The sequence below is a fragment of the Magallana gigas genome, chromosome 9, assembly GCF_963853765.1.
Source record: "Magallana gigas chromosome 9, xbMagGiga1.1, whole genome shotgun sequence".
Classification (NCBI taxonomy): domain Eukaryota; kingdom Metazoa; phylum Mollusca; class Bivalvia; order Ostreida; family Ostreidae; genus Magallana; species Magallana gigas.
In genome coordinates this window covers 7,984,969-8,057,057 of record NC_088861.1, presented here as the reverse complement: position 1 = coordinate 8,057,057, position 72,089 = coordinate 7,984,969, and the positions used below count along the sequence as shown (strand labels likewise).

At 33.7% G+C, this 72,089-nt stretch overlaps 4 protein-coding genes across 6 annotated transcripts; 1 reads left to right on the top strand and 3 right to left on the bottom strand.

The window, feature by feature from the left end:
• Positions 1–30,921: 30,921 nt before the first annotated feature.
• LOC105320719 (melatonin receptor type 1A-like) lies at positions 30,922–33,220 on the bottom strand. Of its 2 annotated transcripts, NM_001308835.1 has the most exon segments (3): positions 30,922–32,202; positions 32,205–32,620; positions 32,736–33,212. In NM_001308835.1, coding segments are annotated over 3 exon segments (819 nt in total). In that variant the 5' UTR covers positions 33,013–33,212; the 3' UTR covers positions 30,922–32,076.
• A 5,397-nt stretch (positions 33,221–38,617) lies between these two features.
• LOC105320716 (transportin-3) lies at positions 38,618–55,019 on the bottom strand. 2 transcript variants are annotated; one of them, XM_066071449.1, is made up of 27 exons: positions 54,800–55,019; positions 54,376–54,465; positions 53,942–53,983; positions 53,686–53,757; positions 53,509–53,582; positions 53,322–53,385; positions 52,941–53,033; positions 52,554–52,697; positions 51,918–52,001; positions 51,364–51,455; positions 51,052–51,127; positions 50,711–50,773; positions 50,319–50,465; positions 49,652–49,759; positions 49,295–49,392; positions 48,889–49,028; positions 48,081–48,272; positions 47,768–47,859; positions 46,977–47,062; positions 46,670–46,730; positions 46,086–46,229; positions 44,415–44,531; positions 44,017–44,111; positions 43,513–43,669; positions 42,959–43,126; positions 42,701–42,813; positions 38,618–42,249 (listed from the first exon to the last, which is right to left on the bottom strand). In XM_066071449.1, exons 1-27 carry the CDS (start codon positions 54,914–54,916, stop codon positions 42,189–42,191), a joined length of 2,790 nt encoding a protein of 929 aa, XP_065927521.1. In that variant the 5' UTR covers positions 54,917–55,019; the 3' UTR covers positions 38,618–42,188. The 2 variants fall into 2 exon arrangements, with proteins under 2 accessions (XP_065927521.1, XP_065927522.1); XM_066071450.1 differs by having other exon boundaries at positions 46,086–46,226.
• Positions 55,020–55,199: 180 nt separating this feature from the next.
• On the top strand, positions 55,200–59,025 carry LOC105320715 (WASH complex subunit 3). The gene is made up of 6 exons (XM_066071448.1): positions 55,200–55,347; positions 55,635–55,799; positions 57,217–57,360; positions 57,718–57,825; positions 58,135–58,199; positions 58,559–59,025. The coding sequence occupies exons 1-6, from the start codon at positions 55,297–55,299 to the stop codon at positions 58,653–58,655; spliced, it is 630 nt and encodes a 209-aa protein (XP_065927520.1). The 5' UTR covers positions 55,200–55,296; the 3' UTR covers positions 58,656–59,025.
• A 2,552-nt stretch (positions 59,026–61,577) lies between these two features.
• Positions 61,578–67,683, bottom strand: LOC105320714 (BTB/POZ domain-containing protein 10). Its single transcript, XM_011418766.4, has 10 exons — positions 67,600–67,683; positions 67,002–67,191; positions 66,236–66,595; positions 65,880–65,982; positions 65,334–65,454; positions 65,047–65,144; positions 64,488–64,590; positions 64,111–64,221; positions 63,892–63,945; positions 61,578–63,578 (listed from the first exon to the last, which is right to left on the bottom strand). The coding sequence occupies exons 2-10, from the start codon at positions 67,124–67,126 to the stop codon at positions 63,322–63,324; spliced, it is 1,332 nt and encodes a 443-aa protein (XP_011417068.2). The 5' UTR covers positions 67,127–67,191; positions 67,600–67,683; the 3' UTR covers positions 61,578–63,321.
• Positions 67,684–72,089: the final 4,406 nt, after the last annotated feature.

Genomic DNA, 72,089 nt, shown 5'->3' with positions numbered 1-72,089 from the left:
AAAAAGCTCAATTATGTCTGATTTTATAAAAAAAATTGTCGTAAAAATCATGAGTTTTTCTTTAGTTACAAAAAAGAATTGTTTTCAAACACCACGAAAAAGGTAAAATAGAAAAGTATAGGGATTTCCCTATCCATCAAGGTATTACATGTAGGTATTGGTTTATAAATAATAAAGTTATATGACTCTATAATGTGAGGCCCTCAATTCAGTTTTCGCTCCATTTTGATGCTAGCTTGAGATTACCTTACCTATGACGTCATAATGACGTCATAATGATGAGTTGCTTTTACTCATAATATGTATTACGGTGCGACCGTTGGGGCGAGCGCAGCATGTGATAAAATAATAATTGAATTATGATAAAACAATAAAAATAAAAGTAGCGACGTAAAGTAAATGAATTTGAATGCAGAATAAAATAAACATGCCTATGTTTTCCAGTAAATTATTCATATATTCATAAGATTTTGTTATCTATTTATATATAAAATTTATCTCGGATAAAATGTGTTGAATAATAATGATTCTAACATAATGTACATTACAGTTTATTTCCTCTTTTCTTGCAGCAGACATTTTTCTTAAACTTACATAAAAACAATTGACTTATCACAGAGTCACCCGTTTAAAAAAAATCAAATTTACGTATAAAAAAAAATTGCTGATCATATAAGGAAAATGGATCCCCCGGGAGCATGTAATAAATGGAAGTGAAAATAAAGACACTATTGAGCAGCTAAAGAGCTAAAGGATACTACGCACTCCCAATTCTTCACCCGGATTAGAATTATCCTGATTTTGAGAATTTCTTTTTCTTTTTGCTTGCGAAGATTTTTTGAATGATGTTGCCACGCCCCCTTTTAAAAAAACTTTTGGAAATTACCGTAAATATAGTGAATAAAATAAATGTGAGCATTCATCCAAATGAGAGCAAGCTACAGCTGTTTCCTATCTTTGAAGAAATGTCCCCATTCGTTAGCTCTGCAAGATTTTGAGAAGATTTTGGTATTTATATTTCAGCAGATTTACAATTACTACTTAGAGTAATTTCCCCTTATTGTGACGTCAAAGTTCACGTCAGTCAAGTGTCGTCTGTCTCTTTAAAAAAAAAAACCTACGCGAAATATACTGTTTTGTTTACTTAAAAGCATTATGTTCTTGAAATTACATAATTGATCTGTTTCTCAAAAGTTCTACTTTGATTCTCGCGAGATGGTATCCAGTCTAGTGAGATCGACCGACATTGAGGAATTGCATTGTGGGTCGAAATTTACTGACGCCGAAAAATTCTGTCGGATCAATGTGTAAGAAATCCATTGTGACGTCACTCGAAAGGACGATAACTCCGTTAGTCTTATGTAATGGATGTTGCGTTGTGTCAGCAGTATATTTACAATGCATGTACATAGTCGTTTATCTTGTTCTCGTGAGAGTTTGAAATAGGAAACCAAAATTACAGGGAACTACTTGGACGATTAAAACAAGGCATTACTGGTCCGATTTACTGACGCCAAAAAAATGCGTTGAATGAATGTGCAAATAGTCCGAATATTCTATTCACACACGCCTTGCCGGTAGAGCTCGCTTCGCGCCGGCACTGCGCGCCGGCGAGCTGCGCTCGCTATAAGTGTAATATTTGCTGAACTTTTATTTAAGCCTAATTTCGGAACAAATGCACATGACTTTACTCAATAAATATATGTCATAGGGAAAAGAAACTTGCTAATAAGGATTTTTTCTTTTACTCTTGTATATTGTTACCATGGTAACAAATTTAACAAAAACTATCAAAAGAAATATCTTAAATTGTGGAAGAGAGTCTACATTTAACTAAAGTTCAAAATCCAGAAGAACAAGAAATACCCTCTAAGTCTGTGAAATATGTATAATCAATGTAAAGTTTCCCAGTATCTAATATTCTAAATTATCTGCATGTAAAATACTGGCCAGGGTATATAGTTTTTACAGGTTCCTTCTTTTAAACTTAGACGAGTGTAGTTACAAAAATAAATTTTACTTACATCAAGTGTGGCTCATTGTTGTGTTTTATTTTTCGAAGAAGTTCCATTTCAATTTACATGTTATCTAAAATGAAATGTTTTGATTTAATTCTACATTATCAATCACTATCCCCAACATTTGCAATTCCATGTCAAAAGCAGCCACATGTTGAAAATCCTGGGGGGGGGGGGGGGGGTGTCGTTGTGATGGATATTTTCTTAGAAGATGTGCTATTAAAATGATTAAACTTGTTGAAATTGTTGGAAATCTAGTTTATTCACATAAATGAGAAGATGTACAAAAGAAAAATGCAGGTTTATCATAATAATTGCAAATAAACAAGAAATATGCCTCACCAGCATGGAGCTTAATATGGGTATAGTCCACTAATGCATTTTCCATAGGCGGTAATGTTAACGTTATGGTTCATAGCTCCGGCCCTAATTTTCGTTCAGCAACGAGGGACCTCTTGAATGAAAGCTCATCAAATTGTCTCTTTCCTGTTAAAATTTCGTGGTTTGAAGTCAGATTCGTTTTCCGGCAAAATGCGTCTGTATTGAAAAACTCTGAAAATGAAAGTAAAAGTAGGGAATTTCTCAGTTTTGGAAAGGGTGTATATCAAACAATTTCATTTCTTTTCTTCAAATGATAATTCAATTTTGACACTTGTTTTGAAAATTGCAAATCCTCTTTTCTGACATGTGTCAATGATTCTGATTTAAAATGTCCCAATAAATGTATATACACTCTGCAAGTACAAGGATTATTTTGCTGTAAGGCACTACTTTGTTGTCCTACCGATTCTAAGCATAGTTAGAGGGATATACCCAATATAAAACAGTCATTGTGGTTATTTACAATTCTTAGCTTATATATTCACTCTAGACACTATACAGAACCATGATTCCAAATTTGGAAAAATTCAATACATAATTATGGATTTTGCAGCATTGATACACATGCATGAAATTTGAAGAAACAGTCCAGTCATAATTTACCTAAACAACATATAGCTCATTGGCACTCGATGCTCTTCAAATTGCATAAATTGAGGAAACTTTAATCTCAAGAATTAAAATACATGTAAAACATAAACATTCAATATTTTACCAAATTTATTTTGTTCATATTCTCATGAAAAAGCTCAATTATGTCTGATTTTATAAAAAAAATTGTCGTAAAAATCATGAGTTTTTCTTTAGTTACAAAAAAGAATTGTTTTCAGACACCACGAAAAAGGTAAAATAGAAAAGTATAGGGATTTCCCTATCCATCAAGGTATTACATGTAGGTATTGGTTTATAAATAATAAAGTTATATGACTCTATAATGTGAGGCCCTCAATTCAGTTTTCACTCCATTTTGATGCTAGCTTGAGACTACCTTACCTATGACGTCATAATGATGAGTTGCTTTTACTCATAATATGTATTACGGTGCGACCGTTGGGGCGAGCGCAGCATGTGATAAAATAATAATTGAATTATGATAAAACAATAAAAATAAAAGTAGCGACGTAAAGTAAATGAATTTGAATGCAGAATAAAATAAACATGCCTATGTTTTCCAGTAAATTATTCATATATTCATAAGATTTTGTTATCTATTTATATATAAAATTTATCTCGGATAAAATGTGTTGAATAATAATGATTCTAACATAATGTACATTACAGTTTATTTCCTCTTTTCTTGCAGCAGACATTTTTCTTAAACTTACATAAAAACAATTGACTTATCACAGAGTCACCCGTTTAAAAAAAATCAAATTTACGTATAAAAAAAAATTGCTGATCATATAAGGAAAATGGATCCCCCGGGAGCATGTAATAAATGGAAGTGAAAATAAAGACACTATTGAGCAGCTAAAGAGCTAAAGGATACTACGCACTCCCAATTCTTCACCCGGATTAGAATTATCCTGATTTTGAGAATTTCTTTTTCTTTTTGCTTGCGAAGATTTTTTGAATGATGTTGCCACGCCCCCTTTTAAAAAAACTTTTGGAAATTACCGTAAATATAGTGAATAAAATAAATGTGAGCATTCATCCAAATGAGAGCAAGCTACAGCTGTTTCCTATCTTTGAAGAAATGTCCCCATTCGTTAGCTCTGCAAGATTTTGAGAAGATTTTGGTATTTATATTTCAGCAGATTTACAATTACTACTTAGAGTAATTTCCCCTTATTGTGACGTCAAAGTTCACGTCAGTCAAGTGTCGTCTGTCTCTTTAAAAAAAAAAACCTACGCGAAATATACTGTTTTGTTTACTTAAAAGCATTATGTTCTTGAAATTACATAATTGATCTGTTTCTCAAAAGTTCTACTTTGATTCTCGCGAGATGGTATCCAGTCTAGTGAGATCGACCGACATTGAGGAATTGCATTGTGGGTCGAAATTTACTGACGCCGAAAAATTCTGTCGGATCAATGTGTAAGAAATCCATTTTGACGTCACTCGAAAGGACGATAACTCCGTTAGTCTTATGTAATGGATGTTGCGTTGTGTCAGCAGTATATTTACAATGCATGTACATAGTCGTTTATCTTGTTCTCGTGAGAGTGTGAAATAGGAAACCAAAATAACAGGGAACTACTGGGACGATTAAAACAAGGCATTACTGGTCCGATTTACTGACGCCAAAAAAATGCGTTGAATGAATGTGCAAATAGTCCGAATATTCTATTCACACACGCCTTGCCGGTAGAGCTCGCTTCGCGCCGGCACTGCGCGCCGGCGAGCTGCGCTCGCTATAAGTGTAATATTTGCTGAACTTTTATTTAAGCCTAATTTCGGAACAAATGCACATGACTTTACTCAATAAATATATGTCATAGGGAAAAGAAACTTGCTAATAAGGATTTTTTCTTTTACTCTTGTATATTGTTACCATGGTAACAAATTTAACAAAAACTATCAAAAGAAATATCTTAAATTGTGGAAGAGAGTCTACATTTAACTAAAGTTCAAAATCCAGAAGAACAAGAAATACCCTCTAAGTCTGTGAAATATGTATAATCAATGTAAAGTTTCCCAGTATCTAATATTCTAAATTATCTGCATGTAAAATACTGGCCAGGGTATATAGTTTTTACAGGTTCCTTCTTTTAAACTTAGACGAGTGTAGTTACAAAAATAAATTTTACTTACATCAAGTGTGGCTCATTGTTGTGTTTTATTTTTCGAAGAAGTTCCATTTCAATTTACATGTTATCTAAAATGAAATGTTTTGATTTAATTCTACATTATCAATCACTATCCACAACATTTGCAATTCCATGTCAAAAGCAGCCACATGTTGAAAATCCTGGGGGGGGGGGGGTGTCGTTGTGATGGATATTTTCTTAGAAGATGTGCTATTAAAATGATTAAACTTGTTGAAATTGTTGGAAATCTAGTTTATTCACATAAATGAGAAGATGTACAAAAGAAAAATGCAGGTTTATCATAATAATTGCAAATAAACAAGAAATATGCCTCACCAGCATGGAGCTTAATATGGGTATAGTCCACTAATGCATTTTCCATAGGCGGTAATGTTAACGTTATGGTTCATAGCTCCGGCCCTAATTTTCGTTCAGCAACGAGGGACCTCTTGAATTTAAGCTCATCAAATTGTCTCTTTCCTGTTAAAATTTCGTGGTTTGAAGTCAGATTCGTTTTCCGGCAAAATGCGTCTGTATTGAAAAACTCTGAAAATGAAAGTAAAAGTAGGGAATTTCTCAGTTTTGGAAAGGGTGTATATCAAACAATTTCATTTCTTTTCTTCAAATGATAATTCAATTTTGACACTTGTTTTGAAAATTGCAAATCCTCTTTTCTGACATGTGTCAATGATTCTGATTTAAAATGTCCCAATAAATGTATATACACTCTGCAAGTACAAGGATTATTTTGCTGTAAGGCACTACTTTGTTGTCCTACCGATTCTAAGCATAGTTAGAGGGATATACCCAATATAAAACAGTCATTGTGGTTATTTACAATTCTTAGCTTATATATTCACTCTAGACACTATACAGAACCATGATTCCAAATTTGGAAAAATTCAATACATAATTATGGATTTTGCAGCATTGATACACATGCATGAAATTTGAAGAAACAGTCCAGTCATAATTTACCTAAACAACATATAGCTCATTGGCACTCGATGCTCTTCAAATTGCATAAATTGAGGAAACTTTAATCTCAAGAATTAAAATACATGTAAAACATAAACATTCAATATTTTACCAAATTTATTTTGTTCATATTCTCATGAAAAAGCTCAATTATGTCTGATTTTATAAAAAAAATTGTCGTAAAAATCATGAGTTTTTCTTTAGTTACAAAAAAGAATTGTTTTCAGACACCACGAAAAAGGTAAAATAGAAAAGTATAGGGATTTCCCTATCCATCAAGGTATTACATGTAGGTATTGGTTTATAAATAATAAAGTTATATGACTCTATAATGTGAGGCCCTCAATTCAGTTTTCACTCCATTTTGATGCTAGCTTGAGACTACCTTACCTATGACGTCATAATGATGAGTTGCTTTTACTCATAATATGTATTACGGTGCGACCGTTGGGGCGAGCGCAGCATGTGATAAAATAATAATTGAATTATGATAAAACAATAAAAATAAAAGTAGCGACGTAAAGTAAATGAATTTGAATGCAGAATAAAATAAACATGCCTATGTTTTCCAGTAAATTATTCATATATTCATAAGATTTTGTTATCTATTTATATATAAAATTTATCTCGGATAAAATGTGTTGAATAATAATGATTCTAACATAATGTACATTACAGTTTATTTCCTCTTTTCTTGCAGCAGACATTTTTCTTAAACTTACATAAAAACAATTGACTTATCACAGAGTCACCCGTTTAAAAAAAATCAAATTTACGTATAAAAAAAAATTGCTGATCATATAAGGAAAATGGAATCCCCGGGAGCATGTAATAAATGGAAGTGAAAATAAAGACACTATTGAGCAGCTAAAGAGCTAAAGGATACTACGCACTCCCAATTCTTCACCCGGATTAGAATTATCCTGATTTTGAGAATTTCTTTTTCTTTTTGCTTGCGAAGATTTTTTGAATGATGTTGCCACGCCCCCTTTTAAAAAAACTTTTGGAAATTACCGTAAATATAGTGAATAAAATAAATGTGAGCATTCATCCAAATGAGAGCAAGCTACAGCTGTTTCCTATCTTTGAAGAAATGTCCCCATTCGTTAGCTCTGCAAGATTTTGAGAAGATTTTGGTATTTATATTTCAGCAGATTTACAATTACTACTTAGAGTAATTTCCCCTTATTGTGACGTCAAAGTTCACGTCAGTCAAGTGTCGTCTGTCTCTTTAAAAAAAAACCTACGCGAAATATACTGTTTTGTTTACTTAAAAGCATTATGTTCTTGAAATTACATAATTGATCTGTTTCTCAAAAGTTCTACTTTGATTCTCGCGAGATGGTATCCAGTCTAGTGAGATCGACCGACATTGAGGAATTGCATTGTGGGTCGAAATTTACTGACGCCGAAAAATTCTGTCGGATCAATGTGTAAGAAATCCATTGTGACGTCACTCGAAAGGACGATAACTCCGTTAGTCTTATGTAATGGATGTTGCGTTGTGTCAGCAGTATATTTACAATGCATGTACATAGTCGTTTATCTTGTTCTCGTGAGAGTTTGAAATAGGAAACCAAAATTACAGGGAACTACTTGGACGATTAAAACAAGGCATTACTGGTCCGATTTACTGACGCCAAAAAAATGCGTTGAATGAATGTGCAAATAGTCCGAATATTCTATTCACACACGCCTTGCCGGTAGAGCTCGCTTCGCGCCGGCACTGCGCGCCGGCGAGCTGCGCTCGCTATAAGTGTAATATTTGCTGAACTTTTATTTAAGCCTAATTTCGGAACAAATGCACATGACTTTACTCAATAAATATATGTCATAGGGAAAAGAAACTTGCTAATAAGGATTTTTTCTTTTACTCTTGTATATTGTTACCATGTAACAAATTTAACAAAAACTATCAAAAGAAATATCTTAAATTGTGGAAGAGAGTCTACATTTAACTAAAGTTCAAAATCCAGAAGAACAAGAAATACCCTCTAAGTCTGTGAAATATGTATAATCAATGTAAAGTTTCCCAGTATCTAATATTCTAAATTATCTGCATGTAAAATACTGGCCAGGGTATATAGTTTTTACAGGTTCCTTCTTTTAAACTTAGACGAGTGTAGTTACAAAAATAAATTTTACTTACATCAAGTGTGGCTCATTGTTGTGTTTTATTTTTCGAAGAAGTTCCATTTCAATTTACATGTTATCTAAAATGAAATGTTTTGATTTAATTCTAAATTATCAATCACTATCCACAACATTTGCAATTCCATGTCAAAAGCAGCCACATGTTGAAAATCCTGGGGGGGGGGGGGGTGTCGTTGTGATGGATATTTTCTTAGAAGATGTGCTATTAAAATGATTAAACTTGTTGAAATTGTTGGAAATCTAGTTTATTCACATAAATGAGAAGATGTACAAAAGAAAAATGCAGGTTTATCATAATAATTGCAAATAAACAAGAAATATGCCTCACCAGCATGGAGCTTAATATGGGTATAGTCCACTAATGCATTTTCCATAGGCGGTAATGTTAACGTTATGGTTCATAGCTCCGGCCCTAATTTTCGTTCAGCAACGAGGGACCTCTTGAATGAAAGCTCATCAAATTGTCTCTTTCCGGTTAAAATTTCGTGGTTTGAAGTCAGATTCGTTTTCCGGCAAAATGCGTCTGTATTGAAAAACTCTGAAAATGAAAGTAAAAGTAGGGAATTTCTCAGTTTTGGAAAGGGTGTATATCAAACAATTTCATTTCTTTTCTTTAAATGATAATTCAATTTTGACACTTGTTTTGAAAATTGCAAATCCTCTTTTCTGACATGTGTCAATGATTCTGATTTAAAATGTCCCAATAAATGTATATACACTCTTCAAGTACAAGGATTATTTTGCTGTAAGGCACTACTTTGTTGTCCTACCGATTCTAAAAATAGTTAGAGGGATATACCCAATATAAAACAGTCATTGTGGTTATTTACAATTCTTAGCTTATATATTCACTCTAGACACTATACAGAACCATGATTCCAAATTTGGAAAAATTCAATACATAATTATGGATTTTGCAGCATTGATACACATGCATGAAATTTGAAGAAACAGTCCAGTCATAATTTACCTAAACAACATATAGCTCATTGGCACTCGATGCTCTTCAAATTGCATAAATTGAGGAAACTTTAATCTCAAGAATTAAAATACATGTAAAACATAAACATTCAATATTTTACCAAATTTATTTTGTTCATATTCTCATGAAAAAGCTCAATTATGTCTGATTTTATAAAAAAAATTGTCGTAAAAATCATGAGTTTTTCTTTAGTTACAAAAAAGAATTGTTTTCAAACACCACGAAAAAGGTAAAATAGAAAAGTATAGGGATTTCCTTATCCATCAAGGTATTACATGTAGGTATTGGTTTATAAATAATAAAGTTATATGACTCTATAATGTGAGGCCCTCAATTCAGTTTTCGCTCCATTTTGATGCTAGCTTGAGATTACCTTACCTATGACGTCATAATGACGTCATAATGATGAGTTGCTTTTACTCATAATATGTATTACGGTGCGACCGTTGGGGCGAGCGCAGCATGTGATAAAATAATAATTGAATTATGATAAAACAATAAAAATAAAAGTAGCGACGTAAAGTAAATGAATTTGAATGCAGAATAAAATAAACATGCCTATGTTTTCCAGTAAATTATTCATATATTCATAAGATTTTGTTATCTATTTATATATAAAATTTATCTCGGATAAAATGTGTTGAATAATAATGATTCTAACATAATGTACATTACAGTTTATTTCCTCTTTTCTTGCAGCAGACATTTTTCTTAAACTTACATAAAAACAATTGACTTATCACAGAGTCACCCGTTTAAAAAAAATCAAATTTACGTATAAAAAAAAATTGCTGATCATATAAGGAAAATGGATCCCCCGGGAGCATGTAATAAATGGAAGTGAAAATAAAGACACTATTGAGCAGCTAAAGAGCTAAAGGATACTACGCACTCCCAATTCTTCACCCGGATTAGAATTATCCTGATTTTGAGAATTTCTTTTTCTTTTTGCTTGCGAAGATTTTTTGAATGATGTTGCCACGCCCCCTTTTAAAAAAACTTTTGGAAATTACCGTAAATATAGTGAATAAAATAAATGTGAGCATTCATCCAAATGAGAGCAAGCTACAGCTGTTTCCTATCTTTGAAGAAATGTCCCCATTCGTTAGCTCTGCAAGATTTTGAGAAGATTTTGGTATTTATATTTCAGCAGATTTACAATTACTACTTAGAGTAATTTCCCCTTATTGTGACGTCAAAGTTCACGTCAGTCAAGTGTCGTCTGTCTCTTTAAAAAAAAAACCTACGCGAAATATACTGTTTTGTTTACTTAAAAGCATTATGTTCTTGAAATTACATAATTGATCTGTTTCTCAAAAGTTCTACTTTGATTCTCGCGAGATGGTATCCAGTCTAGTGAGATCGACCGACATTGAGGAATTGCATTGTGGGTCGAAATTTACTGACGCCGAAAAATTCTGTCGGATCAATGTGTAAGAAATCCATTGTGACGTCACTCGAAAGGACGATAACTCCGTTAGTCTTATGTAATGGATGTTGCGTTGTGTCAGCAGTATATTTACAATGCATGTACATAGTCGTTTATCTTGTTCTCGTGAGAGTGTGAAATAGGAAACCAAAATTACAGGGAACTACTTGGACGATTAAAACAAGGCATTACTGGTCCGATTTACTGACGCCAAAAAAATGCGTTGAATGAATGTGCAAATAGTCCGAATATTCTATTCACACACGCCTTGCCGGTAGAGCTCGCTTCGCGCCGGCACTGCGCGCCGGCGAGCTGCGCTCGCTATAAGTGTAATATTTGCTGAACTTTTATTTAAGCCTAATTTCGGAACAAATGCACATGACTTTACTCAATAAATATATGTCATAGGGAAAAGAAACTTGCTAATAAGGATTTTTTCTTTTACTCTTGTATATTGTTACCATGGTAACAAATTTAACAAAAACTATCAAAAGAAATATCTTAAATTGTGGAAGAGAGTCTACATTTAACTAAAGTTCAAAATCCAGAAGAACAAGAAATACCCTCTAAGTCTGTGAAATATGTATAATCAATGTAAAGTTTCCCAGTATCTAATATTCTAAATTATCTGCATGTAAAATACTGGCCAGGGTATATAGTTTTTACAGGTTCCTTCTTTTAAACTTAGACGAGTGTAGTTACAAAAATAAATTTTACTTACATCAAGTGTGGCTCATTGTTGTGTTTTATTTTTCGAAGAAGTTCCATTTCAATTTACATGTTATCTAAAATGAAATGTTTTGATTTAATTCTACATTATCAATCACTATCCCCAACATTTGCAATTCCATGTCAAAAGCAGCCACATGTTGAAAATCCTGGGGGGGGGGGGGGGTGTCGTTGTGATGGATATTTTCTTAGAAGATGTGCTATTAAAATGATTAAACTTGTTGAAATTGTTGGAAATCTAGTTTATTCACATAAATGAGAAGATGTACAAAAGAAAAATGCAGGTTTATCATAATAATTGCAAATAAACAAGAAATATGCCTCACCAGCATGGAGCTTAATATGGGTATAGTCCACTAATGCATTTTCCATAGGCGGTAATGTTAACGTTATGGTTCATAGCTCCGGCCCTAATTTTCGTTCAGCAACGAGGGACCTCTTGAATGAAAGCTCATCAAATTGTCTCTTTCCTGTTAAAATTTCGTGGTTTGAAGTCAGATTCGTTTTCCGGCAAAATGCGTCTGTATTGAAAAACTCTGAAAATGAAAGTAAAAGTAGGGAATTTCTCAGTTTTGGAAAGGGTGTATATCAAACAATTTCATTTCTTTTCTTCAAATGATAATTCAATTTTGACACTTGTTTTGAAAATTGCAAATCCTCTTTTCTGACATGTGTCAATGATTCTGATTTAAAATGTCCCAATAAATGTATATACACTCTGCAAGTACAAGGATTATTTTGCTGTAAGGCACTACTTTGTTGTCCTACCGATTCTAAGCATAGTTAGAGGGATATACCCAATATAAAACAGTCATTGTGGTTATTTACAATTCTTAGCTTATATATTCACTCTAGACACTATACAGAACCATGATTCCAAATTTGGAAAAATTCAATACATAATTATGGATTTTGCAGCATTGATACACATGCATGAAATTTGAAGAAACAGTCCAGTCATAATTTACCTAAACAACATATAGCTCATTGGCACTCGATGCTCTTCAAATTGCATAAATTGAGGAAACTTTAATCTCAAGAATTAAAATACATGTAAAACATAAACATTCAATATTTTACCAAATTTATTTTGTTCATATTCTCATGAAAAAGCTCAATTATGTCTGATTTTATAAAAAAAATTGTCGTAAAAATCATGAGTTTTTCTTTAGTTACAAAAAAGAATTGTTTTCAGACACCACGAAAAAGGTAAAATAGAAAAGTATAGGGATTTCCCTATCCATCAAGGTATTACATGTAGGTATTGGTTTATAAATAATAAAGTTATATGACTCTATAATGTGAGGCCCTCAATTCAGTTTTCACTCCATTTTGATGCTAGCTTGAGACTACCTTACCTATGACGTCATAATGATGAGTTGCTTTTACTCATAATATGTATTACGGTGCGACCGTTGGGGCGAGCGCAGCATGTGATAAAATAATAATTGAATTATGATAAAACAATAAAAATAAAAGTAGCGACGTAAAGTAAATGAATTTGAATGCAGAATAAAATAAACATGCCTATGTTTTCCAGTAAATTATTCATATATTCATAAGATTTTGTTATCTATTTATATATAAAATTTATCTCGGATAAAATGTGTTGAATAATAATGATTCTAACATAATGTACATTACAGTTTATTTCCTCTTTTCTTGCAGCAGACATTTTTCTTAAACTTACATAAAAACAATTGACTTATCACAGAGTCACCCGTTTAAAAAAAATCAAATTTACGTATAAAAAAAAATTGCTGATCATATAAGGAAAATGGAATCCCCGGGAGCATGTAATAAATGGAAGTGAAAATAAAGACACTATTGAGCAGCTAAAGAGCTAAAGGATACTACGCACTCCCAATTCTTCACCCGGATTAGAATTATCCTGATTTTGAGAATTTCTTTTTCTTTTTGCTTGCGAAGATTTTTTGAATGATGTTGCCACGCCCCCTTTTAAAAAAACTTTTGGAAATTACCGTAAATATAGTGAATAAAATAAATGTGAGCATTCATCCAAATGAGAGCAAGCTACAGCTGTTTCCTATCTTTGAAGAAATGTCCCCATTCGTTAGCTCTGCAAGATTTTGAGAAGATTTTGGTATTTATATTTCAGCAGATTTACAATTACTACTTAGAGTAATTTCCCCTTATTGTGACGTCAAAGTTCACGTCAGTCAAGTGTCGTCTGTCTCTTTAAAAAAAAACCTACGCGAAATATACTGTTTTGTTTACTTAAAAGCATTATGTTCTTGAAATTACATAATTGATCTGTTTCTCAAAAGTTCTACTTTGATTCTCGCGAGATGGTATCCAGTCTAGTGAGATCGACCGACATTGAGGAATTGCATTGTGGGTCGAAATTTACTGACGCCGAAAAATTCTGTCGGATCAATGTGTAAGAAATCCATTGTGACGTCACTCGAAAGGACGATAACTCCGTTAGTCTTATGTAATGGATGTTGCGTTGTGTCAGCAGTATATTTACAATGCATGTACATAGTCGTTTATCTTGTTCTCGTGAGAGTTTGAAATAGGAAACCAAAATTACAGGGAACTACTTGGACGATTAAAACAAGGCATTACTGGTCCGATTTACTGACGCCAAAAAAATGCGTTGAATGAATGTGCAAATAGTCCGAATATTCTATTCACACACGCCTTGCCGGTAGAGCTCGCTTCGCGCCGGCACTGCGCGCCGGCGAGCTGCGCTCGCTATAAGTGTAATATTTGCTGAACTTTTATTTAAGCCTAATTTCGGAACAAATGCACATGACTTTACTCAATAAATATATGTCATAGGGAAAAGAAACTTGCTAATAAGGATTTTTTCTTTTACTCTTGTATATTGTTACCATGTAACAAATTTAACAAAAACTATCAAAAGAAATATCTTAAATTGTGGAAGAGAGTCTACATTTAACTAAAGTTCAAAATCCAGAAGAACAAGAAATACCCTCTAAGTCTGTGAAATATGTATAATCAATGTAAAGTTTCCCAGTATCTAATATTCTAAATTATCTGCATGTAAAATACTGGCCAGGGTATATAGTTTTTACAGGTTCCTTCTTTTAAACTTAGACGAGTGTAGTTACAAAAATAAATTTTACTTACATCAAGTGTGGCTCATTGTTGTGTTTTATTTTTCGAAGAAGTTCCATTTCAATTTACATGTTATCTAAAATGAAATGTTTTGATTTAATTCTAAATTATCAATCACTATCCACAACATTTGCAATTCCATGTCAAAAGCAGCCACATGTTGAAAATCCTGGGGGGGGGGGTGTCGTTGTGATGGATATTTTCTTAGAAGATGTGCTATTAAAATGATTAAACTTGTTGAAATTGTTGGAAATCTAGTTTATTCACATAAATGAGAAGATGTACAAAAGAAAAATGCAGGTTTATCATAATAATTGCAAATAAACAAGAAATATGCCTCACCAGCATGGAGCTTAATATGGGTATAGTCCACTTATGCATTTTCCATAGGCGGTAATGTTAACGTTATGGTTCATAGCTCCGGCCCTAATTTTCGTTCAGCAACGAGGGACCTCTTGAATGAAAGCTCATCAAATTGTCTCTTTCCTGTTAAAATTTCGTGGTTTGAAGTCAGATTCGTTTTCCGGCAAAATGCGTCTGTATTGAAAAACTCTGAAAATGAAAGTAAAAGTAGGGAATTTCTCAGTTTTGGAAAGGGTGTATATCAAACAATTTCATTTCTTTTCTTTAAATGATAATTCAATTTTGACACTTGTTTTGAAAATTGCAAATCCTCTTTTCTGACATGTGTCAATGATTCTGATTTAAAATGTCCCAATAAATGTATATACACTCTTCAAGTACAAGGATTATTTTGCTGTAAGGCACTACTTTGTTGTCCTACCGATTCTAAAAATAGTTAGAGGGATATACCCAATATAAAACAGTCATTGTGGTTATTTACAATTCTTAGCTTATATATTCACTCTAGACACTATACAGAACCATGATTCCAAATTTGGAAAAATTCAATACATAATTATGGATTTTGCAGCATTGATACACATGCATGAAATTTGAAGAAACAGTCCAGTCATAATTTACCTAAACAACATATAGCTCATTGGCACTCGATGCTCTTCAAATTGCATAAATTGAGGAAACTTTAATCTCAAGAATTAAAATACATGTAAAACATAAACATTCAATATTTTACCAAATTTATTTTGTTCATATTCTCATGAAAAAGCTCAATTATGTCTGATTTTATAAAAAAAATTGTCGTAAAAATCATGAGTTTTTCTTTAGTTACAAAAAAGAATTGTTTTCAAACACCACGAAAAAGGTAAAATAGAAAAGTATAGGGATTTCCTTATCCATCAAGGTATTACATGTAGGTATTGGTTTATAAATAATAAAGTTATATGACTCTATAATGTGAGGCCCTCAATTCAGTTTTCGCTCCATTTTGATGCTAGCTTGAGATTACCTTACCTATGACGTCATAATGACGTCATAATGATGAGTTGCTTTTACTCATAATATGTATTACGGTGCGACCGTTGGGGCGAGCGCAGCATGTGATAAAATAATAATTGAATTATGATAAAACAATAAAAATAAAAGTAGCGACGTAAAGTAAATGAATTTGAATGCAGAATAAAATAAACATGCCTATGTTTTCCAGTAAATTATTCATATATTCATAAGATTTTGTTATCTATTTATATATAAAATTTATCTCGGATAAAATGTGTTGAATAATAATGATTCTAACATAATGTACATTACAGTTTATTTCCTCTTTTCTTGCAGCAGACATTTTTCTTAAACTTACATAAAAACAATTGACTTATCACAGAGTCACCCGTTTAAAAAAAATCAAATTTACGTATAAAAAAAAATTGCTGATCATATAAGGAAAATGGATCCCCCGGGAGCATGTAATAAATGGAAGTGAAAATAAAGACACTATTGAGCAGCTAAAGAGCTAAAGGATACTACGCACTCCCAATTCTTCACCCGGATTAGAATTATCCTGATTTTGAGAATTTCTTTTTCTTTTTGCTTGCGAAGATTTTTTGAATGATGTTGCCACGCCCCCTTTTAAAAAAACTTTTGGAAATTACCGTAAATATAGTGAATAAAATAAATGTGAGCATTCATCCAAATGAGAGCAAGCTACAGCTGTTTCCTATCTTTGAAGAAATGTCCCCATTCGTTAGCTCTGCAAGATTTTGAGAAGATTTTGGTATTTATATTTCAGCAGATTTACAATTACTACTTAGAGTAATTTCCCCTTATTGTGACGTCAAAGTTCACGTCAGTCAAGTGTCGTCTGTCTCTTTAAAAAAAAAACCTACGCGAAATATACTGTTTTGTTTACTTAAAAGCATTATGTTCTTGAAATTACATAATTGATCTGTTTCTCAAAAGTTCTACTTTGATTCTCGCGAGATGGTATCCAGTCTAGTGAGATCGACCGACATTGAGGAATTGCATTGTGGGTCGAAATTTACTGACGCCGAAAAATTCTGTCGGATCAATGTGTAAGAAATCCATTTTGACGTCACTCGAAAGGACGATAACTCCGTTAGTCTTATGTAATGGATGTTGCGTTGTGTCAGCAGTATATTTACAATGCATGTACATAGTCGTTTATCTTGTTCTCGTGAGAGTGTGAAATAGGAAACCAAAATAACAGGGAACTACTGGGACGATTAAAACAAGGCATTACTGGTCCGATTTACTGACGCCAAAAAAATGCGTTGAATGAATGTGCAAATAGTCCGAATATTCTATTCACACACGCCTTGCCGGTAGAGCTCGCTTCGCGCCGGCACTGCGCGCCGGCGAGCTGCGCTCGCTATAAGTGTAATATTTGCTGAACTTTTATTTAAGCCTAATTTCGGAACAAATGCACATGACTTTACTCAATAAATATATGTCATAGGGAAAAGAAACTTGCTAATAAGGATTTTTTCTTTTACTCTTGTATATTGTTACCATGGTAACAAATTTAACAAAAACTATCAAAAGAAATATCTTAAATTGTGGAAGAGAGTCTACATTTAACTAAAGTTCAAAATCCAGAAGAACAAGAAATACCCTCTAAGTCTGTGAAATATGTATAATCAATGTAAAGTTTCCCAGTATCTAATATTCTAAATTATCTGCATGTAAAATACTGGCCAGGGTATATAGTTTTTACAGGTTCCTTCTTTTAAACTTAGACGAGTGTAGTTACAAAAATAAATTTTACTTACATCAAGTGTGGCTCATTGTTGTGTTTTATTTTTCGAAGAAGTTCCATTTCAATTTACATGTTATCTAAAATGAAATGTTTTGATTTAATTCTACATTATCAATCACTATCCCCAACATTTGCAATTCCATGACAAAAGCAGCCACATGTTGAAAATCCTGGGGGGGGGGGGGGGGGGGTGTCGTTGTGATGGATATTTTCTTAGAAGATGTGCTATTAAAATGATTAAACTTGTTGAAATTGTTGGAAATCTAGTTTATTCACATAAATGAGAAGATGTACAAAAGAAAAATGCAGGTTTATCATAATAATTGCAAATAAACAAGAAATATGCCTCACCAGCATGGAGCTTAATATGGGTATAGTCCATTAATGCATTTTCCATAGGCGGTAATGTTAACGTTATGGTTCATAGCTCCGGCCCTAATTTTCGTTCAGCAACGAGGGACCTCTTGAATGAAAGCTCATCAAATTGTCTCTTTCCTGTTAAAATTTCGTGGTTTGAAGTCAGATTCGTTTTCCGGCAAAATGCGTCTGTATTGAAAAACTCTGAAAATGAAAGTAAAAGTAGGGAATTTCTCAGTTTTGGAAAGGGTGTATATCAAACAATTTCATTTCTTTTCTTCAAATGATAATTCAATTTTGACACTTGTTTTGAAAATTGCAAATCCTCTTTTCTGACATGTGTCAATGATTCTGATTTAAAATGTCCCAATAAATGTATATACACTCTGCAAGTACAAGGATTATTTTGCTGTAAGGCACTACTTTGTTGTCCTACCGATTCTAAAAATAGTTAGAGGGATATACCCAATATAAAACAGTCATTGTGGTTATTTACAATTCTTAGCTTATATATTCACTCTAGACACTATACAGAACCATGATTCCAAATTTGGAAAAATTCAATACATAATTATGGATTTTGCAGCATTGATACACATGCATGAAATTTGAAGAAACAGTCCAGTCATAATTTACCTAAACAACATATAGCTCATTGGCACTCGATGCTCTTCAAATTGCATAAATTGAGGAAACTTTAATCTCAAGAATTAAAATACATGTAAAACATAAACATTCAATATTTTACCAAATTTATTTTGTTCATATTCTTATGAAAAAGCTCAATTATGTCTGATTTTATAAAAAAGATTGTCGTAAAAATCATGAGTTTTTCTTTAGTTACAAAAAAGAATTGTTTTCAAACACCACGAAAAAGGTAAAATAGAAAAGTATAGGGATTTCCCTATCCATCAAGGTATTACATGTAGGATTGGTTTATAAATAATAAAGTTATATGACTCTATAATGTGAGGCCCTCAATTCAGTTTTCGCTCCATTTTGATGCTAGCTTGAGATTACCTTACCTATGACGTCATAATGACGTCATAGTGATGAGTTGTTTTTACTCATAATATGTATTACGGTGCGACCGTTGGGGCGAGCGCAGCATGTGATAAAATAATAATTGAATTATGATAAAACAATAAAAATAAAAGTAGCGACGTAAAGTAAATGAATTTGAATGCAGAATAAAATAAACATGCCTATGTTTTCCAGTAAATTATTCATATATTCATAAGATTTTGTTATCTATTTATATATAAAATTTATCTCGGATAAAATGTGTTGAATAATAATGATTCTAACATAATGTACATTACAGTTTATTTCCTCTTTTCTTGCAGCAGACATTTTTCTTAAACTTACATAAAAACAATTGACTTATCACAGAGTCACCCGTTTAAAAAAAATCAAATTTACGTATAAAAAAAAATTGCTGATCATATAAGGAAAATGGATCCCCCGGGAGCATGTAATAAATGGAAGTGAAAATAAAGACACTATTGAGCAGCTAAAGAGCTAAAGGATACTACGCACTCCCAATTCTTCACCCGGATTAGAATTATCCTGATTTTGAGAATTTCTTTTTCTTTTTGCTTGCGAAGATTTTTTGAATGATGTTGCCACGCCCCCTTTTAAAAAAACTTTTGGAAATTACCGTAAATATAGTGAATAAAATAAATGTGAGCATTCATCCAAATGAGAGCAAGCTACAGCTGTTTCCTATCTTTGAAGAAATGTCCCCATTCGTTAGCTCTGCAAGATTTTGAGAAGATTTTGGTATTTATATTTCAGCAGATTTACAATTACTACTTAGAGTAATTTCCCCTTATTGTGACGTCAAAGTTCACGTCAGTCAAGTGTCGTCTGTCTCTTTAAAAAAAAAAACCTACGCGAAATATACTGTTTTGTTTACTTAAAAGCATTATGTTCTTGAAATTACATAATTGATCTGTTTCTCAAAAGTTCTACTTTGATTCTCGCGAGATGGTATCCAGTCTAGTGAGATCGACCGACATTGAGGAATTGCATTGTGGGTCGAAATTTACTGACGCCGAAAAATTCTGTCGGATCAATGTGTAAGAAATCCATTGTGACGTCACTCGAAAGGACGATAACTCCGTTAGTCTTATGTAATGGATGTTGCGTTGTGTCAGCAGTATATTTACAATGCATGTACATAGTCGTTTATCTTGTTCTCGTGAGAGTGTGAAATAGGAAACCAAAATTACAGGGAACTACTTGGACGATTAAAACAAGGCATTACTGGTCCGATTTACTGACGCCAAAAAAATGCGTTGAATGAATGTGCAAATAGTCCGAATATTCTATTCACACACGCCTTGCCGGTAGAGCTCGCTTCGCGCCGGCACTGCGCGCCGGCGAGCTGCGCTCGCTATAAGTGTAATATTTGCTGAACTTTTATTTAAGCCTAATTTCGGAACAAATGCACATGACTTTACTCAATAAATATATGTCATAGGGAAAAGAAACTTGCTAATAAGGATTTTTTCTTTTACTCTTGTATATTGTTACCATGGTAACAAATTTAACAAAAACTATCAAAAGAAATATCTTAAATTGTGGAAGAGAGTCTACATTTAACTAAAGTTCAAAATCCAGAAGAACAAGAAATACCCTCTAAGTCTGTGAAATATGTATAATCAATGTAAAGTTTCCCAGTATCTAATATTCTAAATTATCTGCATGTAAAATACTGGCCAGGGTATATAGTTTTTACAGGTTCCTTCTTTTAAACTTAGACGAGTGTAGTTACAAAAATAAATTTTACTTACATCAAGTGTGGCTCATTGTTGTGTTTTATTTTTCGAAGAAGTTCCATTTCAATTTACATGTTATCTAAAATGAAATGTTTTGATTTAATTCTACATTATCAATCACTATCCCCAACATTTGCAATTCCATGTCAAAAGCAGCCACATGTTGAAAATCCTGGGGGGGGGGTGTCGTTGTGATGGATATTTTCTTAGAAGATGTGCTATTAAAATGATTAAACTTGTTGAAATTGTTGGAAATCTAGTTTATTCACATAAATGAGAAGATGTACAAAAGAAAAATGCAGGTTTATCATAATAATTGCAAATAAACAAGAAATATGCCTCACCAGCATGGAGCTTAATATGGGTATAGTCCACTAATGCATTTTCCATAGGCGGTAATGTTAACGTTATGGTTCATAGCTCCGGCCCTAATTTTCGTTCAGCAACGAGGGACCTCTTGAATGAAAGCTCATCAAATTGTCTCTTTCCTGTTAAAATTTCGTGGTTTGAAGTCAGATTCGTTTTCCGGCAAAATGCGTCTGTATTGAAAAACTCTGAAAATGAAAGTAAAAGTAGGGAATTTCTCAGTTTTGGAAAGGGTGTATATCAAACAATTTCATTTCTTTTCTTCAAATGATAATTCAATTTTGACACTTGTTTTGAAAATTGCAAATCCTCTTTTCTGACATGTGTCAATGATTCTGATTTAAAATGTCCCAATAAATGTATATACACTCTGCAAGTACAAGGATTATTTTGCTGTAAGGCACTACTTTGTTGTCCTACCGATTCTAAAAATAGTTAGAGGGATATACCCAATATAAAACAGTCATTGTGGTTATTTACAATTCTTAGCTTATATATTCACTCTAGACACTATACAGAACCATGATTCCAAATTTGGAAAAATTCAATACATAATTATGGATTTTGCAGCATTGATACACATGCATGAAATTTGAAGAAACAGTCCAGTCATAATTTACCTAAACAACATATAGCTCATTGGCACTCGATGCTCTTCAAATTGCATAAATTGAGGAAACTTTAATCTCAAGAATTAAAATACATGTAAAACATAAACATTCAATATTTTACCAAATTTATTTTGTTCATATTCTCATGAAAAAGCTCAATTATGTCTGATTTTATAAAAAAATTTGTCGTAAAAATCATGAGTTTTTCTTTAGTTACAAAAAAGAATTGTTTTCAAACACCACGAAAAAGGTAAAATAGAAAAGTATAGGGATTTCCCTATCCATCAAGGTATTACATGTAGGTATTGGTTTATAAATAATAAAGTTATATGACTCTATAATGTGAGGCCCTCAATTCAGTTTCGCTCCATTTTGATGCTAGCTTGAGATTACCTTACCTATGACGTCATAATGACGTCATAGTGATGTAGTGTAAACGCATTGTATTATTGTATGTGTATTGTTATGCATGACCTCTGACCCTGGTCCACCCCAACTTTACCTGGTCCAACCTACTGGAGCTCCAGTTCTGATCCTGCCGTATACCGCACCACACCTGTTACCCTGTTTTTCCTTATATATTTTTACCATTGTCTGTTGTCTGCCGCATATTGTCAGGTAAGACACCAGATATTTGAACTATATGTTTTGTAGTTTCTCGGCTACACAACATTGGCGTCGCCGGTAAACTTTTATTGTATTTTTGTGTATTTTTGGATATTTTTGTCCACACGGCGATACACATATCGCCGATTGGATTTTCTCGGTCAAATTCGTTTTTGAGCATTATATTTTTTTATATTTTGCATTGGACGTTTATTATAAGCGTCAGGTGCGTTATTCCTGCAATTTGACCGATAATTTCATGTTTTCATAGTGTTTTTTTGTCACGGCGTGCTGACAGTTAGCACGTGCGGCGTCGTGATATTTTCATATCGGAACTCAATATTGTCATTATTTTTTCTATTGTGTATTGTCGTTTGCTTGCGTTTTCATAAGCGTACTTAGAACGAAATTTAGTATAATTCGTCTTGTATTTTTGTCACTCGTGTTTCTGTAAACACATGGGTGACCGTTTCTCATGCATGATAAGCATGAATTGTAAACACGTGTTCAAGAGTATAAAATTTTCGTAGTTTTTCAATTATTTTTCGTATTTATGTACATGTAGTATATTGTCACACTCAAGTGTTTATCTGACTTTGAGAGTCATGCTTGTGGTTATTATTGCCTAGAAAAGGTTTTTCTTATTTTTGACGTTTTGTTTACTGTTTCGGTCGTCTTGTCTGTCGCCATTTTTAGCGCCAAATCGACTGTGACGTTTTAAAGTGAAAGTAACTTTCACTTTCGATTTCACTTTTCTGAAAACGTGTTTGTTTACATTAGACTAGTTAGTAGTTTATGAAATATATTTTCAAGCTTTAGTTAGTAGTTTTAAGTAAGGTTATTATATTGTTTACATGAACATTTACTTAATTCATTAGGAGAAGTAATATTTTGAAATATTTTCTAGAACTCTTTTTGCTGCTGTAGTGTACACTATCAGTTGTGGGCAGCATTATTTGATAAGTTCACAATATCATAAGGTCTTTTCATATCTGTTGACAATTAAATTGTATAAAATTAGCTGAACATATCATAAGTTCAAGTAGTTTGGGCTATTATATTTGTAAATTTTTCAGAATTTTTAAAATTACACTTTAGAAAAAAAAATGTTTAAAAAAAAAAAGAGAATTTTTGTTTTTTTTCTAAATTTTTCAAATTGTTTTTTTTTACTGAACTAGGTTATTATTGTTCAGTCTCTGTTTTAAAACAAGTTTTTGAATTAGAGATATTTCATTTATTTGTCAAAATTAGTTCAGGCTTTGAAATTACTAAAGTTAGAACTGATTACTTAATTGTGATCACCAGCATGCAGTCAACTATGCAGTCAATAATGGACAAATCATTGACCTACCATCAATATGATCAACAATATGTATTATAATCCAATCAACATTGGATATATTATTGAGGGGGTGAGTGCACAGAGTGCATTTCAGCAACCATTAGTAGGTCCAGTGTCTATAGGCCAACTTTCCCTGCAGACAGGTACAGTGCTACATGGTCATAATGCCCCTCCAGGATTCAACCAACATTACAGTGGAATCCCTGCACCATATGGAACACCATATTCAGCTCAATACCCTCCACAAAGTGCTATTCTAAATCCATGGGGGGTAATGTCAGGTGTTTCAATGGGACCAGAAAATAACACAAATATGTTAGTTGGAAGTTCTTCCATGACACGGGGAGGTTATTTACCATCAAATGTCAATGGAATGATGCCAACTGGATATACCGTTTCAAGGGCCACTGGAACAAGTTACACTGGTACATTTTCCCAGGCACAGGGTGGTTCGACTGGTTCCATACCGCCAAGTGTTCAGGGGTTAATGATGCCATACCAAACAACATCAAGTCTAAGTGGATTTCCTTCCCATGCAGCAAGCAGTTTCCAGTCATCGGTTTCTCAGGCATCAGTACTACCGACCACCAGTGTACCCATACCACAAAGCGGCAATATACCATTCAATGGTCAGGGTACTATTGTCAACATAGTACCATCTACCACCAATATACCTATACAACAGGGTAGTTATGTACCATTTAATGGTCTGGAAACCAATGTCAATATAGTACCATCTACTACCAATGTACGCATACAACAGGGTAGTTATGTACCATTTAATGGTCTGGAAACCAATGTCAATAATGTATCACCTACAAACAATGCATCCATACCACAGGGTGGTTACGTACCAATAAGTGGTCAAGATACAAGTGTCAATAATGTACCATTTACCAACGGCGTACCAATACCACAGGGCATCTATATACCGATGAGTAGTCATAGTACGAATCTCAACATGGTACCACGTACATATACCAACAGTACTCCTATACCACAGGGCGGTTACTTACCGATTAGTGGTCAGGGTACAAACGTCAATAATGTACCACCTACAAACAATGCATACATACCACAGAGTGGTTACGTACCAATTAGTGATCATGGTACAAATGCCAACATAGTACCACTTACAAACATTGCACCTGTGCCACATGGCGGTTCCGTACCATTCAGTGGTCAAGGTACAAACTCAAACCTGGTAACAGCCATTACACCACAAGCGGGTTACATTCCATGTACTAGTCAAGGTGTTGATCTCAAGGTTATGTCACAAACATTGTACCCACCAGTTCAATCAACACAGAACTCAAATACTTCCAACCAGTATGTGCCATGTACACCAAATCAGGCTATGCTAAACAGCACTAAACAACAGGTACTGACACAAAATCATATTCAACCACCACCAGGATTCCAACAACTACAGTCACAACAGGTTTCACAACAGAGATATGCTCCGACATTGCCAACACAAAATCAGCTGACACAACAAGTTTACACTCAAGCATTACCAACACCAGTCGGCATTCAGCAGCAACAACAACACAATTTACAGACACTACTCAATCAGAAGACCACTCCAACACAGCAGTACACCATTCAACAATTGCAAAATGCAGGTCATCTTGGTCAAGTACATCAACAAACTCAAATGCGAGATGTACCATGTCAAATACTGCAAAATGTACCATGCCAAAATACATGTATTGCACCAGCTCTGATGCAGGATCTGACCCCAGGCCTAACGGATCAAGTCAGTCGGACTCTGTTACATGGCAGTAACATACCTCCCCATGGAACAGGTTTGACAGTTACGGGTAGCATTCAGTACCAAGTCAATCTGGCAAAGTTGCAAGGTGGTTATGAACCACTAATGGCTTCAGCCAGTACTGAATCTATTACTGGAAATGTGGAGAAGATTTCCAAGATGCAGATGCCTTGCTACAATTCTGAGTCGGTCCAGACAGTGGGCGCTTTAAAACCGCTAACTGTTGAGGTATCTGACCAGGGTTCTTCAGTGTCTGGCAATATCCTTGAAACAGTCAAAGCAAGCATTTGTTCTGACCATGCACGGATCACACAGCCCTATGGATCTAAGCAAACACTCATGTTATTGCAGCAGTGCCAACAACCACATTTGCAAGGTGTACTTGCGCCACTCCTAGCACTTCAGTTGCCTCCTGAACAATACATGGCACAACCTCAACATCAGCCAATCATGTCGCTCTCACCACACCAACAGTTTGTAGAATGTTCACAAGAGCAGCAGATGACACTGACCACTATCGAGCAGCAACCTGCAACAATGCTTCTAAAGCAACACTTGTCAACCCTGCCATCATCCCCAGATCACGCTAACACAAAAAGTGGTAACATACACAATGATTGTGGTGAAGATGATAGGCGAGATGTTTGGAATGAACATGAAATGTCAGATTTTGCTGAGGCACTGACTGACGGAAGAGAGCAGCCAGAGGTGTTTGATACACCTGAAGAAGACGCTTTGCTGCGGACAGTCAAGAGACACTATGTTGAGGTCTATAAACGGCTGTCCACCCTGAAGAATCATGTCGACTCTTTGGTCACAGACATGCAGACCATCACAAAGGGAATGGAAGCAATTGATCTTGAGCAGAATCATCTGAAATATGACTGCTAGTGAGAAATAACTGTAAATTTGTTAATAACTTGTTATGATTCATTAAGCAGAATGTTACATGTATCAAGACATTTGCAGCTGCTGATAAATTTATGTTATTGACAAACCAGTATGAACAACAATTAAATGCTATACAGTTGTGAAAGTAACTCAAATACTGCCTGACTATCACTATTTTAGTAAACATTTGTTTCAAAACCAGTTTTCGTATTAGAACTTGTAATTATTAGTTATGTAGTATTTGCTAGTAGTTTTCTTGATTAGTATAAACAAAATACTGGTACAATATGCATTTGTTTCAATAAGTAAGATAAACATCATGTTCTGAACAAGTCAGTAGAATGTTATATGTTCGTCATTTGCTCTATTGAAGTTCAATATACTTAAATTATCATATTATTAGTATGTTATTCATGGACCTTGTATTTCAGTGGATGAAGAAGTTGAGTTCCAAAACCAGGGTCACGTCAAATTTATAGTTTATTATTACCAATAACAGTATACTTAGTCAATATGTGTCATGTAACTTTTTATAGTTAATATATTCCCCGTCCATGTTTTCATATTTTTGGTTGTTCATATTTTGATACAGTGTGTAGTTGAAAGAAGCATTCCTTTTCATGTAAAACTAGTTTGTTTTGTTATTTATTATACAAGAAATAATTTGTTAGTCAAGAAAGGATGATTGGATTTGTCATAATTAGATTTACTTAGTAATCCATTTTGTGCTTTCAATTGAACAATTGGTATTTGATAGCTCTCCGTTGCTGTTAAGTTAGTTAATCTACCGATATATATAGGAAACATCAGCTACTGCTTCAACATCCTCAAAGGCTTCTATAGACATACATACAAACAATTATGGATTCTGACATAATGCAACAGAAGACCATGTCCAAGTTACAGAATGGTCAGCTAGATCAACAGGACTTTTCCGAAGTTCATGACGGAGCAGAATGTTCTACGGATCATGAGACGGCGGACTAAGAATGTTGCATCTTAAACTCAGCTGTAGATTTTACCATATGGATCAGAGCCTTTTTCCACATAGGCCCACATTAGTTATTGTTTATCTTGGTATATACCTACCTTCACTTCACCAGAATAAAGCTGCATTTAGACAATAATTTGTTGGTATATAATTGTACATACCGTACAAGTGTTTGTTAGTGGACTCTGATCACTCCATTACATAGAGGCCTTACCTTGCTCAGCATTGTCTGTATCCTAACTGTGAAAGGAGGGGAGGATCACCTTCAGCACCAGCACATCTTCAAGATATTTAGAAATATACGTCCCGTTTACTTAATTGACGAGACTGCATGCGATGAGCCAACTCCAGTACTCAAAATTCATATCTTTGATAATAGGTGCCTCAGGACGCTGATGTCCACAGCGCCATCACATTGTAATGTTCCTGCTAAATTTAGGGCTAGATATTGTTCTGCCCAATTCAAGTGGGATTTGTACTTAATCTCGTTGTATTTTCATATGGTAGTTTTCTTAAATAATTCCTCCAAAACTTTTTTAGAGAAATTTTAGCATATTTTTCAGTATCTTGTATTGTCAACCCTTTTAAAAAAGAGATTACCTACTGTAGTCTATATACATTCATCTTTTTATTATAAAACGGGGAGGAGTGTAGTGTAAACGCATTGTATTATTGTATGTGTATTGTTATGCATGACCTCTGACCCTGGTCCACCCCAACCTTACCTGGTCCAACCTACTGGAGCTCCAGTTCTGATCCTGCCGTATACCGCACCACACCTGTTACCCTGTTTTTCCTTATATATTTTTACCATTGTCTGTTGTCTGCCGCATATTGTCAGGTAAGACACCAGATATTTGAACTATATGTTTTGTAGTTTCTCGGCTACACAACAGTGATGAGTTGTTTTTACTCATAATATGTATTACGGTGCGACCGTTGGGGCGAGCGCAGCATGTGATAAAATAATAATTGAATTATGATAAAACAATAAAAATAAAAGTAGCGACGTAAAGTAAATGAATTTGAATGCAGAATAAAATAAACATGCCTATGTTTTCCAGTTAATTTTCATTATTCATATTTTCATAAGATTTTGTTATCTATTTATATATAAAATTTATCTCGGATAAAATGTGTTGAATAATAATGATTCTAACATAATGTACATTACAGTTTATTTCCTCTTTTCTTGCAGCAGACATTTTTCTTAAACTTACATAAAAACAATTGACTTATCACAGAGTCACCCGTTTAAAAAAAATCAAATTTACGTATAAAAAAAAATTGCTGATCATATAAGGAAAATGGATCCCCCGGGAGCATGTAATAAATGGAAGTGAAAATAAAGACACTATTGAGCAGCTAAAGAGCTAAAGGATACTACGCACTCCCAATTCTTCACCCGGATTAGAATTATCCTGATTTTGAGAATTTCTTTTTCTTTTTGCTTGCGAAGATTTTTTGAATGATGTTGCCACGCCCCCTTTTAAAAAAACTTTTGGAAATTACCGTAAATATAGTGAATAAAATAAATGTGAGCATTCATCCAAATGAGAGCAAGCTACAGCTGTTTCCTATATATCTTTGAAGAAATGTCCCCATTCGTTAGCTCTGCAAGATTTTGAGAAGATTTTGAGAAGATTTTGGTATTTATATTTCAGCAGATTTACAATTACTACTTAGAGTAATTTCCCCTTATTGTGACGTCAAAGTTCACGTCAGTCAAGTGTCGTCTGTCTCTTTAAAAAAAACCCTACGCGAAATATACTGTTTTGTTTACTTAAAAGCATTATGTTCTTGAAATTACATAATTTATCTGTTTCTCAAAAGTTCTACTTTGATTCTCGCGAGATGGTATCCAGTCTAGTGAGATCGACCGACATTGAGGAATTGCATTGTGGGTCGAAATTTACTGACGCCGAAAAATTCTGTCGGATCAATGTGTAAGAAATCCATTGTGACGTCACTCGAAAGGACGATAACTCCGTTAGTCTTATGTAATGGATTTTGCGTTGTGTCAGCAGTATATTTACGATGCATGTACATAGTCGTTTATCTTGTTCTCGTGAGAGTGTGAAATAGGAAACCATAATTACAGGGAACTACTGGGACGATTAAAACAAGGCATTACTGGTCCGATTTACTGACGCCAAAAAAATGCGTTGAATGAATGTGCAAATAGTCCGAATATTCTATTCTATTCTATTCTATTCTATTCTGCCTTGCCGGTAGAGCTCGCTTCGCGCCGGCACTGCGCGCCGGCGAGCTGCGCTCGCTATAAGTGTAATATTTGCTGAACTTTTATTTAAGCCAAATTTCGGAACAAATGCACCATGACTTTACTCAATAAATATATGTCATAGGGAAAAGAAACTTGCTAATAAGGATTTTTTCTTTTACTCTTGTATATTGTTACCATGGTAACAAATTTAACATAAATTATCAAAAGAAATATCTTAAATTGTGGAAGAGAGTCTACATTTAACTAAAGTTCAAAATCCAGAAGAACAAGAAATACCCTCTAAGTCTGTGAAATATGTATAATCAATGTAAAGTTTCCCAGTATCTAATATTCTAAATTATCTGCATGTAAAATACTGGCCAGGGTATATAGTTTTTACAGGTTCCTTCTTTTAAACTTAGACGAGTGTAGTTACAAAAATAAATTTTACTTACATCAAGTGTGGCTCATTGTTGTGTTTTATTTTTCGAAGAAGTTCTATTTCAATTTTCATGTTATCTAAAATGAAATGTTTTGATTTAATTCTACATTATCAATCACTATCCCCAACATGGCATATATACAGTATAATGTTTAATTTTCATGTCGCTGTTTTTCCTGAGGGATGAGCTTTTCGTTACAGTCACGCCGAAACATGCATACTACAGTACACGCAAACGTATAGATATAGTATAGACACCTATACATGTAAGGAAATGACATTCTTTTCATGTTTTGTCAATAGGAAACGGGACAGATCTCGATAAGATCAAAGAGCAATGATATATATTTAGGCGGGAAAATCATTACTTCCCTGTAGTGATAAAACAAACGAAGAAAGATAAATAAGACAGAAAGTGAGAGGAATGGAGAGGGGAAGCTAATACTTGATGGAGAGGGAAGTAACAATCGAGGAGAAGAGCGAAAGATGAGACATGGCAACCCGCCATTCAATTACTTATTTGTGTCGCACTGGCGAGACTGTAAAGTGACACTGTTTATTCATATGTACTTCTGTATTTATTTTTCGTAAATCAAACGGCTGAGAGACATTACCAAATCTTCCACCAGACATGAAGTCTGATCACGTACTTAGTAAATTCAAAATTTACCTTATATATCACTAGAAACAAACCATATACTATAATGAGGGAATGTAAATATAAGCATTAAATGATTTATTTTTGACGTCGTCGTGTCAATATATGTTAATAATGCTATAATATTAACACTGTAAAATTAGATACTAAGTTCTTGATTACAAAATATTAACTATTCCCTCCATAAAAAGAAAAAAGGAATCAAACAAATTGATGATGATAAAAAACTTTATTTACATGATTATTTTCTCCGATATTATATAAAAAAGAAATGCATGTGCATACATCAAATACCCCTACCCCTCCCCCAAATAAATCCATCTTGGAAAAAAAAATATGCTCATTTCCGTTCAATCTCGAAATCAAAATCGCACATGCTTTGATAATGATACACACTATACTATAAGCACATATTGAAAACAGCATCGATTGATTAATGATTTCAATTGGAGAACATACAATATGTTCAAAAGATACATTTAAAAAAATGTTCGCACATGCTCTGATAATGATACACACTATACTATAAGCACATATTAATAACAGCATCGATTGATTAAAGATTTCAATTGGAGTACATAAATTATGTTCAAAAGAAACATTTTAAAAAATGTAAGTGGTAACACTTCGTATCATCACAAGTTAAAAAATAAAATTAAACACGCGACAGAATTAAAAAAAAAATCATATCTTTATCAAATGTGTGTCTGATTTGCTTTGGCTATATCGTAGACGCTCATGTTACTTTGGTGACGTAACAACTAATGTTGGAATGAATTGAATTTTTACTGCGTATCAAACTTCACCAAAAAAGGACTAATACGTAGATCCATGTCCATATCACGCCAAGATATTTGATAGAATGTGATTTGAATTTAACTCGTTGTTTTCTATTCCCTAGCCTTGGAAATTCTTATACACTCTAGCCTGCTTATTTTTTCAATTCTATTTTACACGACGTACCATGTTAAAATAGATTGAGATATGTCTCGATTTGTTCCCAAGTAACTCGGTATCAGATTAAATCTGCTCATGTGTACGATTCTACACTGTCTTTCGTCTGCTCACATGTATGAGTCCACGCTGTCTTTCGTAGGTGTGTCCTTACTAGGGAAATCGTCCCCGGAAGACATGGTAGCCAAGCTTGTATTCTTGTTTTTGGGATGAGAATCGGAAGTACTCAGTACCCCAGTAGAGTCGATACTCTCCGGTGGCTGTCGTCTGCAAAGTCCAAAGACGCGATGTAAACCTGCAATTTTGTCAAAGGCGCGGCGAAATTTGGTATTCGTAAAGTAGTAGACGAGCCAGTTGATCGAGGGATGGAGATGGGCAAAGACGGTCACATACAGATGGGCTTCATGTGGGAAAGTGTCATTTCTGTCTACCACGATGATGAGAGCATACGGGATCCAGCATGTGGCGAAAACCGCGTAAATTATGAACAGAGTTCGCGCCAGACTGATGGAGGATTTGGATGGCTGATCTCGAACTTGGTGCTTTTTCATCCTCTTTGTGCTTTTGGTCACCATGATGTAGATGTTTAGATACGAGAACCCCGTAACAAGAACCGGAATCCAGACTAGAGTTACCGAAAACACGACAGTGTAGTAATACGTTGCCATCCGATCCCAAATACACTCCAGGCTCTTTCTGTCGAAAGAATGATCACCAATTCCCGCCAAATTCAAAAGCACCAGCAGAAGACCAACGGAGTACAGCGATATACACATCAATATGCATGTGGGTTTCTTGAAAATTTTATCGTAGTATTGATGATGGCAGATAAAAATGTATCGGTTGAAACTCATCAATGCAATTGTACCTAGCGAGTTCACGCAGGACATCGTGCAACCGTACGCTATGAACTGACAAAGCCCTGGGTACAAGCTGAAGAAATTTTCGCCCTCTAGCTTTGCTGTAAAATAAAAAAGATCATTATGTTAATCTATTGATGCAAGCAATAAGACCCACATTAGCGAGCAATATATTTTATATTTAAATCAAAAGTAACCAAAAAATCGTATATTTACCAACAATGCTCATGCCGTCAGCCACAAGCGTTACATACATGTCGGATATCGCCAAATTTGCGATGAAGATGGACTCTAGCGATTTCATGTCTTTCATCACGCAGAGCGCTAACAAAATCAGGATATTCCCACATGTTCCCACTAGACCCGCCAAGAGGAGGATCACAATGACGGAAATCGCCACCCCCGGGGATTCCGTCAAAAATTGATACCGGTCAAATAACCCCGGATCCGAAAAACCCGGAATGGCACTGGTAGTGTCGTTTGATAAATTCATGGTGCCCCAACAAAACAAATGTCACTGGCTGAAGAAAAAAATCAACTGAAAGTTGTGATCACTTTAATCTTTGGGTGTCTTATGAATAAACAGGGCGAAAACATTTGATATAATTGGTTTCCAACTGTAAACAGATAATTCCGGTTAAATAAGGGAGACTTCCTGTGTCCATTGTTTCTCCTGTACTTTAAATCGAGAATGAGAAGTTAAACGGAAAAGTGGTCTATAGTGTCCATATATATATATATAGTTATTGAGGAAGTGTTTATTTCAAAATGTCAGTCAAGGATAGGCATGTGATGTTGTGATTTTCGAGAAAACCTCATCCCACCCTTTAATTGCCTCTAAAGTTCATGCAAAACACATCTGCCATGATCTGGAGAAGATTACTAATTTCATTGCAGGTACAAAATGTGTATTTCAGGAGGCGTTAATTTCTTCCTGTTGGAACGAACACGGAAATTGACACTTGTTAATATATCATTCTAAATCTTCGGCGAGTCGATCATTTCGATTTTTTTTTTTTCAAATTTCTTACAAAAAAAATTTGAAAAAGACATATTCATGTCGCTCTTTTGACTATTATATCTTATAATTATAAAGTATTTTGTCAAATTTTATTCCTCAATCATGCGTCCAAAATATAGCCTTTTTCAAACATTTTCTCCTCTTTATTATTAAAAAAAAACACTTTAAATAAGGAATAAGGAATCATTCTTTGAATATTATGAGGTGATAATTTTGGTTGGGGCGTGATCAAATCCAATAAAGCCCGAAGGGCTTTATGAATTGATAGATTTGATCACGCCCCGACCGAAATTATCACCTCATAATATTCAAAGAATGATTCCTTATTACTTATATTTATATAATTTTAGGCCATCGTACGATTAAATATTTAAATATAAATAAACAAACCCCGCTGGAGCCTCAATCTGGCTGCATTTGTATTATGGGTTATATAGTACAAAATCAATACTATATAAATAGTGCCTGTTTGGGAGGGTAACAGTTGAAATTGACACCCCTCGAAAACCATTGTCAACCGACGCGAAGCGGAGGTTGACAATGGTTTTCGAGGGGTGTCAATTTCAACTGTTATCCTCCCAAACAGGCACTATTTATTTTGTTATACTGAATGTCTTTTTTAAAATTTTTAAGAAAATTTTACTGCTTTTATATAGGAATAACGTGAATTCTACAGCGAACCGTACGCGCATAATTTTCGCGCATGTAACATTTTTTAATGTTTCCCGTTGCCAAGTGCGTTGCTAACGCTGAGGGTAATAGTAAATATTATTAACTGCGTCTTAACCAATCAGATTTCAGTATTTAACATGAAAGTATAACAATAAGTGTTATCACAGGCAAAAACATTGGAATATGTAAATATAAAAATATACATGTAATACCAATACACTTTTTAAAAAAATGAATGGTAATACAGACTTCGAGTACTGTTGTTATTGAAAATTGAACGTCAACCATTTCCCATGCTAACATAATGGGGAAAAATACACCGAATGTAAATATGTATACATAAGTGTATGCCAAAGACATTGCATGAAATGCGTGGAAGTAAAATCAAAGTACTGAAAGTACTATCAGACGGAGGCATCATTTTGGAGGAAGTTAAACCAATGACAATATATGATTTTTTGATTTAAGGAATAACAGTGCGCTTACCGCTTATCATGTTAGAATATTCGCGAAGCGGTTTAGTATTATTGCGCGAGGATATTTTTTTAAGGTTGACATCAGAGTTAGGTAAATAATATTAAAATAATTACTGTTCTTCTCTTATTTCAACCTTATAAGTTTGTTATATTACTTATTAAAGGTGTTTATTTTTTACAAAAAAGGAAGGAGGAAATTATTTTGCATCACAAAACAACATGGGAAACTGTACATGTTTATTTTAAATGCATACAACTCGAATTACTCTTATGTAATTAGATTAAGTATCATTATATTTCCTGTGTATATTGACTTGCAAACCCACACCTGTTCAAGACAAAAGATAGCCTCTAAATTGCAAACTACTTCGTCTAACCGTACATCCATCCCTACCCCCCCCCCCTTTTTTTTTTATCTTACAGAAGGGGTATCTTGATTACTGAGTGTCGTCGATACAGATATTCTCTTATTATGATCGTTAAAAGAGAGAGAGAGAGAGAGAGAGAGAGAGAGAGAGAGAGAGAGAGAGAGAGAGAGAGAGAGAGAGAGAGAGAGAGAGAGAGAGAGAGATTTTGAATTTGCAGAGAACTCAAGTTCAGTTACATGGTACCAGTTTTAATGATATATATTATCGCTATTGTTTGTATCATATAAAAGATTTCATGTCAATGCTATCTAATTTTTTTTTCACGCGCAACACTCTTATCAGCTTGTTAAAACACACTTGCGGGGGGGGGGGGGGGGGTGCAGTGGAAAAGAATGATACGTCAATTGATAATACGCGAACGAAGAAGCACACCATGTTTATTCATTGAATCTCGTAATTATTTAGTATTTCGTCCACCGCTAGATGGTGCTTAGGGAATCCTTATTATTTGACGTCACGGGCTTTAGACAATCACAATATACGGAGGCTGTTATACAGCCACCGTCTAAAAAGGGATTAAACGGCAAAGTGTTTTTCTACATGTATGTGTGTTTCAAACGGGTTATTTAATGCGGGTCATCTATTTATTTAGTTATTTAGTTTATTTTTTGGGTAAAAGCTTGCTACTTTCATACCCGCATGAATTAAAGATGAAATAAATATATGACTGGCATCATGCAGTTATCCTCGTACGCGCATCTTCTATGAACCACCAACGTAAAATAACAATCATCGCTTACGGTTTGAAATTTGGGAGATTGCTAATCAAAGCCATGCTTGTCTCTCTATTCACCTTTTGCATGCCACCAACTTGTTCAGTACTGACTGAAGACAGTACATGTATCTAAAAGTCTAACGCGGCGAATTATAACCGAGAGAATTAGACTTAAATATTAGAATAGAAAAGAGCTAACAATAGAAGAACGTGTTCGAGAAGTTGTCTTTGTGCAATATGATTAGTTTGAAAGGAAAAAACCCAAATCTATACATTTGTGTAATCAATCGACCAAGATGGTACCTTGCAGACCACTATTCACCTTATTGACCAATCCAGCAAACTATTGGGGAAAAAACTCTACCGGTATTCTGTAATTAATCGCTGAAAAAATTGTAAAAATCTGACTTGACAGTTCACTTGTATCAAACCTAATGTGATAAGATCGTCTGACAGATTTATATTTAATCGATACAGGTTTTTTTATAGGCCTATGGCTTCTTGATTCTATGACATTAAGCTTTATAATGGCCGATAAGATCTCTGGAACATGTAAAATTGACCCGTATAGGCCGCTGTCATGACATATCAGATATTTATAGACGCGGCGATGAAAACAGGTACGTTTTCAGGCTTTTAAAAATTAGTTGTCTTACCACGTTATATTTTTCATGAAAGCCATTTCAACTCTATCCCAGGCCTTATTTTATATTGAATTTGATATCTGTAATAGTATTTGTGAATAAATTTATATATCTGTATAAATAATACTACACTGTACTAGCTAGGCCTATACATGTAGCCTCTATATACATTAGTTTACATAGTTAATTTAGCAATGTGACGATTGAGTAAAAGTTACCCCCCCCCCCCCGAAAAAAAGACAGGGATAACCGATATGTGTAACACGACACGGTATTTTGGAATTTAAACATAGTAGGCTGTACATGAGTCGTAGTATCGTTTTTTGGGAAATAACTATGGAGGCACAGCTGGGTATAATTTCTATGCATCTGATTCACTCTAAGTCTTGCTCCTTTTAACTTAAGTCTATGCAAAGATTAACAGAATATAGTCTGAAGATAGAACCATTATTAATATCATCACTAGCATTGTGTTGATTTGGTCGAAATACCTGAAACCAATTATGTTATTTTTTTTCTCTGCTTGATTATTAACAAATTGAATAAAACTGAATGTTTTATTAATTTATTTAGCATTAGACAGTGACACATCTGGCAGTCATTTGATACAGAGAGTCTTTCATTGTCTCAAAAGTCAGGAGAGCGACTCCGATCATTCCACATATAGTGACGTTAAAGGCAGAAACAGCTATAAATCAAAAACGTTAGACTTTGGGCAACTGGATGTTTCCGAGATTGAGAGAGAATGTAATCAACACCGAGCTCCAAATTCTGTTCGGAAAGTGTCTCTAAATCATACAGACTTGAACTATGTCACCGGTGCTGTAGCGAAATTCAGAAGCCTTGTTCATCTGGAACTGAGTCATAATAAAATAAAATTTATCTCCTGCCAGCTAGCCGAGTTACAGAAACTAAAAGTGCTCGATCTTTCCTTCAATGAACTTGATGAAATACCAATGGCAGTTCTCTTAATGGAATCGCTGGAAACATTGAATGTGAAACACAACCAAATAGAGTATTTACCAACTGGACTTCTAGAATTAACTAACTTGCGAACATTAGAGTGTGAGGACAATCCAATTCTGGCCCCTCCCCCGGATGTTTGTTGCCTGGGAGTGAATTACATTTTTCGCGCTCTTCGTGACCAGCGATCAAAAATTAATCTTCTTGGAGATTTCAAACCTTACTACTCAACAGATAAGAAAGTGACGCTGGAGCCTTTGTTTAAACTGTGTACAGACTTTGTAGTGCGTCGTGGCATTGACTACAATACAATGAGTACCATACCACCTAAAATTAAGAATTTCTTAAATTTGGTCAAATCTTCAAATGAAACACGATTCCATCCAATCATGAAGTGTGCCAAATGCCGTGGATATTTCTCTCAACGACATCTCTTTCTTAACCATCTTTGTGATCAATTGAGAAGAGTATAACGATAGACCTCAAATACTCTAGCTGTTATTTAAATTCGCTGTGATTGAATAAAAAAAAACAATTAGATTGCTAAAAAAATATACTGAACATGTACTTCATTAATATTCACCCTGTTCCTATAATCAAAAAAGTTTAATTTTTGGTTAAATCTTTTTTTTTTCCATGTAAAAAATTCTCATCATTTATGATTCCATCCCTGATATGTTACATTTATTGTATTGTGCACATGCATTAATTAAATTTACTGTTATTGTTAACCATTAGTATTTAATACCTGTTTATTTTTAATCTGTGTAAATCAAACTGTGATACTGCATAAATAAAAAGATTTGAATTTTTTTTTTCCATTTATTACTCACAATTTAAAGATGTTTCTTATTATCTGAAAGAAAGCTTAAAGAAACTGCGTGTGCGATATTTTTTTTCCAAAGACCCAACATATCTCTGCCCCATGTGTGCAAGTTATTTTTCTATTAATTATGTCGACATGCAAGATACAGATGTTGACATGCAAGATAGTTATGTCTCCCTATTTAAAAAAAAATGAGTATACTTTCGTTATCTTTTCCGCTTGGTCAATGATGGATGTATTTTTTGTCTTTTTTTTTTATCAAGGCTACATGTACTCAAAAAGCCAAAACATTCAGAGATCAAACTAATAATGGATAAAAAAAAATAAATAAAAAAACAAGGGAAACAATCCAACAGGTTTTTAAAAATAATTTAATGTGTACAGTCATCACTAAATTTTAAATGCATCAGAAATCATGTGTTGGTAATAATTTAATCCCTCTTAAACACACATTGTTAAACTCCTTTTAAAATACAAACTTTGTGTGTTTTACAGTGACAGAGAAATTCTACCTAATAATTAATACATGTTCATCATAATTATAACCATAACACAATTTTAAAAAAATGTCAAGGAAACATAGCTGCAAAAAAGTAACAAAGTTACAACAAAAATATGGCCAGATTTCATAGAACATTACTGTTGAACACTTTAATTACACCAAAAGACATTTATGGACCCTTTTCCTTTCTATAACCCGCGGTATTCATAAAAGGGGCCTAACTCTGCATATAATCTGAAACTGTCAGCAAAATTTACTTCATCAATTTGATGAAATTAATATTTCTTTTCCTTTGTCCCATTCGAACTCTGATTGAGGCTATTGGGACTTCATTCAATTAGTACTAGTGTGTAGTACATACAATTGCAAACATTGTTGTCTTCCAAATTCAATGATGAATTTGAAAAGTATCTAAATAAAACAAAACAAAAATTATTTCATTTACTTGTACAGTGCCTTGAATCAACAGCTATAATTTACATAATTATGCTATGTTTTTGTATCATATTGCAAAAAAAAACTAGAATATCTGAGGGATTTGTTCTACAACTATTCCTGAAAAACTGCAAACTCTTGTTTTTCTTAATGCCACACAATTCTACCACATTACACTACATATCTTATAGAATGCAATTTCAAGTTATGACTATAATTTCAATTTGATTTTTTTTTAATTGCCTACTTAATTTTTCGGTATGAATTAACTCACAAATAACTCAATTTTTCTTTTTTAAGAATTAAATAGGTACATGTATTCTACAGTTTTCTTTCATCAAAATGGTAGAGAGCAAATCACAAAAAAAAAACAAGGACGAAAGTCAATATGGCAGCACAAAAATCAAACTCAAAAGGAAAATTCCAATACTGGTATTCAGTACACAATGTTCAGAGAGTATCATAGACAACCATATCATATGGCAACATTGAATATTGCATGTAGGTTCATGTATATACTTTGCATTTGTTGAATATAATGATAAATTTTAAAAAAATTTCTGATCAGAAATAATTTCAAATTATTTTGTGTCTTAATAATCATATACCTGTACAGATTACTGCAAAATATGAGTCTAATATCAAATACTGTTTGAAGTATACATGTCATCAGTGTGGTTTGCATTTATCCAAGTTCATGTTACTACCATTGTATTAACTGTTACAAACATATTTTGAGATTTTCCCTAACAGGATCAACACATGTTTAAGAGTGGTATTAGAGCTCATTCACGTATCTACAGCAACGTCAGAAGGCTCTAGGAACAGGTTAATAAATTCAATATAATAACGTTGGAACTTCCTAGGAAGTGAATCCCAAAATATCACTTGCTAGGCTGTAAAAAAAATTATTTAAAAAAAAAATTGAAACCTAAACTCTTCATTTCACTGAAATCTTGCTGATGAAGAGAAATCAGAAAGGTGGATATTGAACTTTGTAGAAATTGTTCAACACTGGTATTAAATTGTATTTTCTGTAGGAAAGACATGAATAGTCCTATAAGACTTTCTCTTATACCCCCTCTCCTTCCTAAACTAAAAAGACATGTCCCTTGATACATTTTGGGGGTTTGTTTTAAATTATAAGCCATTTACAGTACAGTGTTCATATCGCAACTATGGCAGCTAAGCATGAAATATCTCATCCTAACACAAGTAATAAATGACTAACTTTTAATACTTTTGCATTTTAAAGTCATTAATAGAGGATCTGAAAATTATTCAGGACTGTAACAACACAGAAATCTTAAAATACTTCACCACACTTTTTGAAAGTTTCTAACAGATTATATGTATTGGGTTTAATGGTCAATTCACATTCAAGTTGGACAGAAGACTACAAAGATGTTGAATACCAGTATATACTCCATTATGCTAATTTGAAAATCTCTCTCTCTCTCTCTCTCTCTCTCTCTCTCTCTCTCTCTCTCTCAAAATAATACTGAAGAAAGGAACACTAATTAGAAGTTGACTTATTCAGATACACAATTTCAGTTTATCAAAACACAGACTGATATTCAAGTAACTATACCTTGGCAAATATGTGTAAAAAAAAAAATTAAATTCACAATGTTCAACACACAGAATTATAAACTCTGAAACAAATCATGCATACCATTTTTGTTTTTCCTAACAAACATATTTGAAGAATCAACAAATACATCTTCACCATCAACTTATCAAGACATGATGCATACATGTAAACAAATTTTTAATACAGAGATGTGTTTTTAATGCAACAGAAAATTACATTGAAAACATACACACAGTTTGTTGTTATACACATACATAATCTATAGTGGGTTCTCACTTGAACCATTGAAACAATGAGCAGTGCAGACCATAAGCACAAGACACATTCATCATTAAATGAAACCAAAAAAAAAAACAAAACCTGAAAGCACCAACTTGAACACATAGCAGAAGGACCAGGCAAGAGAGAAAACAATTTTGTCAGTAAAACAGCATTTACCGGTAATTCTCGGAACTAAGCAACGACAGAGCCCGGAGTGGATAAGGACCAGAACAAAATCAGATGTGTACTCAAAACAACAACCTATAGGTCAAAACATGTGGGAAGAGTAATTCAATTCCAGTAATTATAATTACAGGTGCAATACCTATCTAAAGTAGGACAGGTGCATACATTTGTATTTTTGGTTTCAAAAATCCATCCTTTGGAAAAACAGTTTGCAGTTGCGAGTAACAAAACCTGTGTAGAAAAATTCACCGCGATTGTCATAACTTCCCAAGAAGTCCAGATCATAGACTCCTTACGCACATGATTATTTTTTACAAAAAATCAGACCTAATTAATTTCATAGACTTGACGCAAGATAGTGTTTTACAGCTACCATAATCTGTACGTACTCACATACATGCATATGCTTGTTCATAAATAATCATATGACAGACCTATGCTACATTTGGTACAGGTACATACCATACATACCAGTAGCAAATGCAAAAAATGTCATGTAACCATGCATGTTATAAACCTAAAATAACCACAAATGCTACAGGCACAATAAGTTATATAACCATGCATTTTAAATACATATACATGTACTATAATTAAAGTGACCATGGTTTTTAAAGATACATGAGACTTAATATGACCTTGCTTGTAACACGTTCTTTCTTGGAACACATAAACATGCACTAGTTTCAAAAAAACATAGCTGTATTTGCTCCATATGACGAGTATGAGTTTGAGGCGAAATTAAACTCAGAGCATTGGAGGTTGCTCAAGGTCTGGCTCAGATCGTGCGAGTCTAGTTTTTGATCACAACACACTTGGAAGCGACAGAGTAAAAGCAGAGAATCACAGCGAGCTCTTGGAGAGTTGGGGGAGGGGAGTTCTTGTGGGAGGTTTGTACTTTTTTCTCTCTCTCTGAGGGACTAGTTTCCTAGTGGACGAATACGTCTCACCTGTACAGGCGAGTAAAGTCTCGTAAGGCTTGCGATACTTCCTTGTAATGCTCTGCACTGTGGGTAAAAAATAAAGATACAATGTAATACTAAGAACTTAAGCAACTCACAAATAAATTAAGAGCCCTCTATACACTTTACACTTATTTCACTGTATTTAATAAATGTATTTTTAAAATGTAAAACAGAAAAATATGCATAATTTGAAATCAATTCAAGTATTCTGAACATCAGATAAGAAGCATATAAACTATCCGAAAGCTTTATTTTTGCATCATTTTCACAGTCTTTTAAATCTTTAGTACTTATTTTATCTTTGAATTGAATATTTTACAGCACATACTGCATGTTGAAATTGAACTACATATACTCAAAATGCAAATCTATATTCAACATTACTTTCCTGAAGTTATAAAAAAAATTATCATTAGTGTATAAAAGGTTCTTAAAATCTTTCATGGATTTCGTAGTTACATGAATATTGCTGTAACAGTTGTTGCCGACTAACCTTGTGACGGCTTTGTGGAAGTCTGTGAGTTGCTTGTGTGTTGCTGTGACTGCTCCCCCACTATTGGACGTAGGCAATGCTTTTAATGTTGTCTCCAACCAGCGACAAAATGTCTTCAAAAGAAGAAAACTTGCATTAGGTTTTAAAACCATTAACTCCTCAATAACAAGTATGAAAAACTTCTTGAAACAAAAATAAAAAAACAAAGGAATTCTATTGATAATGCTTCTTTTTTTTGAAAATAACATCAATACATACTGGTCTGTCTATTTTCATTAATTCAAATATAACTTCTCCGAAATCTGTTGTCATGAAGGTTGGTAGGCAGAATATACAGGCGTTGATCAGAGCATGCACCAGGGCCTGTCCATGGTCATTCAGAAGAGCCTTCACTGCCTTCTGCCTCAGGGGGAAGTCATCCTTCTCCTAATAAGAAATTAGTATGTACGATTTTGTACATGCCACTACAATTGTTAGGACTTTCACCTCTTTTTATATGATTAACATTACATGGAATCAAAACAACTGCTTAATTACGATAACAACTGCATTGACTGACATCTTCAGTCTATTTTTCCCCTCCTAAGACTCTAGCATTCAATCAGAGATGATATTCCTGTAACCCTGACCTTAATCATATGACATTGAAAAGGGTCATAAAACATTTAAGGAAAAAGAAACCAATATGCTACATGTAAGTAAAAGCTTCTCTTAATTATAAGCTAACACAATATTGATGGATTGAAATGTAATTCTCTGACACCCTCAATGAATGTTATCTTTCTTTGTCCATCTTGTTAAGTAAATCTGACCTCTTTTTTGGTGGCACACATTAAGAAGTCTGACAGGTACTTCATCACTGAGGCATTGGCCTCTTTGTGGTCCAGTGAACAGGCAGCTATTGCACATCGAAGGATAGGTTCTACCATACCACACTGTAGGTAGGAGATGGGGGACTGCTGGACAAACCTGTCAAAATACACCACAGGTGTGTCAGGTGATTATGAGGTATATTACAGGTAAAACAAAGTACATGTACCATACATACCTAAGAGAGAAAGATTGCAGTAAAAAATCAGTTATATTTAGACTTATTTTGATGTGCATAAAAACATTTGCATGAGTTCAAGTTATAAACACAAATTACATATAAATAAAGTTCTACCAAGTGTTCTACACAACATCAAGTTACCAATCCATTATACAAGATATAACCTTCTAGCTTTATCCTTTAAATATGCTTTAAACAAAATTCTTATTTTGCACCATAGCTTGGTATGATTTTTTTTTTAGTACTGAAGGCAGAGAAGATTTACCGTAGACAGAGCCTAAAGAGATCGTCCACTGTGTCAGGGTGATTCCTCAGACCATTGTGTTCTTCCAGTAACTTAAAGGTCGGTACACAGAATGCCTGGAATGGAGAGATAAGGCTAATTTGCATATAAAAGTTTGAATTTTTTATTTATCAGTAGAAACATGTATTTGGTAATTTTTGCATTTTCTTATTTTCTTTTCACTTCATAACAATAAAAATAAATTGTGCAGAAATGATATTCGTTACAGTTTTTACAGTTTACTATATTCTTAGTGCAACAAATAACTTACACAAATCAAAAAATTTACAGATTTACATGTATTTCATTTTAACAAACTTTGGGGTGTGCAAAAAAAATAACAGGATAAACATGTATCATGTACTGTGTGTGATACATACCTCTAACATGTGTAGCAGCCCGGGTTGACAAGCGGCTTCCATTCCGTACTCATCCACCAGAATACTGCCCAGATACAGGAAACAGGAGTGTTGGTGGGACTGATACAGGCTGATCATCTACAAACACACACACACACAAGGATAAAACAACGGCATGTAAGGCTAAGAAACAGTGCCAGCTATTTGTCCTTCATATGAATTTCTTGTGAAAAGGGCATTCACATGAATTTCATTTGAAATTTTCTCACATGAATTTCACATGAAAACATTTGTGTAGGTAAGATACCATAAAATCATATCATATGCACTTAATATGTAATTTACTTTTCACATGAAATTTTCTCACATGAAATGTAAATGCTCTTTAGACATGAATTTTACTTGTGAATCTTGTGAAATTCATGTGAAGCAGAATTGCCTATGAAGGCAGACCAACAATTTACACTACTAAAGAAATCACCACTGTTGGTGAGCCAAATACAATCATCTAAAGAACGTTTGCATCAATATTTTGACATTATCTGATGTACCGTAATCCGGTGAATATAATACGCAGTAGTGTGCAATACGCACCCCCCACTTTGGGCCTGAAAGTGGTGAAAAAAAGCTTGTTGGGATGTATAATACGCATCAAAAAAATTGACCAAACAGTAATCCTGAGTATCAACAAAGCAGTTATACTTTGTATGCACGCTCAACTTCATCGCGGGAATACGCTACCGGAAATAAGAAAAACACAATATTTTCTTAGAAATGGATTTATTGTAACTAATACATCGCGGTAATATCTTTAATTCATAATCAATGTTTGAAATAGGCCTTGTATTAAATATTCTACCGTAAAAAATCAACTACTTTTAACAAGCGTGATATAATTGTTTAGTCATTACAATCCCTGTGAAGTGAAAAACAGACGATGTACAGGTATGGAGATAACGGACCTAATTAAATTCTTAAATGACTCCGATCAAAGTGATCAATTAGAGGCCTGGAACATAATAAAATATATGCACAAATAGTTGTGTTGTGTATAGTACACATAGCCTAAGGGGGTGTCTGAGATACCCAAGGTGTCAAGCGTTAGCGGTGGGGGACCACAACTGTTTCACTGGCTTCAATTAACGGAATAGGTTATAGAATTATTTATATTCAAAATTATTTGCAATAAATTAATTAGCATTACTTGAAAATGGTTAAAAATGAGCCAAATGATGTGTAAGCTGTTTTCAAAGATCGGCTACAAATAGCACGTGGCCATCGAAGTCCGCATTCTATTAATAACAGCTGTAATGGCGGCGTACACGGAGATAAAGAATAGGCAGTTCAAATTAATTTTTAAAGGCCATTTTGAAACAGTTTATTTATTAACAGACTTAAAGTGTACATTTTCTTTAATTACATGCTATAACAATGATTTCCTAAGGGTTACATAGTAATATATATGTGATAATGAAGGAATGTTACGATGTATAGAGGGGTAGCGGTCCTGTCTGTGAACAGCATAGGTAATACGGCAGTACAATACCCCGTGCTTCAGCTAGGGACAAAATATGTCCAAATCCTACAGGGATGTATAATACGCACCCCTTTCTCGCGGTAAAAAATGCTTGGAAAAAAGTGCGTATTATATTCACCGGATTACGGTACTTATGTGTCACCTGATGTTCTCACCTGACTAACGAGAGGTGTGAGTAAGTCAGCTGACTGCTTTCCTAAACACCTGACTGCAAATCGTATACAGCGACAGCACCTCTCCGTGATTCGGACGTCTCCTTGGTATTTGTCACACGCCCGTGAGAGCACTGGCCAGACCTGCTGAAAGACACAGTAATGACGTACAGAAAGGGCAATGAACCAAATACATAAATAAGCTAAAAAAATCTACATGTAAAATTCATTAACAAGATGTTTTGGAATTTATATCAGAAGATGTAGGAAGATGCTTGTATTTGTTAACAAACATTTCTAACTCAACACATATACTATGAGATTGAAATAAGTTGCATCTTCAAAGAATTATGAAATATAATCTGTCTGAGCTCAAGCAGTTTACAGTCCACGAAACTGTTTCTCCAACAAAATAAACACAATTAAATTCAAACAATTTACACAATATCTGATTTTCCCCCAATTTTTTTTGTTTTTTTTTCATATCATGATAATAGGCTACACGTTTATCAATGGAAAGGAAAGGATACTTTATAGTTTACTGTAGGCACCCTTAACACTTTACAAGAATGATTTTGAGGACAAACCTCTTGTATCACTGGTTTACAGGGATGGACCTGGCCATTTGTTACTTTAGGATTTACATATCTGGAACAAAAAAAAATGCATGGCATATGAAAAATGATTCATAATTACTATTCAATTTATTTGTAAAACTATACACAGGTATATTCAACTCTTGAATGTAAAAATAGACACAAAAGCACAATATAAAGTAGAAAAGTTTAAATTTACATTGTGGTCCTGTATATCTGGAAATACAGCATTTTTGAGTCTGGTAACCTAGACTGTCACATTTATAAATTTCAGTGAAACTAATCTAATTTTTTTTACCTAAATATTGCTGCCAGTCTGTCCAACCATTTCGTGGGATCATGTGGGCTACCCTGTTTTGGATTATTCATTGGCTCTTCTATTAACTACAATGATTTACCAAAATTATACATCAAGGTAGCTATACTACTAAAAGAAATATTGCTACAATGACTCACAAGAATGTACACTCTATTTATTCTATTACAAGGAGGAAAACTACTGTATAAATGATTTACAGAAAGTAAAATCTAATTTTATTCAATTAGAGGAAGGACAGCTACAATGATTAACAGTAATGTACAACCTATTTATTATGCTCAGACAATGTATTGTTTAAGAAATAAACAGCAATTTAAAAAGTTCACTGGAATATGAACTTGGTTGGTCATGTGATCGAATCCTGTGAAGCCAAAAGAAGATTTGATCATGTACCAACAAAGTTCATATCCCGGTTAAGTTTTTAACACCGCTGTTTATTACTTATATTTATGTTTGAGAATGGCAAACTGTTCAGAATCAATAATAAAATGGTGATTTTATGATTACAATATTGCAACCATCAAGCGATAAGTGCATGCGGTTATCACTGTGACGTCATGAAAACATTCATACAGAATTGAACGTTTTTGCTATTCTATAAATTCATATAAGGAAGCATATTTGCAAATGTAAATATATAGAGATAATTTGAGAGATTGGAATTCGTGCAGTCTAAAAGTATTAAAACAGAGGTTAATATTTCTCTGTATACAGCATGAAAATCTACCACAATATGCATGAAACTAAATTTACAACAAGAAATGACTTACTTTCGAAAGAGGTAGTAACTGAAATGTACATAATTGCCGTAAACCATCTGCTATCTTATCATGGGGAAACTGTGCTAAAATAGTCGCTGTACCTTTAGAAAGAAAATAATCAAAATACATGGAAAGCTTTCATGAGAGAGAGAGAGAGAGAGAGAGAGAGAGAGAGAGAGAGAGAGAGAGAGATATGCACAACTTTTGTGGACAAAACAGAAAAAGAATAAAATATAACAGTTTGAAATCTACATGTATCTAGATAGCAACTCACTGGTATTAACTAACTTTAGAAAGAAGAAAAAAATAGAAAAACACCCACCTTTAAGCAGACCAATGGCAGCATCATTAGACAACTGAAACGTCTCCAGGGCCGACACAATCTGGACCAGCCCCTGGAAGTGGCTGACCATCTGTTCACGACACATGGTGGAGATACACTGTAGAGAGTTCGCTGCCGCTGTAGAGAGAGTCTTCTCCTGAAGTCCAGCTAACAGGAACTGTAATATGGCATCTGGAACCAAAAAAGATAATAATATGTTATTATTCTGATAATCTTGGTATTTTTCACTATAACTACACCACATTACCTGGATATTTTGAGTGGGTTTCTTTTCACCTAATTACTTAGATATTCAGGTTTTAAAAAAACCAAAAAACTTTTTTCCATCTGATGCCTAGTTATTTAATATCTACTCAACTATTTACTTTCTATGATATTTTCAACATAATCAACTATAAATCTGAGGAAGTAAGGCATTCATTTCTAATATCTTTGGATATTCTTTCCTAAAATCATACACATGTAAATTAATTAATTATTTTGATATTACAAGTGATTTTCCTCTTTCTCACACCATATTTTTGATCTTTTACTTAGATATCATAGGTGCTTTCCTGCCCAATCAGATCACCAACATTTTTTTTATTTCATTGTCGAATCAGACCACTTATCTAGATATTCGGATGTACATTCTCTTTATCTCCTAAATATTGGGAGTTTTTATCCTAGGTTTAACCTGGTTTTTTTTTGCTGTTCAACCAGATCACTTTCCTATGTACTCCGAGTGATTTTAAGCCCATTACATAAAATAGTGCAGGGTTTTATCCTGTCCAACTAGATCACTTACCAAGATACTCTGCATGTTTTTCCGTCCATTCACACAGCTCTCCAAACAGCTTGATGCTGGTGTACCTAATGGCCAGGTGAGCCGTGGGGGGCATGGACAGGATGGACTTCACCACGAGGGGCACTATCTCATTCTCTTCTCTGTAAAAAGGGCAAATTCTTAACATGAGAGGGGAAATTCTTAAAATGAGAGGGGTGATTCGTCAAATATAATTGCTGAAATAATTTTTTTGGATCACTGTTTTGAGCTGTCTAAAATTGAACTGATACTGTATTTTTCATAAATATTCCTTGAACAACGATTTTCATGGACTTCATTGTTGAGTCGGTCCACGAAATCAAATACTCAATTATGCACAATTTTCTTTTCCAGCTAAATTGTTAAACCAAATACATGCTTGACTTACGGCAGTAGATTTTTGGCTACAGCTGTCATTACAAAAAGAGAAGCCTCTATCACTTCCCAAGATGTATTTTCTGTCTGAGTTTTTATATTTTCAAACATCTGAAGAAAAATAAACAAACAATGAATCTAAAAACTTCATAAATAATTCACATCTTTATGCGTATAATAAACAAATTAAATTCAACATTTAAAATCAATCAAATCAGAGCTGTATATGAAATTTTCACCAAAAAATTTCCTAAAATCTGTAAGCATGAATACATCAACATGTTATATAAGCCTAAAATAAAAGCCCCCAAAAGCTGGTTTTCAATAAATAAAGTACTAGTCTATCTTTATTTTTGACACAAAATCTCACCTGAGTAAAACATTGTGAGGATCCCACGATAAAAACCACATCTTTAATTAACTCTGAGACTCTTAATCTAAACTCTCCAAAATCATCGTTTTCATCTGGTATTCCTTCCTGTTAAAAAAAATAAAAATAAACACATTTATTTATCATACAAAGAGTACAGGATAAAACATTAATTTCATAAACGATCTGTGACCCTACAGGAAAATTCGGGTTGACTGACCATAGAGCTACAATTTCTCCCAAACAAAAATTTTGTATTATACAGCACACACAAAAAATTTCGATAGTTTTGGATTGATCTGCAGCCATACTAATAATTATTCAATCTACATGTACAAAGTCAGTCTATGAAGACACATACATGTTTATGTGTATGGATACAACAAAATCTTCCAAATGCTCTAACCAATTTTCTTTGTTGATATACAGAATTTGCAACATATAAAATTACATCTATATTCAGGGGAGAAAAAAAAGCGGAAAACATGAAGTTTTCTTCATTAGTACAAATACTTTTTATTCCATTTTGGTTTTTATCATGTACCAGTAGTAAATTTATATGAGAAGACGAAAATCAGCAAAAAGGAGATGGAGATGAGATTTTTGCACTGATACACACATAAAACTTTGAGTACACACTGACAGAATAGATCTGTAGTATACTTACATGATCTGGCTCAATCTGACAGTGCCGACACAGCGCCACGATTAACCTCTGTATGTACGGCTTGAATACGTCTGTGATCTCCTGTACACTCCGCTGATACAGCTCTTCCGAGAGACGGTACCAAAAATTAAAGGAGATTTCTCCCACCTAAAAATACACAGATCAATTACACATACTGTACAATGTACAGTTTAGTAATTTTACCATTAGTCACACTAAAACTTTTTATTTTGGGGGGGCAAAATTTTACTTATGTATCAATAATCTAATTCTAATGTTCTGTTAAGAGTGATTTTTTACCTAATGAATGCCCATATGTTTAAAAATCAATAATTGTGCCGTAATGAACCGATTTAAATATTTTTAAAAAATAACTCAGAATGTAACCTCACCTCATATAAATGATGGCCAACACAGGTCAACAGAAGTTCAAGGACACTCAAATCTCCCAGACCCTGAAAATGATTAAAAATGATTTTTTTTTAAATTGTACAAAATTTAAAGTTTCTAAATGTCTTTTTCACACTCATACCTGGTTTGTATTTCATATTGTATGTAAAGATTGCTTTCAAAATTGGTAAAAATCATCATGATGTTACATGCAAAAAGTTAAAGCTAATAATATCCTATTGGCTCTTCATAGGACAGTGCAACAGGTATGTTTTCAATGTGAAGAAATAGTACATGTACATGAAGTATATTTTAAGCTCTTGCAATCAGAAGATGAACAGACCTGAGTGGGGGTGGTGACCATTGGTTCTAGAAAGGTCTCTGCCAGTTCTGTGAACACTCGGCAATAGTTCATGGACCTAAAAGTTCACACAGAAAGAAAGGCTTTTTGTTACCACTGGTACACAACAATTCACATAAAAACACAAATTCAAACTTGACAATGTACATAGTAAATGATTAATGAATCCTTTTTGGTAACTTTATAGTTCTAAAACAAACTATTTATGATCAGAAATTCAGAATCAAGTTGACCAACTTCCAAGTGTAACCTATCCTATTTAAAGATATTTAACCTACTTAATATGTGACCTACTTATCGGTATCCTCCATGGCAACAGACATGTGATAGGGCTCCATGAGAGTGACCACTCCCTGGTATAACTTCTGTGACAATTGTAACTGTTCCTGAAAAAAAAAAAAAAATAAAACTGTTAATTCATCTTTAACTGTACATTTACCATTTATTCAACTATCTTCAAATACTTTTTAATAACTTGATATATGAAAGTCTACGTAAAAGTTTCATAATTAGTTATCAACTATTGGTGTTGAATATTCAAATATTTTATTGTAAACGTAAAACATTCCACTGATTATTGATTAAAGTTTCTTATCATGGACATGTATAATAAATCATGCAATAAATCATATTGTTACATTGTTACATGTACATTGTAACGTTACAGGCACCTGAATATTTATCATTCAGTTGCTTAATAAGTCAAATATAACAAAATTCTACCCCTACTATATATCTATATAATTATAGTAGGGGTAGGATTTTTCGATATTTGATGATACATGTGCCACTACTGGATTGATGGAGCTGATGTTGAGTGATCGAATGAACAGGTACAAGAAACTTACCTGACAGTTGTAACAAGAGTAGAGGGCAGATACAATACAATCAGCCGCCGCCTCGTGGAGCATGTTTGGACAGCCATTGTTTGACTATGAGGGAAAGAAAGGCAATACATGTATCTTTATTTCTTATTTTTATAAAGAAATATCTTCAATAAACGAAATATCTTCAATAAATGTTTTTCGATACATATATAAATTTGAGAATTATGAAGAGATAATTCTGGTTGAGGTGTGATCAAATCCAAAAAAGCCCAAAGGGCTTTATGATAGATTTGATTATGCCCCGATCGAAATTATCACCTCATAATATTCAAAGAATGATTCCTTATTCCTTATAATATAATATATATATTATATAATATATATAATATAATTTTCAGTAATTGTACGGTTAAATAATAGAAACTTATGAAACCCCCGTTTGCAGCCCAACAACACATCATTTGAATTTATTGGACTGTACATTACAATATTAATTTGTAGTGTTATCACATACAAGGACACAGAAAAATGTAAAAAAAATCTTATAAAACCAGTTTGTTAAGATTTTTAAGTTTATTTTTTTTACTCTTATAGATGTTGTGCAGTTAACATGTACTCAACTTTATATTTAGTTCTCTCCCCAACTAAGCTACTCACCATGACTTGGAAGGGAACCATCAGGAGCTTGCTGTTCACGATGTCGTGTTCTGGTATCACACCGAGGTTGAACCAGCTTCCCAGGCACCGAAACACCTTGATCTGGTTCTTCTCATCACAGCTTGGGTCCTCTATCACTGCAGTCTGCGAGAAAAAACTCACACATTACCAATCATCATTATTTAATGCAAAGAGTGAAATACCACACATTTTGCAAATGAAAGTTTTTTTTTTATGTTATAGAGTTTTATTTTCTATACACAAACATACATCTGTATACACATACATGTACTTTGTTATCAATGTTCATAACTGTTTGCCAACATGGTAACTGTCATTTAATGAGCTGAAATAAATTATGAGGGAAATAAGGGATGATGCTCTCACCAGCAGCTGTAACATCATGGGTGAAGCTTTCAGGAATTCTTTCGTTATTTCTTCCCTTCTGTTGGCCCCAAGTCTCAGTGATCTGCTATTCACCTAAAAATATGAGGTTTAGGTAAATGTCAGAAATCAGAAATGTGTATCTAAGAGTTAATTATTTGTTTTTATGTAAATGTTCAAAAAAGATAATTTCACCGAACATAATTCCTCAAAAATAGGATGTGAATGAATATGAGCAGGCTTTTTACTACATTCTTTTCTTTGATTTTGAAATTGTCATAATGTACTGTTATACAACAAATTGTTATTGTGTACATGTAACTGGCAAATAAGATGTGTCTTGAACTTTCATAATAAACAGATTTCTATAAAAATAAATCTCACCTCTTCTGGTAGAACTGTGAGTACCTCTAACAAAAATGACATTTGGTGTGGATTTCCTCCAAATCTACCAAAAAAAAAAAAAAAAAATAAAAAAAAAAAAAACTATGTCAGAGACATAAAAAAACCCAACTTTCTCCTCTCTCTTCTTCCATTCAGTAGAGGTAGATTTATTGTAAAGCTGACTTACTTCTGAATGAGGTCAAGAGAAGCATCTTTCCAAGAAGCCATTTGTAGGGCTAGATCAGCTAGGGCCAAGCTTAACTATAGAGGAAAACAAAACATAGTTTCAGTAACACACCTTTAAATTATAAAGAAAAAAAAATGAAAAATATTAACATCACTTAAAATTCTTCAAATGTTGTACCTGAGTCACAATAACTGGCTGTGTTTCAGCATTGATTTTCCCTGCATGCTCCAACAGGGAATCCCTTAATGCCTGAAAGATAAGGGTAAATCCAAATATTTTCTACACAAATGAATACAAGCCAAAACAAATGCAAGTGGCAGCCTAGGATGATAATTTAGAATATCTTAATTTCTCCCAAAGATATGTTAATGATTGAGTAATTTTAATGAATACTGTATTTTACATTCCAAAGCAGGATATGTGTCAGACTTACAGTGTGGGAGGCTGGAGGCAGCTCATGAAAGGCATACTGGATCTAGAAAACACAAAACACTAGCTTTTATTGATTGATTCACATAGACATTCCATCGTTGTTAATTCATTTAATCTCAACTGTTTACTTTTATACAAACCAGAGCATTCATAATGCATGATAATTAAGGACAGTATCAAAAGTTTCAATTTCATAAAATCAATATTGATTATTAGGAGTGGTGTTCTATCTTGGATACTTATATTGATAATTTTTATAAAGTGACCAATGTATGACCAGAAATTGAGGCACGAAGGATAGTCCAGAGAATCATTTAAGGTATCAGTTCAAATATAAAGTAACAGCATATCTCAACTGAGATTAAAGCTTTAAAAGTAAGGTTTTTAAAGCCTTTGTAAAGTATTGACCACTTTGCCTAAAATGTAATTACTCACTTTTGTTCTCATTGTCTGGGCTGCAAAGTAACAAGATTCCATACTCTGGTGTAGCCGTAACAGTTGATCTGCTATCTGCCATGCATATACCTGGAAATTGCCAAGTAATTGAATGGAAAAGACTCACAAGACATATAAAATATTTTGCTGAATACATTAGTGACAATGCTTGATGGACCTGTGTGTAGAGTTTGTAAATTTTTATAGCAATTTCCCCCATAAAAAAAACAACTTTTGCATTTTCTTAACCCCCCCCCCCCTCCCAAATGCTTGTCAACTTAGCATGTGAATTAATTAAAGATGTTAACTTTCTTTTACTAACACAAAAAAATGTTAAAAGAATAACAAAATGCTGCTTAAATAAAGTTATAGTAAAATAACAAGAGAATGTGCAATTTTGTCTTGAACATGGATGTTGACTTACTGATCTTTGCAGCTCCCCTAGCCATACCGACGCTTTCTCTTTGCCGCTCACGTCTGGATTGTTGTACAAAGCATGCAGGGCCTGTCCAACCGCCTCAAGCGACGGCTCACTGTCCATATTCAATGACTAGCTGCAGCCTCAAGAGAGGAAAAACGAACTCCAATTCGGTTCTCGTGTTTTTTCTGGCAGAGACCTGCCGGAAGTTGCTTTCTCTGTTGCAGTTCCGCACACAATATTCAACACCTTTTAGAAAGAAATTATGAACATAAGACCAGTTATGAATCTGATAGAGAATTGTTCATTTAACGCAATCATATCTTAAATCATTTGCTACATATTCTAAAAATTCAAGAGATAATGATAGTAATGAATCATACGAAATTTGTATGTACGAGTTGATTTAGAGGTGACGAAAGTGAAAGTAGAAAATAGAAATAACAGATTGATATCATGGTAATGTCTTGTGACTAACAACCGGTTCGTTTGCACTCAGTGTTATGGACGCTGATGGTCTTCCTTTAGTTGGGTCCGGAGTGGACTACACTAAGGTATTTCATTTGTTGATTTTGTTGTTTAATTACACAACTTCATAGTTTAAAAAATGTCAAGAAGTGGGCGTCTCCAAAGTAATTGTAAAGTCTCACACAGTTACACGACTCACACCTGTCATAGTTATTCAAATTCGATTGTAGTTTGTTAATATTATGAAACATTGAAATTTTTTTTTTATTTTTTAAGCATTGTCCTTACATGCACAGAGTTGTTTATGTTTTTGTATCTTTTTAGCTTTAACAGCTGTTTAATCCATGTCATAATGAAACAATTTTCTTTGCAGGTGGAAGCTATTCAGCAAAAGAGAACAATCGCTTTTATCAATCATTACATCACCCACACAGCAAGCTTTCTAAACAGATTTTCTTGTGTTTGTGAGGAAAAACTCGAGCATCTTTCAAACAGAATTCAGAATTTGGAAATTACTCTAAGTTTATTGGAAACAAAGGTAAATCTTATACTTCACATGCAAATGATAATGAAAGGATAGAAGTAAACATATGGGTACATGTAGATCAATAAATCTATCTTAAAGACTTCTTCAAATGGAAAGATATACCTAGATAAAACTGTTTTATTTTTATTAATTGCACACACTGATCGAAGAACGTTCAATACTGTATACAGTCGTTTTACCGGTAACAAACCAGTATGCGGTTTCGGCGTGCATGCGACTATTATTATCAGAATTCCAAATGTTTTTATTTTTTGTTTAAATCACGTTTCTTTGTCCTTCTAAACTGTAGTATCAAACTTCCGAAAATATAAAGGATGAATTACGGAGATAATAATTTCAACACCCCCTCCATTTTCTTAGTTTCGAATACGTTTTCCAGTATCAAATCAAGCGCTCTCTATCACTTCTGACCGAATATTTTGGGGCGGATTGATTTCAAAAATGCACTAGAGGTACATGTCAATAGACTTATTAATGAAGAAGGAAAAATAATTGTGGAAATATGTTATTTAAACAAATAATATGATCGTTATTTTTATCGTACCGTTTTCCTGTCAAATTGAAACTGGACTTGAACAGTTTTTTTCATTTTGCATTACTTTATGAAATTAAATTTTCATGAATATAATAGTAATTAATGATAAGTAGTTGCCATTTGCCTTTGTTTTGCCCATATATCTATCAATATATCCAGCCAAATAATACTTCTGTCGCAATGAACCGAAACTAGGAAAACTACACGTGATACTGTCTGAAGTCGTAATTTCATTCAAAGCTCAATTATTACTTGATATGATGCATTATCTCATTAAATGGATTACAATTACTAATTATCCACTAAAAAGGGTTCAATAACAAACTTATTTTCATACTTTGGTTTAAATGTTTTCACACTTTCGTTTGTTCTGCCTTGCACTTCTGGCAGTTCATATCTGGGTCACCTTTTTAATTTTCAATAATACAGTAAATAATCGTGCAAATGTCAAACAACTCCTCACACTGATAGAATATTTATTTCTGTATTATAATTACCTAGCCTGGATTTTTTAAAACCTTAACTTCGTTTTTCACCAATAATTTTTCTAAAAATTATTCGGTACTGGCAAATATTCGTTACGGTACCGGTAAAACGACTGTACAGGAAAATATTCGCCCCTGTTTTATTTTTGCCCCCTTTGCCCTTGTTGTCAGTGGGCAAATTTAAGACTTAGCGAATTCAAATGTCTCAAATTATCACTCTTTAAACACAATTGTATCTGGGGGAATTCAAGACAGAGTGAAACTGTTTGCAAGTGTATTAAGGCAAAATTTACATGAGGCGAAAATAACGATGTGTTCAGTAAATATTTTTTTTCCATTATTTTGTTGCTTTGTATATATAAGTAATTGAATGATTTTTATATTGTAGTTGTCCTCCATCCCTGGTTTAGACAGTGTGACAGCTCCAGCCAGTAGTACAACAGCAGCCCCGACAGCCACCTCAGATGCCACATCTTCAACCACATCAGGTGCACCCCCGGCACCACCTGCCCCTGGAGCACCACCTCCCCCAGTAAGTCCCAATCTATCACTTGGTACAAGTAACAGTTGTGTTGGGCATTGAAAGGGGTCCATTGAATTCTGATTTTCTTTTTACCTCTACCAAAAAAGTGCAGAATCTGAGATATCATTTGACCGTTTACATACGGCTGCATAAAAACTATGTATTAGAAAATGCGCTTACTGAGATAAAGTGCTTTTCTGGTAGTAATCAAACTGGGTATTGTACTTGTTGCTGAGATGTGACCTAAAGGAGTTGTAATCAGTATTAAGTGCCATATCCACAAATTAATGTGTTTCTGTCACTCAGTCCACACAAACTCAATTATAACAATGTGCATTTTTTGAATTTGATATTTTGTATTTTTAGCCCACTCAGGATGAGGCCCCTCCAGCCCCACCCCCAGAGGAAGAGAAACCTGCTAACCCTGTATCCAAGGATCCTCGATTCGCTAGATTCTTCAAAATGTTACAAGTGGTAAGATCTGCAGTAATGATATGGAATGATAATTTTGAAATTGATTTAAATGCAACATGATGTGCACCGTGATGCAATAACATTATTCCTCCTATAAACTGTTGGATACATTAAATTGGATCCAGGGGGTTGTTATATTAGTCTTTGTAATACATGTGTATATATCTTATATTATGTGTTTCTGATTTTTTTTTTATTAAAAATCATATTACTTAATTCTAATTTTGACTTGACCTAATGATGGGCATTGTAGCATATTTTTTAATGACCAATTTAACTTAAATTAAGATTTGTTGAATTTTATTTAAGGGAGTACCTGAGCCTGCAGTTAAAAACAAAATGAGAGCAGAGGGATTAGACCCATCATTTCTGGAGTGAGTATAAAAGCCGCCTTAAAGAATTTGTTTGCCCTATCCCAACCAGCTTAGGAAAAAGTACCAATGTTAATTTGACAATATTGACCTGTGTAATTTCTACCCACAGTAAATTAAAAAAAAAACCAGAATGCATTATTTTAAAATGAACAGTTACTGGTACTTTAATGAGAAAGTGCATTTTTGAAATGCATTAATTTTACAAGTACACGTTATGTGAATGCCAATATTAAACTATGTTTCATTTTGTATACCAGTATGTTTAAAAATTCTTTATTTTTTTTCTTGACAAAATCAATTAGTTCTTAATAAATGTAAATTGATGAGAATAACCTACTGTTTTATTTTTTCATTGACAGTAATCCTGATGCCCCAGCGCCACCGGAGAGCAGCAAGAAATCTGACAGTGACAGTGATGATTTCGGTGACAGTGACAATGACAGCATGAGTGACTGAAGATGATAATTACCCAATGACAATTATCATCTGATTGGCTAGAGTTATTTTAATGGTACCAGGATGGGGAGGACATTAAGAGTTTCCTCTTGCCAACAACTGGATGATTAGTTATTTGTTTATTTACTCTGTCAGTGAGTGATAAACATGCACTGTACTCTAATGTCAGATTCTTGATTTTAGAACTGAAATTAAATTATATTGAGTGTTTTATGATTTACCATATGTCGAATTGTTGGTTGAATGGATTAAAGGAACTTGTATATATGAAAACAAGATTCTTTTTCACATGTATTGATTCAGAATCTAAATGTATCATATACACATCTACAATGTATTATAATATGTATTAAAGCAATTTCAGAACCATGCAGAGTATACTTCATTTATTCATGGAATATTCATTATTTTTTTATGAAAATGGATGGTCAACAAAATTGCCATCAGATCTACCTTAGATTTTAAGGTACACGTATGATTTGTTTAGCTATAAACTATTATATAGTACAGAAAAAATCCTTATATTTTACCTTTTAAATTTAGGCATTTTCTTATATTTTTAAATTGAGCTCTTCTTTGAAAGGAGATCAATACAGTCTAAAAATATCCAAGACCATCGAGCCCTCTTAATTATCTTCTGACGTAATTTTATGAGAAGACATAAAATTGTCTGTGTTAAGACAAATTATTATAGTGTGATGCAGCTAATCACAAACTTTGTTTACAATGATCCATTACTGGTTAAATGTATCCAGCATCTAAAAACTGTGAACAATATTAAATACCTATGTGTGTCAAGAAACAGTTTAGCGTGTAAATGTAATACATGTATCATGAAAGATGGTTGGGGCTATTATTACTTATCACTGACTGACTATGGAAATGTCATGTTGATCAATCTCATAGATGGCAAGGCAAAGCCAAGTTATCTTCGAGACTGATCAACTTGATATGTTTCCGTAGTTGGTCAGTAACAAACCTAATGAATTTTTTTTCCCCTGAGAAATATTAAGCGAGACAATTATTCATGAAAAGCTATGATCTATGCAAAACTATGTAAAAGTGGCCTTACAATTCACTCAATTTTACATAATTACTTTAAACCAATAAGTGCTACATTTCGGTCCAAGGGGAAACAAAATACCATGAAGATGCAATCCATTTTAACGCTACACATATACTAGTTTATTGATACATAGAGGATTTATTTTGTTCCAATTAAAAATATCTTGAGATAGATAGATCAAAGTTGAATTCAACTGGATTAAATATACTAGTAAAAGATAAACACAAAATGATTCATCAATATTTTATTATGACATTTTTTTCTATTTTAAAGAATTTACATTTTTTAATCAAACATCTTGAAAAAAATGGACATATTTATTACAATTGGCAACAATATCGATTCCAAGTGTTCATTTTAACAAAAAGAGTGACTGTACAATGGTATCTTTAAAATTACCACTACTAATTCAAGAATGAATTCCAATTTAATAATCCACTGTATCTGTAGAACAAATAAACTAATTTTTTTCCCAAATCCAAAATTTCACATGCATGTACAAGTAATCAAGTATCATTTTGGTTTGATTGGATATATTTGAACAATTTAAAGGCCTCTTTCCTAAATACATATACAGAGTAGCTAATAAAACTAAAGACTGTCAAATATATGCCTTGTATAGTCACTGAAAAAAAGGGGGGATACATAAATGCAGGTCTCCCTAAAAAAAGACATAGGAATTTGTTTTTTAATAGACACCCGTGACATGATAAACTCAACACAAAATATTGAAGTCTCTTAATAGACAGAAGCATTGCATTGCTGAATACATTTTTTTTTTCATGAACATTGAGTGAAAAATCAACACTAGAAAAACTAATAATACCTGTTTCACAACAGATCAAATAAAATAAAAATTCAACAAACCTTCAATAAACATTCAGATCCCAATTTGATACACACTACAGATTCATGGGAAAAAGGAAAACCAACGACATATATCTGAAACTGGAGGTTACTGTTTTCTAATTAATATCATTAGTTTTCTGATTTTCTTAACTACCATAATTACCCCTTAGTACCAGTAAATGAATGCCCATAAAAATTTATAACAATTACCAATGTAATAGTTTTTTTTTTTTTTAAATCAGAGAACACTTGATTAATATCTTTGAATTTATTGTTTGGGCCTATAAAACACAATTTTCTGGTAAAATACTATTGAAAAGGAGGTAGGAAGTTTAATTTACTCTAATTTTTTTATATCATCTTTGGCTTTGAAAAATAACATACAATTTTATGACCGCACAACAAATAGCATGCCTTGAAAGTATCTCCTTAACCTTGTCAAGGAAGCCTTAAACCCCTCCCCCCATCCCAGTAACAAAAAAAAAAAATAATTTTCTGCCCATTATATTTCAAGGGTAAAAAAGCTGAAATTCCCTTACAATCTTATCAAGTAAAAGGGATAACAGTTAAATTTGCCAAACAATTGCATTTTAATAAAAGTTTATACATCAAATTTACCTTGATAATGTATTACAACAAAAAGCAAAAGTTGATGTGAGTGTACATAGGATGTGGCACCAAAAAAATAAAGCCACTGAAACTTACAAAAAACTAAGGAATGCTTTCTGTGCATTACAAATGGACCAGTGGACATGTTTAGATACGCACCTTAAAATGGCACATACAAATTGTTCATATCTGACATATGAACTTAAGTTTGAACAAATGTTCACAAAATTAATACAAAAAAAAAATATACACATATTTTATCACAGTAATTTGGTCTGGGGTTTTAAACATCATATTTGTCTCCAATAACCTGCAAGTTTTTGTTGCTGTTGTACATACATGTATCTATATCTGTCACGAACAATTTACACATTGAAATACAGCCATAGTTTCTTTAAAAAAAAAACCCCAAAACAACAACATGCATTTCTTGCTGCTTTCGACATGGTAAATCTAAACCTCATTAAACCTTAATTGAAATTCTACATTAAAAAAAAAGAAAAACACCTGATTCGTTTATCAAGTTTTCAGCAGGTATTGGAGATAATCAAGATCTTGCACACATTTAGACACAAACATCACTGTCTGAGTCACAATCAAATCTTAGCAAAGGAACAGACTTCTGAATGAGAATGAAAATCAGTTCACCTATAATGTACAATAACAAAAATCTATCCCAACTTCACAATCATAACCATTTGCATAAAAAAATGCAAAGTTTACTTAATAGAACAAACATTATGTTTACTTTTATTTGTTTCATTATAAACTTGCCTTAGCTGACAGCATATACAAGAACATATAGCCCTCATGCATCAGGTGTAAGTTAGGCGATACACATATGGATTTCTTCATGCATAGAACAGCAAATGAACCAATTGATAAAAATGGCTTGCAGTCCAAATTTGGTTCTTTTTAAGCATTAATACATTATCTAAAATGCCAGTAATATTTTTGATATATAAAAAAGCACAACTTGCAGAAATGCAAGGTAAATGATGGTGTTAAACTACAATTAGATCATTTACTTTCTTAAACCTTTCAAAAATTTTGGAGGTACTAATGCTTTGTTCCAACAAATAATTCCTTTTGACTTTGATTTTTGATTAAAAAAAAAATAAATATACTAGTAGTCTCATGCTCTGAGGATTCAAATGATGTATAGCAGTTCATACATAAATTAACATACCATTTATGATTTCACATTACAGGAATGGCCTGTGCACAGTAACACTTCTCGATGATATGTATGAAATTAAAACATACATTATTTAAATGTATAAATATCTCTTAAAATATATATTAACATACTACTATATACATGTAACTGCCCTAAATTGCAAATCATATACCAGGTATTCATGGTGTTAGATTGTTGGAAAATGAAAAATTAAATTGCCGACGTTTGAATTTCAAAGTTATAATACTGTCCTTTACAAATCAAAAAAAAAAAAAAAAATTTCAATAAAAGGTACTTTTAAAGCCTAAAGTCAAAAATTTTGAAGAATATTTTTATGACCAACTAACCTGATAAATGCATACACTAAGGCCATCCTTAAAAAAGATGGTTTGTTTGGAATTGCTGTTGGGGGGTTTCCAGACTCAAAAGGGAGGGTAAGATTTTTTCTTTAAAATGGAGCTTTAGCCAATTAAAAATTGGTAGAAATAAAAATCTCGATAAACAGTGGAAATTTAATGCTTCTTTTTTTCCTTGTCATTTTTTCTTTAATAAAAAAAATTCTTTTTATTTTTTGTGTATATAATTTTATCAGTGGGGAGTATTTTAATGAGGTGGGAGGCAATTCCAAACAAACAATAATTATATTTTGGCCTAATTATTTTCTATTTGGTGATGATAGTCAAGTGTAAAATTCAAAAGAAATCAATACCATACTCATTAACAATAGATACCAGATTATGTACATAAAGAGTACCTCTCACAAAATAGTACACAAAAAAAAAATCATCATACAGAATAGGTAGGCGAAACCAATAACGTTTAGGCCGGATAACAACAGAACCACACAGATTATACATCCACAATTTAGCAGTGTTGTGCCTGGGGAAAAAAAAAGTAAGGTGACTATTTTTGATCCAGTCGAAGCGTAGTGTCATTCATTGCCCCGTAGCTCCTTGGGCTTGCTAATCAGCATCTCCCTCGGGAGGGAGTTGGACCTGGGGAAATGGTTCGGAGGGGGAGGGCTGAGGAGGGATCACGTGGATGCTGCCGTCCTGCTGCTGTTGGACGATTCCTTGGTCTGGAGGGGGCGGGTCATCCACGGAGGACAGGTTGGATAAGGACTTGCTTTTGACGCACTGGAAATCCACATGGCGACTCTTGGCCTCTTCCTTCTCCCACGACATGCGGATGAACGGTCTTTGGACGTAGTTGTATATCACTGGAAACAGATCGAAATAATTTTTTGTATTGAAATCTCATTGTTGCGAGTGTGACACAACATACACATAAACACAAGAAAATTTACAGTATATCAATGAATAAATTGAATTGAAATTGAAAGTTCAATCAAAACTGGCCATTTTTTTTTTCAGTTTAATTTTGAAGTTTCTGGTGGTAAAAAGCTATAACACACTGACACAATTTACTTTTGTGTAAAATCATGTACATTGTGGAATAAAATGAGCAATTTCACTCTTTCTGCCTAGTATGAATCACACAAAAATAAAACAAATGTAAGTGTTAATTCTTACCCTCAGGTCTTCCCCCGGGACGCTTTCTGACCTTCTCTTTGTTGGTTGGGTAGCCTGTAAAAAGATTTTTAAAATTCTTAGTTTTAATTGCAATTTGAAAGTTTCCTTTTGTAAAAAATTTCTTTTTTTAATGGTCATAACTTTAACATAATTGTAAATCTGACATCACATAGAATTCCATTTCATCCAAAAAAGATTTTGCCTGTTATCATGACCTACCTTCGATTCCAAGTCGAATTTTCTTAAGCCCTCTTTCTTTCAGCAACTGTTTTGCTACATCTCGGTTTTCGATGTACTTGAAAAATCGGTACAAGTGTGTACTATACACAACTGAAAGTAAAGAACTAACTGTATAGTACCAGAAAAATATCCTTTGAGCAAAGAGCCCGCAATAAACAAATTAATATGATTCTAATGAACCTTATCATTATATTTCGAGTTATAACACAATTTAGAACAAAGGACAGAAAGTTGAAGGGATTTGTGAAAAAGACTCCACTGAGAGCATGAACTCATTATTAGCATGGCTGCTGTAATATTGTTTTACTGTGCATGGTTATAACAATATCAGTGTTGTGCTGTTTAACCTCCCTTACTTTGTGAATACTCCTCCCCCAGGGTCTGTGGTGGGTAGTCGTTGTCCCAGTCCAAGATGTCTTCGTCTGTCAGCACCACAATGTGACACTCCCGGTCTCCATTCTACGAAAACAAAGCATTCTTTATCAGTTTAATTACAAGGAGGGCAAAAAAAACCAGAACATGATCATACCATTGAAGTAGAAAAATACATGTTAAATTTGCAGTGGAATGCAGCAAATGAAATGTATAATTTCAATATACTGCATAAGTATATTGTATACAAGGAATAACAGATATGTTGTGGATTTTCCACCATTGAAAACATATACCAAATGACATAACAATGACAGTTTGGTAAAAAAAATAAATTTAATTGAAAACAATAAATATTTGACTAGCAATTCCTTTCAGAGCTGATGGATAGCTGATGCATCATTTGGACAAGGGCTTTATTTCCTGGGCAGGTACTATATTACCTGGACAGATGCTACATTACCAAAGCAGGTGCTACATCACCTTGGCAGGTGTTACATTACCTGTACAGGTGCTATATTACCTGATCAGGTGTTACTTTACCTGGGCACACTGAACCATCTGGGGGAGAAGCAGCTCCTCTAGGAAAGCGTCAAACTGCTGCCTGGCTCCCTCATTGGACAACTCATGGAGAAGACCGCCTGTCAGCATTTAAAAAAACAGACAGTTACCATAAAGACGAATATATTCATCTGAAAATGAACTATAATCCATGGTACAGAGAAAAATCCCCTACATTACCTTAACTGATAAAGCCAGTAAAAAATTGAAAACTCAACACTGACTGTCAGTCAAGAAAAACTGAGGTAAATAAACAAAGATCCACTTACGCAGGTTTTGGCATTTGACAGTGTTAGCGTCAAATGGAATCAGGAGATAATCACATGCCTCCCTAAGCTCCCTGACGGTCACACTGGGTGGGCAGCGAATCATGCCCGACTTGTAGTAATCCTAAATGATAAAGGAAAATCAATCATAGAGCGATGCATCAATATTCAGCTCGATAAACATTATCTTTTTTTAAAAAGCTAAAGGGTGATGATCCGCCACTCTTCTAATTTCTACAAGATTAACCACCCTAATTGTTGGCCTTGGCTACATGTTTTACTATTGGATACAGAAAATGTTCCGGATTTCGGAATCACCTTCTCCCTACCTACTGTATAGCAAATAGTTTTGGTTAGGTGTTAAATACTAGCATATATTTTGAAGACTTGTATTTATTTGCAAAAATTATCAAAGTCACCCAAAATAAGCTTGTGCGTATCAATATTGTGCAAAATGTTGAAAACTCAAAATCATTGTCCAAATTAGCTTCTTTAAATGCTATTCTTTAATTCTCTTGGACAAAAAATACTGGGTAAATTCAGACTCACCAGAATAGCTCTGAATACACAAGCAGAAATGCCATCAGCCACCTCATATTCTCCCCGCTCGTTGGGGCGGATCAAATTATTTTCCATTGAGGAGGTAAACATTCTGCAACATAAAAAAATTGTTCATTTAATTCTGTTAATATCAAAAACATGCAGTAAACATTTACAACAGTTATTGCATTAAATTTATAGCAAACAGTTAATTATAATCAAGAATTTTTATAATTACGTTGATATAGCATCCATCGGATAGATCATATCAAAAACAAGTTCTGACTTACAAATTACACAGAACAACATATAACTAAACAAGCATCAATTGGTTAACAAAGGCAGAGAGCCCATTATATACATACCTGCCGAGCATGGTGTTGGGATGGGCTCGGAACAAATCCTGATCGACAATAAATCGAGTCTCGTCTACAACGAGAGTGAGTCTCTCTCCAAGCCTAGGGCTGTTGTTACCTACACCGAGCTTGGCAATACCAGCTGCAAGGCTTTCTCGGGGGTCAAAGCTGAATTTGGATTTTACGAGACCATCCTGATCACCCCCACAGGGTAATAAGGAACGGGCGTGGAAACCACACCGAACAGGGCTGCTTTCGTTGTCGGACATTATGTTGATGTCTCCGTCTTCATTACTACTGGCAGTTTCTAGACTGTGGGTTCGTGACCTGTTCACCAGGCAGGGCTTTGATTTGGGGGTTCCTAGACAGCTGAACATAAAGAGACACAATGGGCATTAGAAATCAAGATGACAGGTTCTGACTTCTTTTACATGCAAAATTTGTAGTCGTTGCTTTGGTATAGAAAAGGAAGTTGAACAAAAGTAGCATTGAAGAAGTTTAAAACACAACAAATATTCATTTGATGAAATGAATAGATTGCTTTAAATATCATCTACAACGGAACCTGTGCAGGTCACTATATTCCCATGAATACTTCCATTTATATAAGATTGCATGCTTTGTTACCGTCATAAAAACACAACTCAAAGAATTTGACAGACACTTAGCAGCTAACTTGTAATGTTTTAAGAACAATCTACAAAACCTATGAATTCTGCAGACAGTATCAACAGTTTATGCCCCCGACATATCCCCCCCTCCCCGAATTTTTTACCTGATACTTTTGATACAAGTTTTCTTTCTGTCCTCCGTCTCGGAGTAATAATCTGTGTCGCTGCTGTTACTGTCGTACTGCGTACTCGTATTTTGCTGCTGTTGCTTGTGGCGTCGATAGGCCATCCCACCATAGGGGAAGCCAGTCTATCGAAGGGGGAAGTCACCGGTTTTTACACATTAGGTCGCCCCTACAGAATGCATTTCAAGCAATATTACTTCAAATCTTGGAAAGTTTAAACTGGATATTTTATTTACTGTTCTTCCCAAAACTACAGAAATACAAACCATCATTACTTCCCTTAGCTAAAAATATCAACGAAAATGCTTATGACAAATGATTCAGTGAGCAAAAGAAAGATAAACTATAGATTTGACCTAAAAGTATGCAGGCTACATCTGAAAATTGCTGATAGTGTAGCCACATTTTAGGTAACAAATCATTTTCTAGATAATTATGTTCCTATACCATCGCGTGATATTTTGACTGTGAGTGCTAAAACTTTATTGCTCTTCTAAAAAGCATAAACAAATCTTAACACATAAAAGGAATTACTTCAAATTACATATCCCATGGACAAGTTGAAGTTATTACTTACTACGCAAAACGGAAACACCTTTTTCACAATAATATCGCGATGCATTGTGGGATATTAAGCGAACAAATCGTCTACAGTACTGCTCAAAAATACATTGAGTAGTCGAGTTGCGAAATGTAATTTTTCTCTCTATGAGATACAAACTGTATATTACGTTGAACTATTTATCCAGGTATATAAAGAAAGAATTAAATGTATATAGAGAAAGGATTAATGCTGGATACACTTGCTTGCCGAAAAGCATGTGCCACCCCCTCCTTAGAATAAACTCAGAAATTAATGATGTACGCATAAATCAAATAATACTGGGGAGAAAAAGCAACGGTTCCTTTTCCAATTCACATTCGAAAATATATATATATTGAAATAGAGAAGAATTGATTTAAAAATGTTTGGCACTGAATATATACGGAAATTGATTACTGGTTCTTTTATATTTTGGGTGGGGAGGGGGATCTTTTGTAACCTAAATTGTGTCGACGGCGTGTTTTGAGTATATGAAATGTGTGTGTGTGTGTGGGGGGGGGGGGGGGGTTGATTGTTTCATGCGTCCGTAATAGAAAAATAAAAGTTAATCAAGATGCTCTTACATGTTTGCGGGCACTCTCGATCTCCTCTCAATTTCTTAAAAAATGAACCACGAGCACCCGATGTTGTATTTTTTCTTTTTAGTAATACACGTGTGTTATTATATTGTATTAGGAGAATAAAATATAGAACGTCATGCAGGCGCCTGTGCAACAAGCCTTTATTGGATGGCTATGTCTACAGTTAATATTTCTGATATTACTGACCGATTAAAATTTCTTTGGATATAGTCACATAGTCACGACCTTTGCTCTAGTGTCCTTTAACAAACCAAATAGCATATAGACCGTATATCTATACAGACCGTGTGTTTTATATTACAGAAAAAAATCAATATAAATCAGAGTATGTCTTTAGATAAATATAGCATGATACACGCATTAGATGATAAAATCAAACAAATGAAAAATATAAAATCAAACAAATAAAAAATATAAAATCAAACAAATGAAAAATATAAAAGCAAAGCAAATGAAAAGTATGAAATCAAAATTTTCAATTCTTTTAGAGGCCCATTGCCAAAAAGGATTTAAATTACATTAAGGAGATGGTAATCATGCACACATATAAGCAAAAAAAAATATATTTCATGGATAAAGTAAAAACCACAGTTTCAAGGATACGTAATTTCGTGGCCAATGACCCTATCAATACAAAATGTTAATAGAAATTTCACTTCAATGAACATTTTATTTTGTGGTGGATTAACTTAACGACGAAATCCACGAAAATTGGTATTCAACGAATATTGATGAAACCACAGTATATAATTATGTATGTACACGGATTATCCATGATTTACGTAAGAACTAATGTTAGTCGATCAGCTGACCTGTAGATTTTTTTTTTAAAGAACATGACCCGAACGACCGGGAAAGAATTATAAACAGGGATCGAATTTAATTACACAAACTGACCAATCAAGGACGGGTTAAGGGATGAATTCTTAAGCGACGGACGACAAAACACATGGTTAATACTTATCGCTTAATCACGATATAGAAAAGAAAAAAAATCACAGCCATTTAAAAATGCAGCAAATCTCTTTGTTGTACATACATTTTTCAACTCCACACGTCAAAATAATCGCCTTATTTAGAGATACGTTAGTCTTTAAACATTTAGAACTAGAGGGCGATATGTGACCAAAACAAAAAGAAGCTGCAAAATTTTATGTTCGGTGAGACATAATGCGTGGAACGTAAATTCGTTGTTGTTTCCGCATATTTTCTAATATAGACATGTGTTTTGTTGTGGGGTTGTAAATGCAGATTTTGTGACTGAGAAATTCGAAGAAACAAGTCAAATATGCCGAAAAAGCACGTAGCTGGATCTACGGTACCCAACAAACCTGCTACCAAGCCGGAGCCAGAAAACAGGGACCCCAACGGCCTGAACAGCCATATTAAGGTGAGAAAAACCAACTAACTTCATCGTCAAACTGCATGTAACGAATTAAAGCTATTATATAGCTAGATAGTTATGGAACCGTGGGCAGTTCTGGTCCCAACTCTCTTCCCCCATAGCCACATGGCCATGGGTTCTTCCTCTGTTGCCCCTGTAGAGATCTTGAATGCCTTACGAATCAAGTTCTTACATTGTGTAAATTGAATTTATTAGTCCTCTAAGATAGTGCAACCCAACAAAGTGAAAACGATTGATACGCATTAATATATTGTATATATACACAAATACGTAATTTGTTTAATTAAAAAGATTGTTGATCGATATAAAATTGCCATTTGGTAATACATGTATAATTTTATTGATATGTAAAATAACGTCCTTTCTTCATTTTTTTTTCTGCATTGTAAATTCATATGACCGAAGACCATTTAAAACGCATCGATCTTGCTTTTAATATCATAGTACGTAGTTTCTTTGTTTTATCAAACACTTGAAAACTAAGATAATGCTACAGTCCAGATGCCTATTAAACATACTAATATCTCTGCATTATCATCTTACAGAGTTTTAAAAGACTTCAGAATTATCATCCAAATATGGATACAAAATAATCAGTTTTGGTTACACACGTAGTTTTGAGATACCGATTGGCATTTACATCCATATAATGACAGCTCTGCCTCCCCCCCCCCCCCTCCCCACCCCTAACCCTAACCAACTTATTGTCGCAGCAGACATTTTAAAAGGAAATTAACAGTGAAACAGTATACCCCCTCCCATCGATTAAGATTTTAATGACTGAGAAGTTGCCCCCCCCCCCCCCATCAATATATTTGATTTTTTGAAAGGGCGATGCTACATGCCTGCGTGTGATTTCTAAAGGGGTGATATCAAACTACGAATGCTGAATAATGATAAAAAATAATATTTTACATAGTTAGGGGGTTGGGGTAAGAGTCCCACAAAGTTTGTCATCCGACATTGATATCCAGAACATAAAGAATCATTTTAACAAGACCTTGCACTTTCAGATGGACATATCTATCTATTTCTTGCGTCAAAACAGGTAAAAAATGACACAGTTTCAAGCAAAATATGCACCGAATGCAAAATCTTAGCTCAAAAGCTAGACAACTCAGTCTCTTGTTGATTTAAAAGAGCCATGACCGAGTGGCTAGCAAGAAGTAGACATGCCTACGTCGCAATACTGTTTGGCAAAACTAACCAAAGTCCACGCTCTTGTTAAAATGGTTCTATCAATTATAAAAATACATGTATACTGAGTATACCGGTATATTTCAAATGATGAAGTGAATACTAACTACTTCATGATGGACTTTGGATTCAATATATTTAGTTTTGAAGGAGAGAGGGGGTTTTTGGTGAAAACTATGTGAATCTTATTTCATCTTTTTTAATGTCCGACATTGAACTCTGAAGAATCCGATTGTGTTTAGTTGTTGACAAAAAAAACTTATCTGGATTTAATCAATTTGAATTTCATTTAATTTTAAATTTACTTTTTCCCGTGTATGAACATACAAAACATTAGCTGCATTGAAAACACGAAATGCGTGCAGTGCATGGCTGACGTTAGATTTCCAAATACAGCAAAACTCGAATATTACAAACACGGACAAAGCAAATTTAGGCTATAACGAATTCTTATACTATTGTTACCTTCATAATGTTACCTTCATAATGTTACCTTCATTATGTTACCTTCATATTGTTACCTTCATAATGTTACCTTCATAATGTTACCTTCATTATGTTACCTTCATATTGTTACCTTCATAATGTTACCTTCATAATGTTACCTTCATTATGTTACATGTAAAATATTTCGTTCAATAAGAAAAGTATTGATTGACATTAACAGAAATTCGCGTTCTTTTCTTCTACTCGGTGAAATATAAATACAAACATTAGAACGTCATTTTTGGTCATTTATACAAAATATAAAGTTAGCGATCATTGCGCATTCCCTCCCATGTTTTTCTGCAATGTTGTTACTTTCGTACCTACATGAACCTCAAAACGAAAGAAAACAGTTTCGTATTTAAAACAATTGTGCCAAAGCATTGTACGTAATACTTTAGCATTCGTAGACTTTCCTGTAGCGTTATTCAATGCATGATTACGAAGGTTTTGTATTTTGCCAATCAAGTAGCTGCAGAATTGTAATTTAAACGGTAAATCGGATTGAGGGTAAATCGGGGATATATATATATATATATATATATATATATATATATATATATATATATATATATATATGTGTGTGTGTGTGTGTGTGTGTGTATATATATATCCCTTCTGTCTATCTATACACATACACAGACAGTAATTTTTTAGATATCCATTAAAAAAAAAGGAATTTAATGGTTTTATTTAGTTAACATGATTTAGCACCCGTGTCTCATTCTAATATACATGTGCATTGTATCAATGTTTTTAAAAAGTATATTGACATAAATATATTTTTCAGATCG

Coding starts and splice junctions, on each gene's coding strand:
- LOC105320719 (XM_066070445.1), bottom strand. CDS start 33,012: ATGAATTTATCAAACGACACTACCAGTGCCATTCCGGGTTTTTCGGAT. Junction 32,621..32,735: donor TGACGGCATGAGCATTGTTG/GTAAATATACGA, acceptor TTTATTTTACAG/CAAAGCTAGAGGGCGAAAAT.
- LOC105320716 (XM_066071449.1), bottom strand. CDS start 54,916: ATGGACAGTGAGCCGTCGCTTGAGGCGGTTGGACAGGCCCTGCATGCT. Junction 50,466..50,710: donor TTGGCCATCATTTATATGAG/GTGAGGTTACAT, acceptor GTGTATTTTTAG/GTGGGAGAAATCTCCTTTAA. Junction 46,230..46,669: donor GTAAACCAGTGATACAAGAG/GTTTGTCCTCAA, acceptor TGTGTCTTTCAG/CAGGTCTGGCCAGTGCTCTC.
- LOC105320715 (XM_066071448.1), top strand. CDS start 55,297: ATGGACGCTGATGGTCTTCCTTTAGTTGGGTCCGGAGTGGACTACACT. Junction 57,826..58,134: donor TCTTCAAAATGTTACAAGTG/GTAAGATCTGCA, acceptor ATTTTATTTAAG/GGAGTACCTGAGCCTGCAGT. Junction 58,200..58,558: donor TTAGACCCATCATTTCTGGA/GTGAGTATAAAA, acceptor TTTCATTGACAG/TAATCCTGATGCCCCAGCGC.
- LOC105320714 (XM_011418766.4), bottom strand. CDS start 67,126: ATGGCCTATCGACGCCACAAGCAACAGCAGCAAAATACGAGTACGCAG. Junction 65,983..66,235: donor CCCAACACCATGCTCGGCAG/GTATGTATATAA, acceptor TTTATGTTGCAG/AATGTTTACCTCCTCAATGG. Junction 65,455..65,879: donor GTGTATTCAGAGCTATTCTG/GTGAGTCTGAAT, acceptor TTTATCATTTAG/GATTACTACAAGTCGGGCAT.